Source organism: Syzygium oleosum, unplaced genomic scaffold (genome assembly GCF_021117445.2).
Source record: "Syzygium oleosum isolate NSW1041296 unplaced genomic scaffold, Sole_v2.1 Sole_v2.18, whole genome shotgun sequence".
Lineage (NCBI taxonomy): Eukaryota > Viridiplantae > Streptophyta > Magnoliopsida > Myrtales > Myrtaceae > Syzygium > Syzygium oleosum.
The window spans coordinates 3,942,915-4,004,703 of record NW_026607502.1 but is presented as its reverse complement, the minus strand read 5'-3'; the positions used below and the strand labels follow the sequence as shown (position 1 = coordinate 4,004,703).

At 39.8% G+C, this 61,789-nt stretch overlaps 3 protein-coding genes and 1 pseudogene across 3 annotated transcripts; all 4 read right to left on the bottom strand.

The window, feature by feature from the left end:
• Positions 1–5,641: 5,641 nt before the first annotated feature.
• On the bottom strand, positions 5,642–9,798 carry LOC115663186 (purine permease 21-like). The gene is made up of 2 exons (XM_030585214.2): positions 9,616–9,798; positions 5,642–6,956 (listed from the first exon to the last, which is right to left on the bottom strand). The coding sequence occupies exons 1-2, from the start codon at positions 9,665–9,667 to the stop codon at positions 5,776–5,778; spliced, it is 1,233 nt and encodes a 410-aa protein (XP_030441074.2). The 5' UTR covers positions 9,668–9,798; the 3' UTR covers positions 5,642–5,775.
• Positions 9,799–25,724: 15,926 nt separating this feature from the next.
• On the bottom strand, positions 25,725–26,943 carry LOC115667853 (probable protein kinase At2g41970; the record flags this gene model as incomplete). The annotated part of the gene is made up of 3 exons (XM_056319810.1): positions 25,725–25,797; positions 26,477–26,750; positions 26,844–26,943. Coding segments are annotated over 3 exons (447 nt in total), but the record flags the coding sequence as incomplete, so codon positions are not given.
• Positions 26,944–30,582: 3,639 nt separating this feature from the next.
• LOC115663692 (purine permease 21-like) lies at positions 30,583–33,528 on the bottom strand (annotated as a pseudogene).
• Positions 33,529–48,960: 15,432 nt separating this feature from the next.
• On the bottom strand, positions 48,961–52,761 carry LOC130140360 (purine permease 21-like). The gene is made up of 2 exons (XM_056319481.1): positions 52,544–52,761; positions 48,961–50,287 (listed from the first exon to the last, which is right to left on the bottom strand). Exons 1-2 carry the CDS (start codon positions 52,593–52,595, stop codon positions 49,107–49,109), a joined length of 1,233 nt encoding a protein of 410 aa, XP_056175456.1. The 5' UTR covers positions 52,596–52,761; the 3' UTR covers positions 48,961–49,106.
• Between the last annotated feature and the right edge of the window lie 9,028 nt (positions 52,762–61,789).

Here is a 61,789-nt window from a genome sequence, read left to right as displayed (position 1 = left end):
AAATCAACTGTCATTTCTTTAAGCTTTCTTGGGTCTCGAATCCATATATCCTTAGCTTTTTACAATGTTGAAATTCTGTTTCTCAGTCTCCTTTGAATGGTCGAAGCATGAAAGTACTTTGTGTTTTTATCACCCTATTTCAACCAACTAATTCTTGATCTTAAGCCCCAATAAGTCTACTCCTATCACTATTAATTTTCAATTTGTGCCGTCAGTTCCTGCACCCTACTTTTATCAAAATGCAAATTTTAGTTGCTGACAATGCGTTGAAGCTCACCATTCAATAAGTTTATCTTCTTTTGGCTATTAGGGCTTCTTGATCCACTTAGCCAACTCTAGCGACATAGTTTTAGCTTTCTCACCAAAGTCAGCATTTTTCGAGATTGAAGAGTTTCATACTTCTTTGACGATTTTTCACATTCTTCATTTTCAAGCCATAATACTTTAAATTTAAGGGATAAGTGTATTGGAAGTCCTAAAATTTGTCCTAAAAATTTAAGGTACATTCGTGACAAGTTTTAGGACTTCATTGCACTTTTCGAAAGTTTTAGAACTCAATTGCACTCTCATCACAAGTTTTAGGACTTTCAATACACTTATCCCTAAATTAAAAAATTTTCTTCCTCTGGACTAGTTTTATTGAAAGGGATAGAAAAATAGGGTTGTGATCAAAGCCAATAGCTGGAATTGCACATGCTTCAGCTTTGGGGTACATAATTTTCCATTTCCTATTGCAAACCACCCTATCTAATTTCTTCTTAACATACTCATCCCCATCTTGATTATTAGCCAAAGTAAATGCACAACAGTTGCTTTCCACATTCATCAAACAACACGCATTTAAGAAGTCTCTAACAGCGTTTAGTCTATAATGCTCTGCCATTCTTTTTTCCACTTTGTTCTAATGGTATAGATTTTCTTTAAAATCACCTAAGCACACCTAAGGTAAGGTATTTAGGGAGTATATATCTTGCAACTTCTCCCATAAGATGAGTCTTTCCCAGTATACAGCCGATCCATGGACAAAAGTAATTCCGATCTACTTCCTCCTCTCGGTATCTTCATAAATCCCTTTAGAGAAATCATTTGAAGCCGAGTTCACAGTAATAGGTTTCATAACATTCCACACTAGAGCCAAAGCCCTAGCAATCCGAATTGGACTACCCACATAACAATTCTGCAATTTCAAATTTCTTTTCAGTCTTTGAATCACTAAATCCTGATTTTTGGTTTCCATCAAGAACTCCACACTAGGCCTTTCTTGAGCCACAATGGCTCATATATAAAGGTTGGACTGTCAAGGATGTGCCCAAACCCCTGGCAGTTTCAACACAGTAGCTTCATTTGTAACCTGATGGCTTATTAGGGGTAGCCAGTAGAGCCCATTTTCCCAATTCCATTGCTATTCGGACTGGGATTTACAAGAGTTCAATTTCATCTAGCAATTGCAGACTGGAATTCTGCAGTTCACACGGGCAATCCCTTCTTCCTTTCTTATTGTCTCTAACATTTGGCCTTTTCTGTTTCGTCTACAGGGTATCCCTTGCAACCTATGATGAAGGGAGCTCTAGGAGCAAAGGAGGAGTTGAAGATGGGGGGACAAAATCTTTTAATCCTTGTGTAATTGAAAGGGACAGGAGCAAGTTTTCTTTTGCCCCTTTCTTCTTGTAAGTTGTTATGGTGAATCTGGGGACTACTAGTTTCCCTACGGAAAAGCATAATTTGCCCAGAATTAACTGGAGTTTCGAGCACCATTTCATCCTATAGACTGTCCTTAGTGATTTCTCCATAAAAAACCTTCTAGAAGGGACTTTTAGTATTGGCCTCAGCCTTTAACCATGATCCGAATAGAAGGTTGTCACCATTGGAGAAAAATTCTTTATCATAAGGCATTTCTTTGCAACTTTTGTCATAGCGACCAATTCTACCACACTTATGGCAGAAAAGTGGGAGCCGTTCATAGCTGAAGTCTAGACAATATTTCTTTCCCCCAAAACTAGAGATTATTCCAAAGAGTAATGAGGATGAGAGTTCCAAGGTAACCCTTGCCTTTCCCACTATAATGGTGCATAACCTTTAGTTTCAATTTTCACCTTTGAGATCTCACTAATATTCTCAGCAATTTTTCTAATAACTTCTTCCGTCCTCCCTTCTATGGGCAACCCATGAATTTGCATCTAGCAAGAGCAAGATTCAAAAACAAGATAGTGAGGGGGAGTGCTTAACACCCATGGTTTGAGCACAAGAAGGTGACTAGAAAAGAACCAAGAGCCAGAGTTCAACACCCCATTTTTCTCCTCTTCAGAGTCGAACTAGAAGGAGAATAGACCTGGTTCCAAATATTTACAAATAACATTATCTTATTTCTAGGCCTTTTACACAGTAGATTGGAAGGCTTGAAAATTGACATTAGGACTACGGTGGAGCTGACCAATTAAGGTACGTTGACACTCCAATTTCTCCTAAAAAAACTACTTTATCCAACAAAGCAATTTTCTTTCCCGACCACAGACGCCATAACCTTCTGCATTAGGCAGCCATTCACTTATCCGGGTCATTCTCTACTTTTATTTTCACTACCTGATGGGATTACGTAATGTTAGAACTTATATTTGCTCACCTGTAGGTACCCAGAGTATCACTCAGTTAAGTTTCCCTCTGCTTGTTGCTGTAATTTCCAACGGACCCCAGTTAGAGAACTTTTAGTGGGGAAAGCAAAGCATCCCAGCATATCTCATTGTTGGTTTAGATGCAAGGGAGTAGGGAATAGTCGAACTCAAGAGTAAAGAGAGATCCAAGAGGAGCATCGGCAAAACATATTCCAAAATAGGAGTAGAGAGAGATGACCAGACGAAGCTAATGACCTATAGCATCAACATAGGAAGATAATAAATGCGTCTCCATTTCTGGAATAATATCTGAAGAAGGAGAGGGGTACTTAGCGAAATTTTCATGAAGGTGGACGAAGGTTTAAGTTGGGGTTTGAAAGGTAAGGCATAGCTACCGAGATGGTAGAGAGAAGCTCTTCAAATGAGAGAGGATTTGTTTATGGGATTATATGGTTGATATTAAACCCTTTATGTACTTGAGACAGATCAAGAGACAATAAAATAAAGAAAATTGGGAAAGTACCAAAAACCATCCTCAATTTTCACATTATTACCACTTTCCATCCTTTGTTTTTAAAATGGTTAATACTTCAAAAAACCTCAAACTGGTACACCTGTGGCAATTTTACCCAAAACTAATTTTTTGACCACCAAAAACTCCAAACTAGTACACCTGTGACAATTTTATCACAAACTAATTTTTTGACTACAAAAAATCCTAAAGTGGTACGTTTGTGACAAATTTACCCTCCATTAGTTTCTGTTAAATTGGATTAATATAAAAAAATCACAAACTGGTATACTTGTGATAAAAGAAGAGTAAAAATCCAAACGGGTACATCCGTCAACTGCCACGTATCATTTAACTAAATAATTTAACAGTAAAATTTAACGGAAACTAACGGAGGGTAAAATTGTCACAAGTATACTAGTTTTGGATTTTTCTTGGTATTTACCCTTTTTAAAATTACCACTTTGCATCATGAGTTTTCATTTTAAATACTAATTTGTAGCTTACATCAATTGACATCCTATATTTATTTATGGATGGTCTTTTTTCTACCAAAATTGCCTCCGTCGTATTTTTGAATTCCCCAACACTCAAAAGCAAACACTACCAATTACAAAACCCTAGCTGTAGCCACCACGGTCCATACGTCATCGGCGTCGCCTATGACCCTACCGTCATCTCGACCTCTATGTGGCTTGCCCCTACTCGCGTCGACCCCAAATAGCTAACCTTTATTGTCTCTCTTTATATTTGTAGCACCACTGACCCATAGCTAGCGACTCCTCCATGGCAATCGATCTTGACCACACCATTGAGCTCCGACGCTATAGAAGAGGTGTTGAGCCTGTAGCCACTACATTTGGTGGCATGCCCAACGCTACAATCGGGCTCTGAGGAAGAGAGGGAGAGAGTTAGATAGAGAAAGAAAGATTGATCACGAACAGAAAACGAAAAAAACAAAGATCAAGGGGGCTGCAAGGTTGAGGGCGGTGGTATGAGGGTAGAGCTTGACGACAGGAAAATTGTCTAAAAAGTCATAAACTTATTGCACTTTTGCCAATTCAGTCATAAACCTTTTAATTGTACCAATTGAATCCTAAATATTTTCACATTTTGCCAATGGAGTCTATTCTGCCAATTTTGACTGGAAATCACTGTCGTGGACACTAACCGTCCTACGTGACATGATTGGGCTAGCTTGGACAATTTTTACTAATATTTTGATATTTTTTTGAATTATTTATTTATTTATTTATTTTCCTTTTCCTTTTTTTCATTTCTTTTCGTTGTCTTTTTTAAATGCCATCGCATGTGGCCGACAAGGGTGTTGGCCCTCACCTTGATATGGGCGATGGCCCAACGCCCTCACTTATGGTCTGTGAGGACGCAAAGGCCCACGCTCGTGGCCAACAAGGGCTGCAACACCCTTGCCTAGCCCATGCGAGGGTCATTGGCTCTTACTTGTGTCCGACGATGGTCAATTAGAAACCTCATCGGCCAAAGGTTTAAAAAAAAAGAAAAGAAAAGAAAAAAGAAAAAAATATTAATAAAAGATTCGAATAAATATTAAAATATTATTAAAAAAATTTCACGTCAGCACTAACCGTGCCATGTAGGATGGACGGCATCCACGTCAGTGATTTCCAGCTAAAATTAGACGGATTGACTTAATTGGAAAAATGTGAAAATGTTTAATACGCCATTGGCAAAATTAATAAGTTTGGGATTGAATTGGTAAAATGCAATAGATTTAGAACTTTTTGGATAATTTTCTTGCTGACCATCGACGGTGTTCAAAGGTTGCAGGACGCTGTCCAATGACAACTGGTTGTTGTAGGTGGAGCAGATTATGTCATGTGTCTTTGGTGCTTTCAGGAAATAGGGTCTAGGGGTTAGGTTTTATATGCTTGGTGTTTTCTAGGAGGGGTTGATTCTCTTCTTTTTTTGGTTAAATATTTTTTTTTGATTGGTGGGTTTTGGCGTTGAGATGCAAATTGGTATTTTCAAAATTAAAAAATGGAAAATGATAATAGAATAAAAAGCGATGAAGGTATTTCATTTTTTCAAGAGTGTTTACATATAAATGCAAGTCCAAAACAACGATTGCCCTTTCCGAAGGTCCTAAACTCTTGGAAGCCTCCAGTCCAACCAATCGGAAGGACAAGTGCAATTTGTCTTCTACTGAAAAATGCCCCCAAAAATTATTCCACCTTCCGCTAAGTAGCACAAGAAAATAGAAATGATTAGAGACAGCCTGACAACACTTCAGTCAACTCCTATTTTTTTTTTTGTTATGACCAAAAAAAAAATCTTAGTTTTTTGTGTATGAAGCAGTTTAAGTATCTCTTCTGTCCCCGATTTAATATTATTATCCCAGTAAAAACCAATAATTTACATTAGCTAGAGCTATCATATTAGTCAAATAACATATAAGTACCAAACTTTCATAATGATAATGCAAAATGGGCACTAAAGACAGGATGCCCTTCCTTATAATCAAAACACAGAGAAAAAAAATCAATTATTAGCAACATTTTCAATCTTCTTATTATGTTCCTTGGTTTTTTCCTCCAAGTGGTTACAGCAAGAAATTACCCCTCTCTACTTGAACTTAGCTAAACAACAAACTAAAACACTGCACTGCACCATCTTTAATCATTCACCAACTCTTGCAATTGGAGCATTTAGTGGTGATTTGACACTAACCTCATCCCCACCAACACTTTTCCTTTGAACCTTCAACTTGGCATCGTCCAAATAATGTTGGTACACATAAGAAACGAACCCCCAAATGGCTAAGATCATAGATATTACCTTGATCCCCTTCATCCTATCCCCAAAGAACACGACCGCGAAAATGGGCACAATCGGCAACCCCACTACACTGATCGAGTTCGAGAACAAAGACGACACGTCTAATATCAATCCAAACGCGCCGATTCCAAACACTTGCCAAGAAACTGCTGTCCCGACCAAGTTCATCACATAGCTCACTTTCCCAAGCTCATACCCGTCCATCTCTCTCCCCAAGTGCTCCCACCCTCCACTCGCAAACAACCCCACCATAATAATCACACTAGCCACTAAATATTGGTACACAAGCATGTCCAAAACTGCCGTAAACGTCTCCTTCCTAATGACCCTCCTAAAGAAAAGTTGGGTCAAGGAAACGATAAGCCCATAACCAGCTGATGCCCCAATGGTGCACACAAACCCTAGTGCATATTTCCCACTGGAGACCCCCTTGGGGACTTCTGAATCTGATTGGAACACAAGGAGGGTTGAGGAGATTGTGAGGAGGACTAGGGAGTTAATGATGTAGGGGGTGAACTTTTGGGAATTTAGGAAGAAGGAGAAGAAGGCATTGAAGGCCAATTGGGAGGAGCAAATGAGGGAGAAGGTGGAGACAGGGAGGCACGAGAGGCCAAATGAGAATAAATAGCAAGTTAGGGCCTGAATTGTGCCTACAGAGAGGTACACAAGCGCAAGGCTTTTGAGAGAGGGTGATTGTGATTGAGATTGAGCTTGAGCTTGTGGGTGTGTTTGGATGTTTGGGTTATTGCGGTGTTTTGGTTTGGGGATAAAGTAGAGAAGGAAGAGGATTGGGAAGCCCACCATCTGAACAAGCGTGGCAACCCACTTGCTGTGGCCTCCTTTGGTGTAGTAGAGTCTCCCAAGGAGCGTGGCCACCGTTTGGCCAGAGAGCACAAAGAGTGAGTAGAGAGCCACTCTAATCCACCACCCGAATTTCTTGGGTTTAGGGTTTCTTGTTGCTTGATTATTGGTGATAATGCTTGTGGGGAGGGATGAGTTCTCTTCCTTCTCTTCTTGATCACCTGGTCATAAATTGGACAAATTTAATTAAAGGGTTTTAATTAGTAAGAGAGAGAGAATATAAATGGCATAAAAATTGGAATTGGGGTCCAAATAAGTTCGACGACTAGTTACAATAAATCACAATACGTGACTATGACCAAATTCCTAATTTAGTGAGTACATTGCATCTATATTAAATATAGGAACTAACTAATTATGGATTGGTAATACATGTGCAAACAAAGTAGCATGTGTCAAAACAAGGTGTTTGAGTTGCTTTGCAACCATCTTTCTTTACGTGGAGAACTAGACCTTTCTTTTTCTAGGAAATTAGCTAGGATCGACCTTTTCTCTTTTGGGAAAACAGCTAGGATAGATAAATTGCAATGCCATCTTTACTAGGCTCATCATGACATGTATGTAAAAATCGCACGTGGTACCCATCTCCAATCGAGAGTGATGTCTATCCAACTTTCATGTTCGTGGGTACACTTCACCTACCCCACTATGAAGACTTTTCGTTGGCATTATTATTGTAATTGATGAATGATTACAAGCTTTTTCGTCAAAGATATCACGCAATTTTTTGTGGGCCATGTACTTGACCCCAAATTTAGGGGATTCGATATAAGAACCGTCTACGAGACAGCCATGGTCATGCAAAAGGGATGGAATTTGCTGCAAAAAATGATGATGCATAAGGAACTTTCCCAAAGTTGGCAGAACTAAATAAAAGGGAGATTTATCGGATTGAATATTTGATCATTAATGAAGGACTATGATGTTAATCACAATTCCTTGCATTTAGACTAAAAGATTGGGCAAATGTTTATGTATTAATTCAATTTGACATGCTTATAATTAGACAAACTGTTATCTTAAATTGTCAATCATGCATGTTTCTAACTTTTTGAAATGGGTTCAGTTTCTTACTTAAACAATGATGAATCCCAGCTCAATTCCATGAACGTCAACTCATGAAATATGTAACAAAAATCATAGATGCGTAAGGCTCAAATCTAAACCCAGAATGACGACTCAAATGCGAAATTATATTTATTTAGTGTTGTCGACGAATCTGTACCTTGGCCCAATTTACAAACATATGTTAGATCCATAATTAACCACTAAACCAATTATGTTTTTTCCCATCTAAAGCCATCAGTTAAGGGCGCCTAATCAATGATTTGATCAAAAGCAAACGGATGCTAAAAGTAGGTCCAATTCTTAGCGGTGATTGCTCACCCCCCTCATTTTCAATGCTAAAAGTAGGTCCAATTTTCTTTTTCCTTTATTTTTGGCCGATCGCCGTGGCCGGCGACCGACCACAGGCGAGGACGAGCTCGCCGGAGGCCGGCAAAGCTCGTTCTCGCCGATTTGGCGAGGCCGAGGCCTCGTCGGCCTCAGGCGAGGCTCCAGCTCGCCCGATTCCGGCGAGCCGAGCCTTGCCAGCCTCGGGCGAGGCTCCACCTCGCCAGATCCGGCGAGGTCGAGCTCGCCCGAGGCCGGCGAGCTCGAGTCTCGCCAGATCCGGCAAGGTCGAGCTCGCCCGAGATCGGCGAGGCTGGAGCCTCGCCACAGGTCGGCGAGGCCGAGGCCTCGCCGGGATCGGGCGAGCTTTGAGGTCGCCGGAATCGGGCGAGCTCAAGGCTCGCCGGCGAGCTCGAGCTTCGCCGGCCTCCGGCGAGGTCGTCCTGCCCCGGTGGCCGGTCGCCGTGGCCGACCACCGGCCGAAATAAAAAAAAAAAGAAAAAGAAAGAAGAGAAAAGAAAAAATAAAAATAATTAAATTTCGATTTTTTTTAAACATCTTTATAAAGAGGAAGAGAGTGTGTAGATGGGTCTAGTGGGTGGGTTGGACATGGGTTCTAAACTCAACCTATTTAGACCCATTTATCTTTAAGCTTTAAAATTTAAAACCCATTTAAGGTTGACTCTTTAAAATTAAAGTGACCCATATATGATACATTTATTTTTTAAATGGGTCATATATGACTTTAAGACCCATTTTGACACCTCTAGTCACCACTGATATACACATTGAGGTTGGTCGGCATGGTTGGTGCGGTTCACTATCAGCTATATCTCTAAATTTTATTAAAAAAATAAACTCAACAAAAATATCATTTTCTCTTAAGTAGGTACAAAATATAAATATTGACAACACGGTGGCATAAAGACTAAGATAAGAATTTCAAGAAATGCGGTTCATTGGACCCCCTATTTAAGACCCACACCTAACAACTAGAGATCTGTTGCATTGAAAACAGAAGATAATGAATCAATACAGTGGACTCACATGGTGGATAAGAAGAAAATTGAAGGATGACAGAAAAAAGTCTAGGTAAAAAAAGGCGCTTATGTATCTTTGCTTGTCCAGGCGAAGAAGCAGAAGTTAGAAGTCCTACGACGCATCAAAAAGTCCAGGAGCAGGAGCATATGGTGTTGAAAGTTTTAGCTTCCTCACATGATAAATTTAACTATCTGGATCTTCAAAACTCATATATACATATACTTCTACATAAAAACACGAACACAAAACAATACAAAAAAACACGGGAGCATGGAGAGAAGTGGATATATGCACATGACAAAACCAAAGAGAAACACAGAGTAGTAGCATGGAGTGAAGTGAATAAATTCTGCGGCAAAACTCAGCTAATTCAAGAATCGGACTTACCCACGATGTGGAGTTGCAGTTCCTGAGGATGATGATGAGCTCGTTCTCCCATGTCGGGGATGAGAAAAAGAACCCAGAAGAGAGATATTATGAAAGCTGAGAGAGGGTTAAAGCAGAAACCAGCAAGAGATGAAAGAAGAAGAGGAGGAGGTTTGTATGGATGTTAGTGTCCCGTGTGCTTCTTTCTCTAAGACATATACCTGAGGAAATATCTATTTTCGTCGACTAAAACGAAATATGAGTCGTTCAAAGGGAAAATGAAACTCTTATGTCCTGTACTGCTAGTCGCTTTCTAATTACGCGCACCACAGCTTCCAAAGTCATGGGTCAAACATTCAAGCTGCACGTGCAGCGTTTTATATATTAAAAACATTGAACATGCAACTGTAATTAGCATTTGATAGAGACCCTCGATGGTTTAAAGAATACCTGCGCCATGTAAACTTGCTCCATAATACCATTATTTTTTAATAGACCTCAAAAAATCCAAGACATACAACTGTAATTAGCATTTGATAAAGACCCTCGATGGTTTAAAGAATACCTGCGCCATGTGAACTTGCTCCATAATACCATTATTTTTTAATAGACCTCGAAAAATCCAATTCTAAGATCCCCCCGCCCCCTCTAGTCAGGCGTCGCGTAAGACCAGGGACCTTTGATCTACGGGTGAGTATAGTCTGAGTTGGGCCGATTTAGCATCTAACCCAAAAGCCAACCTGCACAGTGTTGATCCTCAATTTTTAAGATCAAAAACCAACCCTGTTAAGCCTGAGACCAGGGACTGGACCAATCCTGTGGTTTTGATCCGGTTACTGTGAATACCAGTATAAATCAAACAGAAATCTAAGATAAGGCAACAACAGAAATCCCCTCTTGCAAAAAGCAACAAACCATAGAAAATGAACAGGTAAATTATACAACTTTATATCTTATTCATTCTTAAAATATTCACCTAAAAACAAAACATACAACAAACATAGTTAACACTTAATAATAGTTTTAAATTGAAATTACTATTAGTGCAATTGATAGAACATCTCACCACTTATATTTATTTGTGTGAGTTGAATTAAGAACTCATAATGCCACATGATTAGATCCATAAATTTATGATCTTTGTTTCAAGCATGAGAAAGGGGATTTTGATATTACAAATTTTGACAGGGACCCTATTTACAATGTAATGGACCATAAGTTGATATTGAGCAAGCAGATGATATTCAATTTTTAGCACGTGTCTATTATCGTTCATAGGTCAATCGTAGCTTATTGCCTAGAGTTTCCCTCCATCTGTTGCTGCACTATTGTTCGAACTCTGAACTAATTCCACATGTCCCATTATTTGAGACCTGTCACCTATGTGTATACTTTAGTAGATTTTTAGGTGATTCGATATGACACATAGCGTTTCCCTATGTGAATTCGGATATGCTATGCATGAAGTAACGAAGTTGCCTTCTACTTCAAATTAATGCGTGTTTTGTTTGTTTTCTGGGTAAGCTCCAAACCGACACTCTTGCAGATATTTTGGACTTATAGAAAAATGCTGTAGACTCGATACTATATATATCAACATAAAGACAGGCACATTTTCCAACTAGCTATTTATGTGAAGGTTTGGGAAGGGGGTCATCGACATTAATGCAAAGATGGTCGTGGTGGTTGTGGTGGGTCTTCTGTAGCCATACAACACAACAAAGAAGAAAAGGAATAAATAACAAAAAAAGAAATATATGTTAGACTTTAGGGATAAACCTACTAAAACAAGTTTAACGGACGATGTGAGAAGTTCAATAGTGTTTCTAATTTTAAACTAGCGAGTAGAGTTGATGCAAGATGTAATTGACTGAAGTGACATTTAGCGATTATTCTTTTTTACGTTAACACATTGATAAACTACTTTAAACAATAACTCTTAGTACATACTCTTGGCATATTAGATGAATTCAATGTATTATATAGATTCATTTTATCTATAAGGCAAAGTATAAGCCATCACAATACACCAAACATTGAATTAGTATGTTTTAAAAGGGTTCAAGTGGTTTGAGTTAGATACAAATAAATTGTGAGACTCGCAAGTAAAATATCAGATATAAAAGCCATCATTATTTTTAATACCGTAAGAAAAATTTCCCAAGGGAATACGAATAAAGAGATCTGAGTTACAAATGGTTAAATGTTTGTTTAGACTTATAAAAGTAATTATTATTACTCTTTTTGTCAAAGTTCTAAAATTTGTTCAAATATTAGAAAGTACGAAAAAAAATTATAAGCGAATTTACATGTCAATTTTTACATATTATGAAAATTTCAAATTCTTACATTTAAAAAAATTCAAAATGCGTGTAACACGAGATTTGAAAAGATAAAATAATAAAATAAAAGTCGCTTCAGATATAGCTCATGAATTTAGTCCAAGTATTCAAACTTATCATAAACCATATAGCCAGGGAAACCTACACATGTGCAGCAATTAATTTGTGGGCACCACACAAAAAGAAGCCAAAAAAAAAAGTTGTGTTGAAATGTAATTATGAGGCAAGTTTTATACGATACGCTTGGGTTAGCTGATGCACCGAACACTGTAACATAGGATCAAAACAAACAAAACAAAACAAAAAATTGCCCACCACTGGTCAAATGTAGGACCAGATTATGTGTGAAAACAAGAATTCAAGGACCCACGATAACGAGCAAATGTTTTGGATTTTCCTAAAGCAAAACTTGTTCTTGCTTCCCAGTCACTCAGAGACATACCTCAAGAATTTTGTCCAAATTATTCAAACTTATCAAAGCACTCTCCGCAATAATTGCAGCTATACTCTCTCAGATAATTACAATCAGAATTACGAAGCTTTTTTTTTTCTCAACAAATACGTACAAGAAGTAAGAAGGAGCTCTGAGAGGTCTTGATCAACTCGGTCAACCTTCAACAACCATTTTGATGAATGTATATAGCCTTCCAAACTTGATCAGCATGTTGTATTCTTCAAATAGATCAAAGTAACCGCTGCATTGGCTTTCTTGACTTAAAACATGCACCTGAAACTTATTAATAAACTTTGTCTGAAATAGACCAAATTGCCTCTACGAACTTGCCTAATACTTCCTATACGTAGCCAAAAATGGCAACTCCCATACGATTTCTCCTAAAATGGTTTTTTCTTTTTTGTAGATTTGAAAGCCTAAAATTGGGCCAAAGCACCAATCTGAGTTTGAATCAAATTGATACAAAAATGGGTTTTCATTTTCAAGCACGTGGAGTATTATCCACTTTGTCTGTAGCATGAACTTCCTTTACAACATAATCCATCCAAACTTGACAATATAACTGAATTCCAAAATGTTCACAAGTTGCATTTAGATCATTCCAAACGTATTAGTGTACTTATGTCCTCCAAGTTGTTCTCCTTCCACTTGATCCGTCCAAGCACCTTGACAATCCAACGCGCCATTCTTGTACTCCAAAGTCCAAAGACCGTTACAGCTGTTAACACTTTTCACCAATATCTTGTTCTCCACTTGCAAACTGAAGAAGTTCTCCGCTAGCACGGATGCTCAATTCTCTGACATCACTAGCGTATGACTTGTTCTCCTTCCACTTGATCCGTCCAAGCACCTTGACAATCCAACGCGCCATTCTTGTACTCCAAAGTCCAAAGACCGTTACAGCTGTTAACACTTTTCACCAGTATCTTGTTCTCCACTTGCAAACTAAAGAAGTTCTCCGCTAGCACGGATGCTCAATTCTCTGACATCACTAGCATATGACTTGTGCATGTGGACTATTTCATTTGCACACTCAACTACGGGCCTGTTTGGTTCGGCTTTTGGGGAATGCATTTGCATATATGCAAATACCTTTGAGCTAAAGGGATTTTTCGAAATGCAAGTAGTGTTTGGTAACGTGTATTTTAAAATCACATTTGAAAGCAACTTTCGTCTAAATAACGTTTGGTAAAAATTAATTTTGTGAAGAACTTTTGCTAATATTTTTAAAAAAAAAAGCAAAGAAGGAAGAGCCATGGCCGGCTGGTCGCCGGCTAGCCTCGCCTGAGGTCGCCCGACCTCAGGCGTTGCCTGGGTTGCGCGACCCCGGTGACCGCTGTCGGAGGGTTGCGCGACCTCAGGCGGCGTCGCCTGGGTCACGCGAGGCCGACCGCCGCCTGGGGTCGGCCGACCTTAGGCGGCGCCTAGGTCGCGAGACCCAGGCGCCACCGCCTGAGGTCGCCACTTGGGGGTCGGCCAACCCCAGCCGACTGCCGCTGGGGTTGGCCGACCCAAGGCGGCGCCTAGGTCGCACGACCCAGATCTGGGTCACGCGACCTATGCGCCGCCTAAGGTCGGCCGACCCCAGGCGGCGGTCGCCGGGGTCGGCCGACCCCCAAGTGGCGGTCGCCAGACGTCGGCCGACCCCCAGGCAGCGGGGCCGGATCCCTCAGGTGGCGATCGCCGGTCTCAGTCGGGAAGATGAACAGTGCACATTGCATTCCGAAAATTCAAGTCCCCAAAGCTCCTCCATCCTCCATTTGATGCGTTGGTGGGCGAGTGATTCCGGAATGGGTAATTTTCTAAATAAGTGTATGGAATGGAGTGTATGAGGATGGAACTGAAGGGAAAAAATGCAGAAATAAAATAAGATAGAACGATCTCCTTCCAAGGTATAAAGGCCACGCCACCAACCAAGGATGAGGATCGGGATCTACGAAGTTCACCACCAAGGCCTAAAGATTTCACCAGCCAAAGATAAAGGACTTCGGGATAGGAGAAGCTCACCACCAAGGCCTAAAGATACCACTAACCAAGGATAAAGGGCTTCTTGACTCACCACCAAGGAGTAATCTACGCTCCAAGGATAAAGAGACCGAAAGGAGTTATCCAGTCTCCGAAGATATTCACTCACGCAGAGGAAATTTCACAAATTTTCATTCATCAAAATCATCTTTACAATGGAGATTCGTCCTCTATTTATAGGAGAAACGAAACCTAGGAATCAATCAAAATATTAAAAGAAAACCTTGGGACTAAGAAACATAATAAAGCACCTAGGTTCTACAAACTTTGACTCTTTAAAACTTGTAAAATAGTAAAGACACCTAGGACTTAGAAATGCAATTAATAGCATGGGAACTTGCATTCTTGAGTCTTCATCTTTGCAAAATTCGTGCTCCCCCTTTGATCATAAGATAACCTTGTTGAAAACTCTTCAAATGCTCTTTGAAATAGTCCATAATAGCCTCCCATCAATATGTCATCGATAGTATCGACAAGTTATCGACATTCTTCAATGCGTCAATATGATATCGATAGGTTTTGTTTCATTTAGAATTGTTGGAAATGACCCATCGAAGCACATGATGCCCAAATTCTTTATTGGCTTGAATAAGCATCGATGGTTCCGATTTGTTTGATGGAGCTAAGTTGGATGCTCCCGCATCATCCTCCCCGGGTTGTTTGAGATTTGTCCTCAAATATGAGAAGTCTTCATCTTCCAAGTAAGGAGAAAGGTCTCCCACATTGAAAGTTGCCGAAACTCCAAACTCTCCAGGAAGATTAATCTTGTAAGCATTGTCCCCAATTCGCTCGATAACTCTAAACGGACCATTAGCTCTCGGCATGAGCTTGTTCTTGCGTCAAGATGGAAATCTCTCTTTCCTTAAGTGAAGCCACACAAGATCACCCGGTTGAAATTGGGCCTTCTTCCGAAACTGATTTGCTTTCTTCTGGTAAGACTCATTGGCCTTCTCGATCTTTGATCGAATTTGCTCATGAAGCTTCTTCATCGATTCAGCTCTATCTTTGCCATCAAAGCTTACTTGAGAGTTAGATGGAATTGGAATCAAATCGATGGGTGTGAGAGGATTAATTCCATAAACAACTTCAAATGGTGATCGACCAGTAGTGTAACTTGGTGATCGATTGTAAGCAAATTCAGCATGCGCAAGCTTCAAATCCCAATCTTTCAAAGATTTACTCACCATGCCACGAAGAAGAGTGGTAAGAGTACGGTTGGTTACCTCTGTTTGGCCATCGGTTTGAGGATGACAAGCAGTGCTGAATAAGAGTTTGGTACCAAGCATTCTCCATAGTGTCTTCCAGAAGTAGCTTAAGAACTTGGAATCACGATCCGACACAATGGTCTTTGGTACTCCATGGAGACGAATAATCTCTTTGAAATATAAGTCAGCAACATGAGATGCATCATCGGTTTTGTGACATGGCACAAAATGAGCCATTTTAGAGAACCGATCGACAACCACCATGATGGCATCTTTTCCCCTTTGAGTTCTCGGTAGAGCCACAATGAAATCCATGCTAACATCTTCCCAGGGCTGCAATGGAACCGGGAGTGGAGTATACAACCCTTGATGGAAATGACTTTTTGCTCTTTGACAAGTTGCACACCTCGAGATAATAGCATGCACATCTCCATTCATCTTTGGCCAATAGAAATGTTCTTGTAGAACCTCAAGAGTTTTGTTAACTCCAAAATGACCAGCCATTCCACCACCATGCGCTTCTCGAATTAGCAACTCGCGATAAGAACTCTTCGGCACACATAATCGATTTCCTTTAAAAAGAAACCCATCTTGTAAGGAATATGTACCTTGAACTCCTTGCTTACAGTTGTCCATGATTGATGAGAACTCAGCATCTTCAGAATAAAGTTCTTTCATCCATTGAAATCCAAGAATTCTAGAGTCCAGAACAGCAAGCATAGAATATCTCCTCGATAAAGCATCTGCTACAACATTAGTGTCCAGGCTTATATTTTGAGACAAAAGAAAAGGATTGAAGAAATTCTACCCATTTTGCATGTCTCGAATTAAGCTTGCGTTGGCTGCTAATGAATTTGAGAGCTTCATGATCAGAATGAAGGACAAATTGCTTTGGCCTCAAATAATGACTCCAATGATCAAGAGCTCGAATAATGGCATAGAATTCTTTATCATAAGTTGAATAATTCTTTTTCGAATCAGTCAGCTTCTCGCTGAAATATGCCAAAGGTTTTTGTGCTTGCACAAGAACAGCACCAATGCCAACTCCACTTGCATCACACTCAACTTCAAATACTTTATCAAAATCAGGAAGGGCAAGAATAGGGGACTCACAAAGTTTTTGCTTGATTACCTCAAAAGCATTTTGAGCAGCCTTTGTCCATTCAAAAGCTCTCTTCTTCATGCATTCAGTTATAGGATCCATGATGGTACTGAAATTTTTAACAAACCGTCGATAGAAAGAAACAAGTCCATGAAAACTTCTTACATCAGAAATGGACTTCGGAACCGGCCAAGTCTTCATAGCTTCCACCGTGGATTGATCGACGGAAATTCCATCTTTGGAAACTACATAACCAAGAAACACAATGCTTGGAGAGAAGAACTCACATTTCTCCATTTTGGCATAGAGTTTCTGTTCTCTCAAGATATTAAAGACCTGTTTTAAATGAGAGATATCTTCCTCCTCGTTCCTGCTATAAACAAGAATATCGTTGAAATAAACAACGACAAATCGACCAATAAAGGAACGAAGAACTTCGTTCATAAGTCTCATGAAGGTACTTGGAGCATTCGATAACCCGAATGGCATTACCAACCACTCATAAAGGCCTCCCATGGTTTTGAAAGCCGTCTTCCATTCATCACCTTCTCCCATTCTGATTTGGTGATAACCACTCCGCAAATCTATCTTTGAGAAGACAGTAGAACCATACAATTCATCAAGCATATCATCAAGTCTAGGTATAGGGTACCTATACTTAATGGTGATGTTGTTGATGGCTCGGCTATCGACGCACATTCTGAATGAACCATCTTTCTTGGGCACGAGTAGAGCCGGAACAGAACATGGACTCATGCTTTCTCGAACATATCCTCTGTCGATAAGTTCATCGACTTGTCTTTGTAACTCCTTTGTTTCCTCCGGATTGCATCGATAAGCTGGTTTGTTCGGTAGAGGAGCGCCGGGGATCAAATCAATTTGATGCTCAATACCTCTTATGGGAGGTAATCCAGGTGGCAAATCCTCCGGGAACACATCTGCAAAATCTTTCAACAAGCGATGCATCTTTGGATGAATGGGTTGCTCTATCTCACTCTTTTTCTCTACCATAAGCAAAGCAAATACATTCTTTTGTTTGCTAATGGCTCTCTCAACCCGTGTTTCATTTAAGAACAAACTTTCCTTACCAGTGTTTCCCTCCTAAGGTTGATTTCGATGTATTAATGAAGGATTCAAGGGTAAAAGGGTGATGCATTTTTGTTCCTTCCGAAAAGAGTATGTGTTCTTACGACCATCATGCACAGCATTCATATCATATTGCCAAGGTCTTCCTAATAACAAGTGACATGCATCCATGGGAATCACATCACACAGAACCTGATCTCGATAGTTCTTCCCAATCGAAAACGATATAAGAGCTCGTTCGGTTACCTTGAGATCATTTCCTTGATTGAGCCATTGGAGCTTGTACGGTTGAGAATGTTTCGTTGTTGGAAGCTTCAGCTTGTCAACAAGGGTTGTCGAAGCAACATTGGTGCAACTCCCACCATCGATAATCACCGAACATACCTTCCCGTTAATAGTGCAACGGGTGTGAAAGATGTTCTCCCTTTGCTCATTATCAAGAGAAACTTCAACATGCAATGCTCTTCGTATGATCAACATTTCGCCATCATCTGCTTTCTCCACAACTTCTTCTTCCTTTTCAGATTCGGAACCATTTTGGTCCGGATTGCTTTCAGCCTCTTGAAGTGCCGAATTGATCTCCTCAATTTCTTGAAGAGTCATAACTCGCCGATTTGGACAATTTGCTTGAAAATGCCCAAAACCATGGCACTTAAAGCATTTCCTCACATCGCCTTCAGGTTTCTTCTGGAATTCTCTGGAAGGCTCTACACTCTTCTCCTTTCCTTTGTCTTTGGTCGACGTGCTCTCGACCTTGCTTGAGGAAGCACCCTTAAAATAGGATGTCGCCTTGGTTGAGGTTCTAGAGGAAAACCTCTTGCCTTTCAGTTGCTTCTCAACTTTTATAGCTAGCTTACAAACATCTTCAAAGGACCAATACGGTTGAAGTTCAACCATATCAGCAATTTCTCTATTCATGCCACCAAGGAAACGAGCGACGGTTTGCTCCGGAACTTCTGGAATGTTGCATCTCATTTTGAGTTGTTCAAACTCATGGATGTATTCTTCAATACTCATCCCTTGTTGTCTTAGGGAATTCAGTTTTAGGAAAAGATCTTGCCTATAGTTGTCGGGCAAGAACCTCTTCTTCATCAACTTCTTGAGTTTTTCCCAAGACTTGATTCGGCCTTTTCCTTCTCTTGCTCGCTGATGCTTTAGATTCTCCCACCATAGAGAAGCATACTTTGTCAACTTTAGGACAACAACCTTGCACCTCTTCTCGTCCAAGTAGGACTTGAAGTCAAAAATCCGTTCGATTGTGTGTAGCCAATCCACAAAGTCGTCGGGATTGAGACTACCTTCAAATTCAGGGACCTCCACTTTGATGTCTCGATCATTCTCCTTATCCCTCCCTCTTCGTCTTCGGATATGTGAATCGGAATCACTAGAGTTGCCCCTAGTGGAATTGGAATCGCCACTAGAACTTTGACGAGATTTTGAATCGTAACGCCGACGTCGATCATTCGGACGCCTCTCCGGTTGGCCTTGTCTCGCTGGATCCTCCAGAAGATTGAGGACTCACTCCATTTGTTGCTGAAGGTTTTGGATAGCGCGATCCCGCCTTTCATTGTGCGCTTGTTCCAAAATCAAGCCTCTTGGAACCCGATCATCCATGTTGAATAAGGATTGGAAAACAGAAAGGAATCACTCAAACAAGTTCAACCTTGAGCTTTGATACCAATTTGATGCGTTGGTGGGCGAGTGATTCCGGAACGAGTAATTTTCTAAATAAGTGTATGGAATGAAGTGTATGAGGATGGAACTGAAGGGAAAAAATGCAGAAATAAAATAAGATAGAACGATCTCCTTCCAAGGTATAAAGGCCACGCCACCAACCAAAGATGAGGATCGGGATCTACGAAATTCACCACCAAGGCCTAAAGATTTCACCAGCCAAAGATAAAGGACTTCGGGATAGGAGAAGCTCACCACCAAGGCCTAAAGATATCACCAACCAAGGATAAAGGGCTTCTTGGCTCACCACCAAGGAGTAATCCACGCTCCAAGGATAAAGAGACCGAAAGGAGTTATCCAGTCTCCGAAGATATTTACTCACGCAGAGGAAATTTCACAAATTTTCATTCATCAAAATCATCTTTACAATGGAGATTCATCCTCTATTTATAGGAGAAACGAAACCTAGGAATCAATCGAAAAATTAAAAGAAAACCTTGGGACTAAGAAACATAATAAAGCACCTAGGTTCTACAAACTTTGACTCTTTGAAACTTGTAAAATAGTAAAGACACCTAGGACTTAGAAATGCAATTAATAGCATGGGAACTTGCATTCTTGAGTCTTCATCTTTGCAAAATTCGTGCTCCCCCTTTGATCAGAAGATAACCTTGTTGAAAACTCTTCAAATGCTCTTTGAAATAGTCCATAATAGCCTCCCATCAATATGTCATCGATAGTATCGACAAGTTATTGACATTCTTCAATGCGTCAATATGATATCGATAGGTTTTGTTTCATTTAGAATTGTTGGAAATGACCCATCGAAGCACATGATGCCCAAATTCTTTATTGGCTTGAATAAGCATCGATGGTTCCGATTTGTTTGATGGAGCTAAGTAGGATGCTCCCGCATCACCGTTCAACCAAAGTCCCTTGGAGAGCTTTGGAGATGCAATTGTATCTCCTCAAAACTTGCCAAAATATTTGCCAAACAGATTTGCATTTGCTGAAGGGACTTTAGAGCCCCAAAGTAGCTTTCAAATGCCCAACCAAGCAGGCCCTACATCTATTAGTTTATAGATAACGTTTTGTCATCCTCAAAAAATATATAAGGAGTTTTCTCAACAAATCAAACCTATGACCTTCGCTTTGTAAACCTAGTCCTAAGCCACTTAATGACCAACTACCGCGGCAGTATGTTTTGTACATATTGACTTGGTTATTTTGCGGCTTTCATCCTCAAAAAGATTTGCTCTATAGTTTTGACCCATTAATTGAGAAGAGCCCAAATAAACATAAAAAAATTTAAGCCCAACATTTATAAATCCATTGTCACATTTAAAAATAGAATGCAGAAAAAGAATAGTTGAGGCCACCAGAAAAACTTCATTGTAGTCATCAGAATTCTTCCCACTGTTAGGAAAACCTCTTAATAGATTTTGAAGTTGATAAAACTATCCATGAATGTTTTGTAAGTCTGATAAATGCTTTGAAGTATTTTGATTCAGGAAGTTATTCTTGGAAGAGAAGCATATGGCAATCTTGTTCAAATTGTGTAATTACTTCAAGATGTTTAGACTCTATATTGCAGATAATGAGGTTCAAACTTTATACTACAGATGAAGAGGTTCAAACTTTATACTCAAAGAGATTCAGACTTTACACCAGAGATGATGAACTATGGACACAAGTTTAGAATGTAAGTCCAGAACGTGACACGTATTCAGAACACACATAACGGCTAGTAATCTAGCTTGGATTTCACACTTAAAATAAATTGATTGACTCAATCTTGAAGATTGTTTTGCAACGGTTTAATATGCAAAACATCTTGATTGATTGGCAATTAATTTCGAGACAAGCTATTTTCTAAACAGAGAAGCTCTACTTATGGAAACCAAGACTTTGGTTGTATGGGCAATCAGATTCAGCGGAGATTCAGATTTTGTCCCTCAACGGCTACGCAATCTTCTTGATACAGTTTTGTCCAACCGGTAGATTGGAAGACGATCCTCTGGAGACTATCCAACGGCTAGATTGGAAATGGAAGAGTATAAAAAGAGACTAACGTGCCGAGGAGCAAAAGTAAGAGACGAGATCCAGAATCTAGAATTCTAAAGTCTGAGCGATCTTCAATCTCTATACTTGTCTTTCGTGAGCTTTAAAGTGTAATCTTTGAGAGAGACTGCAAAGAGTGATTGAATGAGATAGTGAGACCGATCATACACTGAGGATTATCACTCACAGTTGTAATATCTTGATTGATCATCTAGTGGAATCTAGCCAGTAGGTTGTCAACATGGGAGAGTGGACGTAGGCTTGATCTAAGCCGAACCACTATACATCTGTATGCAAATTTTCTCTTCCCTAAAACTCCTTTTATTTATTTAATTGCACATTTACTTGTTTGCCATTCAAAGATTGATCAAAATCTTAACGTTGTTCAGACTTTACCTGTGATCAATTACTTCCGTATTAAAATTGATCAAATAGTACTCAAATCACCAATTCAACCCCCTCTAGGTGATATTTGCTAGTCTCATCACCCACTTCTTTTTACCAGTTAATATCATACTAAATTAACTATCTATTCTTCATTTCTAACTTTATCTCTACACAATGTAATAATGCGATGGCTTGTTAAAGGTATCGACTGCTATTACTTTACTTATCCCGTTGGGAAAATATAGACACTGTCCGCAAATTACTTATATGGTAACTTTTTAGCTCTTTGAATTAGCGCAGTAATTAAAGGTGACTACGAAATATGCAGGTAAACTCGATCAATGAGGTGCCAATCTTCATCCTGTAAAAAGAAGTGTTTCTTGTCATTTTGATTCTCAACATGGTAGTCCATTAAAACAATTTCTCTCATTACGAGAAGGTGATTCTTATTGACAAAAGATTAGCCTTGTATTTGAATATGAAGGAACTAGAAATTTTCTAGTCAAGTTTGGTTTTAATTTAAAAATTAGTGACACATTGTTGTCACCTTACACAAGTGATACATTGGGGGGTAGAAAGGAGGCCCAGTGACCCCAAAAAACCCAAGAACCATCCTCAATTTTCATATCATTATCTCTTTCCATCTTCTATTTTTGAAATTACCACTTTGCATCCTAGGTTTTCAATTTGGATAGCAATTTGCAGTTTACGGCAGTTAGCATCCTACATTTATTTACAAAATCGTTTTTTTTTAACAAAGTTACCCCTGTCACATTTTTAAATTCTCCAACCCTCAAAAGTAAATCCCAATTACAAGACCCTTGCTTTTCAATGCGGCTTGCCCTCACTCATATCAACCCCGAGTAGCTCGCCTTCGTACGTCTCTCTCTGAATTTGCAGCACTACTGGCTCGAGCTCGTGGCTCCTCCATCACAGTCCAACCTTGACCACGTCATCAAGCTCCGACTCTATGGAGGAGACGTCAAGTCTCTAGATCTAGAGGTTCGACGCCTCTGCCAAAAGAGGTGGCAAGCTCTACGCTGTCATCAAGCTATGAGGAAGAGAGTTAGAGAAGGAAAGAAAGACAAAGCACGAATAGAAAAGGAAAAACTAGTGATAAAAGGGGCTATACGGTCAAGGGCAGCAGTGGGAGCAACGGTGGCAAAGGTCGACGACCATCGATGTGCAGAGGTTGTAGGTTGAATCCAATGGAGGCAGCTGGTGGTGGTGGACGGAGGGCATTAGGTTATGTGCATTTGGGGCTTTTGGGAAGTAGAGTATTGGGGGTTAGCTTTTGTGTGTTTAGGCTGCACATGACAACGATTCTGTGCCCGGGAACAGATTCTGCTGAGAAATGATTCTTTTTTATTATGTGCCCGGAATTGATTCTGAGCATTTTAAGGCGTTTGTTAACGGTCCAAAATTTCATCCCTGGAATAGAAAAAGAACAGAAATGCGTTTAATAACGCCACAAAATTTCTTTTTATTAATAATATTTTAATATTTCTTTCTTTTTTTTCTTTTCTTTTTGTCTTTTCCTCCTTCTTGGCCATGGCCTGCTCGCCAACCATAACCGGTAAAATATTTTTTTATTAATAATATTTTTATTAAAAGTATTTTTTCTTTTTTTTGGCCATGGCCTGATCGCCGGCCATGACCGGCAAAATATTTTTTTTATTAATAATTTTTTTATTAAAATATATATATATATATATATATATATATTTTTGGCCATGGCCGATATGGCCAAAAAATATTTTTTATTAATAATATTTTTTATTAAAAATATACATTTTTATTTTTTGGGCCATGGCCTGGTCGCCGCCATGGTCGGTAAAATAGTTTTTTATTAATAATATTTTTTATTAAAAATATATATTTTTATTTTTTTTGGCCTTGACCTGGTCGCTGGCCATGGTTGGTAAAATATTTTTTTATTAATAATATTTTTTATTAAAATTTTTTTATGCCAAAAAAATTATATATTTTTTTGGCCATGGCCTGGTTGCCGACCATGGCCAGTCAAATAATTTTTTTATTAATAATATTTTTTATTAAAATATTTTTATTAAAAATATACATTTTTATTTTTTTGGGCCATGGCCGGTCGCCGGCCATGGTCGGTAAAATATTTTTTTTATTAATAATATTTTTTATTAATAATATTTTTATTAAAAATATATATTTTTATTTTTTTTGGCCTTGGCCTGGTCGCCGGCCATGGTTGGTAAAATATTTTTTTATTAAAATATTTTTATTAAAAATATATTTTTTCTTTTTTTTTGCCATGGCCTGATCGCCGGCCATGGCCTGTAAAATATCTTTTTCTTAATAATATTTTTTATTAAAATATTTTTATTAAAAATAAACATTTTTATTTTTTTTTGCCATGGCCTGGTCGCTGGCCATGGCCAGTAAAATATTCTTTTATTAATAATATTTTTATTAAAAATATATATTTTTTCTTTTTTTGCCATGGCCTGGTCACCGGCCATGGCGGTAAAATATTTTTTTATTAATAATATTTTTATTAAAATTTTTTATTAAAAATATATTTTTTCTTTTTTTTGGCCATGGCCTGTCGCGCCATGGCCGGTAAAATATTTTTTATTTTAATAATATTTTTATTAAAATATTTTATTCTCGTCAGATCCGGCGAGGGCGGTCCTCGGGCCGGACATTAGAAGCTACATTAAAAATCAAGAAAAGGAAGAAAAAAAAATTGATTATCAAAATTGTTCCCAGAATCAAGAAGCTACTTTTTTTTTATTCTTGAATACTGATTCTGGGAACAATTTTTGACAAAATTGTGCCCAGAATCAAAAAATTAAACAAACGCATTTTTGTTCCCAAACTGATTCTGGGAACAAAAGAACAGAATCAAACACTGTTTGACAAGTTGTCATGCGCAGCCTTAGTGTTTCCTAGGAGGGGGTAATTGCCTTTTTTGGTTGGAGGGTTTTGTGTTGATGCAAAGTGGTATTTTCAGAAAAAAAGAATGAAAATTGAAAATTGACTAAATAGTGAGGAGAGCATTCAGTATTTTCCAAAAGTATCTGTATCTGAAAGAAGTCCAAAACAGTTGACTGCCATTATGACGGTCCTAAAACTTCGGAAGTCTCTTGAATTCAACAATTCTATGAAAGATTGCCCAATCAATCGGAAGCACATTGGGAACTTGTACTCCAGAGAAAATGCTCCCCAAATAAATTTTCCAGCTAGTACTAACTCGCACATTAAAATAGTAAGGATTGGAGACAACTTGACAAGACGTAGTCAACTCTTATATGTTTTTTATATGAAGCAATTTAAGTATCTCTTCTGTCCCATGTTTAATAATATAATTCCGGCAAAATCATTTGCATTAGCTAGTAGTATCCTACTGGTCAGATAACACATAAGTACCTAACTTTCATAAAGAGATAGAAAAATGGGCACTAAAGACAAAATGCACTTTCTTGTAATAAAAACAGCAAAGATATTAAATATTAGCAACATTTTCAATCTTCTTATTCTGTTCATTGTTTTTTTTAATTTTTTTCATCCAGATGGTTCTGCCGCAAGAAATACCTCTCTCTACTTGAACTTGGCTAAACACAAACTAATGCAGTCCACCATCTTTAATCATCCACCTCCTCTTGCAATTGAAGCAATTAGTGGCGATCTCACGCTCACTTCATCCCCACCAACACTCTTCCTTCGACCCTTTAACATGGCATCGTCCAAATTATGTTGGTACACATAAGAAGTGAACCCCAAAAATGGCCAAGATCATAGCGATCACCTTGGCCCCATCAGAGCTCTAGAAGGACCACCCCGAAACTGTAGACATCGCTTTTCTGGGTGATCTGCCCTGTCATGGCGTACCTGAAATTCAAAGTAAAAAAATCACCGTGGAGAAACTGGAAATTGCATAGAGGTGATCAGTGTTTTCACTTCTAAACCATTCGCTAAAGTACTCCTCAGGTGGGAAGTAGAAATTTCACATCATTTTCCAGACAGTTTTGACTTTGGTATATCCCTGAGGAACCCAAACATTATGGTATTCAGCAGCTCCTAAAACATTCAAACCAATCATCGTTTCTGTTCTTTGAGGCGACGATGAAAAAAATGATGCTGTCTAATATCCATAAGGCTTTATCTCTGTTTATGCAATGAACGAAAAGCTTAAGAGAGTTGTTTTACTGTTATCCTCTTCATCAAGTCGTTTTCAAGCAGAAATATGCACCACACTACTTGGATGTACTTAACAGAGAAACATCATAACTTGTAATCTTGTTATTTCTTTCGATTCTAAATGAAATTAAATGGTAACAGTAATGTACAATCTAATGAGCTAAATCTTTCTAAGGATGTCTTTCAACCCACCGTATCGGTAATGTTGTTTTTTCGTTTCACTATTTCAAAAGCATGGGTCATTCACTTTCCTTCCAATCAATCAATAACTCTACGGAAACAAAGCAATCTTCTAAACTCTTCTCAGTCTTCAATTTTTCCTAGCAAAGCATTGTTTTAGTTTTTCTTGGCTCTAAATCGAGTCGCTTACTCTGGAGCATGGTAGCCAAAAGTTCCCAAGACCCTAGTTGAATGCAGCTGCGCTGCGGTGTTAGACGACTGATTCGACAAGTTGAAATCCGCAATCTTTGCCAGGAAATCGTCGAACTGAAGCACGTTGCTAGATCTGACGTCTCGATTGACAATTGGAGGCTGAACTTTCTCGTGCAGGTACTCGAGGCCTCTAGCTGCACCGTACGCAATTTTCACTCTCTGGTTCCAACTAAGCACAGGACCAGGTTCAGCGCCTTGCACTCCTTTCCTACCTGTCCAAGGACCATGAATTAGATTCATATGACCCTTTTCCGAGTCAAAACAGTGATTGTGATATGGTGCGGTTGCGGACCTTGCGGTCATACCATGCAGTATATCATGTAAAGAGCCCTGAGTGGCAAACTGATACACCAAGATGCGGTTATTAGTCTCCAAGCAGTATCCGATTGTTGAAGCAAACGCGAAAAAACAAATACAGAACACAAAGATTTACGTGGTTCGATCACAAGGTGATCTACGCCCACGGGCGAGGTAAAACAAGATTCCACTATAGTCAAAGAGAGTACAATTTTTAGAAGTCGAAAATGACTTAACAAAACCTCACGGCTCACTGATCTCTCCCAAAACGAAAATCTCTCTTAATCAATGAAAAAACCTAGCCGCAATATAAATAGGACTCCCCAAAAAATTTCCTCGAGGGCATGGCCCCCGAACCCCCCGAGACATTAATTCGATTGTTCTAGCTTGGGCGGACCACCATAAAGATTTGTTCGCTTACTCCGAGTTGGACCGATATCACAAATCAAATCTCAATTTTTTCTCCACTTTTGGGTTGCACAAAAAATATGTCAGGTCGAGTAATGAACTGGACCGAGTACATAAAATTCAAGACATATCTTAACACTGATCATCTCCGTGAGGCAACCCCATTGCACTAATCGGGTATGAGAACAAGGATGACACGTCGAATGTCAACCAGACAGCAAACTGCGTCCGTCATGAACACTTGCCAAGCAATTGCCGTCCCAACTAAATTCATCACATAGCTCACCTTCCCAGCCTCACAGCCATCCATCTCTCTCCCTAGATACTCCCACTCACCACTCACAAACAACCCGACCGCAATAATTACACTAGACACTAAAGATTGGTACACAATCGTGTCTAAAACTCCCCTAAACGTCTCCTTCCTTATGACCCTCCTAAAACAAAGTTGGGGCAAGGATAGGTCAAGCCCATAACCAGCCAATGCCTCAGTTGTGCACACAAACCCGAGTGCATATCAGATCCACTTAGTGAGTTGACATATTTATCAAACGTAGAATTAACTAATTATGTATCCGTACTATATATGTGCAAAGAAAGTAACATAAGTCAAAAGGAGGTGTTGGAGATAAACGCTTACTTTGTCACCATCTTTCTTATACGTGAAGGACTAGACCTTTCATTGTTTGGGAAAACAGCTAGGATTGATAAATGCTTACTAGATTCACCATGACGTGTATATAAGAATCACCAGTGGGACTCAAAGCAAGTCCATCTTCAATCGACAATGATGTCTAACCAAGTCGATGATCTTGGGTGCGCTAGACCCACCCACCCAAAGACTCTTCATGGGCATTATTCTCGCAATGGGGGAATGATTACCCCCAAAGCATTTGATGGTATAAGAACCGTCCACGAAAAACCTTGGTCATTCACAAAAGGTATGGAATTTGCCGAAAAATGATGATGCAAAGGAAAGCACTTTCCCAAAAGACTTTCTAAATCAGTTGGCAAAGCTAACTGTAAATAGAATATTTACCATGCTGAATATGAATCGTCAAATAAAGACTACGATGTTAATCTTAGTTTCCATGCATTTAGACTCAAATAATGCGCAAATGGTTGTGTATAATTCAGTTTGACATACTTTCCATTAGACAAACTATATTTTTGAAATTTTCAATCATGTATGATTAATAATCTTTCAAATGAATTCAGTTTTTTACTAGAAAGCCAACCTTACTTCCATAAACGTCGACCATGAAATCTAATGAAAATCATGGCTGTGCTTACTAAAAGCATGTGTTATAAAGCCTACCTTTAGCATATGTTTGAACTCGGGAGATGGCCCAATCATAAAACTATTTGTATTTAGCATTGTCGAAAATCCAGTCTGTGTCGTGGCCTAATCTTACATATGTTAGAACCTTAGTTAATTACTATAGCAACTTTTTTTCCCTACTAAAAGCCATCAGTTAAGGGGGCCTCATCACTCATTTGGTTAAAAGCAAACGGATGCTAAAGGTAGGTCCAATTTCTAGTCCCAACTAATTTAAGCATAATGCATCCTGTTTAATTTTTAGTCCCAACTGCTATAGATGTCGAGTTTGTTCGGCAATGATAGTGTGAAAACCCATCCAATTTGAGTTAAATCATGTCGTGTCAGATCATTTATTAAAAATAATTTATTTAAAGTTCATACAAAATATCAACTATTGATAAGAAAGTTGCATAAAAGCAAAGATAAGAGTTAAAAGAAAGGCGGTTCATTGGACCACGTACCAAAGACCGAACACCTAACACCCAGAGATCTGTTGCATTAATAACAGAAACAAATGAATCAATATAGGAGACTCACATGGTTAGTAAAAAAAACTCTGCAATATTTTTTTTTTTTGCCCAAAGACAAAAATGAATGCTTGATTATGACGAAACGTCGTATGGCCTTTTTTAATGTACCCATAAAATAAAAAATTCTTGTCGGGCGTCTTGCACTTGATTACTTCATAAAGTCGGCAAGATTTTAACACGCGCTAACACACTTATCCATCCCAAATTGATATCAACACTTACATGCAAATAAATCTAGTAATTGGAAAGGGGACATCCAACCCTTGTAAATAATGCAATATAAGCTGTTGATTCACACATTAGTTTTTTTTTTTTTGAGAAACTCTACTTAGTTTTTTTTAGTACAAAGTTCATGTGTTGAAATTCATTTCCCCTAGAAACCGGATAATGAAGGCTTCATCGCTCCAATAAAAGTAACGGATTGTTGTCACATTCTCATTTTCCTTGCATTTTATCGAAGCTTCAAATTCGATTGCATCTCCACTACGTCAGTCCTACTTAGGCTTCTTCTCCCATTTCCGATTGCAATCAGCCGAAAAGTAGCCGAAAAGCACCATTGATCTTTTCTTTTTCTTTTTCTCTTTCTTCTATTGATGTTTTCCAAGAGTGTTTTCATCTAAATGGAAGTCCAAAATAACGATTGAAGGTCCTGAAACTTCGGAAGTTCGTATGATTTCAATAATTTATAATAGTATGTTCAATCAATCGGTAGGACATATGCAATTTGTCTTATAGTGAAATGGAAAAAAAAAATCACCTGCTGCTAAGTCTTACAAGAAAATAAAAAGGATCAGATATAACTGAAGAATTTGAATATGAGAATATCCTTAAAAGGTTTCATCTCCTAAAGTCTCTCATTTAGGCTTTTGGGGATATAAAAACCCTAGCAAGATATTCCATCCCTTTGGGAAAGATAAATATCCAGGGGGAACAGGGGGCTCAGGGTTGTTCGGTCGCCTAGGGCGTAAAATAAGGCTCGTATACTCTTGGTCAACTCACTAGTAGGGTTGGTCAAGAGCGCCCCTAAGTAGTAGTGACTGCTGAGGTTAAGGTAACAACTACAACCTCAGGGTGAGCATCCCCCTAATTGCCTTACCTACCTTAAAAAGGATCGGAGATAACTGACAGAACTTTGGTCAACTCTTTAGTTTTTTGCGTACGAAGCAATTTAAGTATCTCCTCTGTCCCATGTTTAATAATATAATCCGAGTATTATTTGCATTAGATAGTACTATATATTAGTCAAATGACACATAAGTAACTAACTTTCATATGAGATTGCAAAATGGGCACTAAAGACGGCATGTCCTTTCTTGAATTTAAAACACAGTGAAGCAATCAAACATTAGCAACATTTTCAATCTTCTTATTATTGGACCAAAAAAAAAATCTTCTTATTATGTTCCTCGTTTTCAACTCCAAATAATTACAGCAAGAAATTACCTCTCTCTACTTAAATTTGGCTTAACCCAAATTGAAATACTCCACCAACTTTTATCATCCACCAACTCTTGCAATTGGAGCATTTAGTGGCGATCTCACACTAACCTCATCCCCACCAACAATATTCCTTTGAGACTTCAACTGGGCATCGTCCAAATATTGTTGGTACACATAAGAAACGAACCCCCAAATGGCCAAGATCATAGCCATCACCTTGACCCCATCCATCCCCTCCCCAAAGAACACAACTGCGAAAATGGGCACAATCGGTAACCCCACCACACTAATCGAGTTCGAGAATAAAGACGACACGACTAATATCAACCCAATTGTGCTGATCCCAAACACTTGCCAGTTAATCGCCATACCGACCAAGTTCATCACATAGTTCACCTTCCCTAGCTCGTAGGCATACATCTCTATCCCCAAATTCTCCCACTCACCACTCCCAAACAACCCCACCACAATAATCACACTAGCCACTAAAGATTGGTACACAAGCATGTCCAAAATTGCCCTAAAAGTCTCCTTCCTTATGACCCTCCTAAAGCAAAGTTGGGTTAAGGACATGAAAAGACCATAACCGGCTAATGCCCCGATTGTGCACACAAACCCCAGTGCATACTTCCCTTTGGAGACCCCCCTTGGGGTCATCTGAATTTGATTGGAACACAAGGAGAGTTGAGGAGATCGTGAGGAGGACTAGGGAGTTGGTGATGTAGGGGTTGAACTTTTGGGCATTTAGGAAGAAGGAGAATAGGGCATTGAAGGCCAATTGGGAGGAGCAAACGAGGGTGTAGGTGGAGACAGGGAGGTACAAGAGGCCAACTGAGTATAAATAGCAATATAGGGCCACAATTGTGCCTAGAGAGAGGTACACAAGGGCAAGGCTCTTGAGAGAGGGTGATTGGGATTGAGATTGAGCTTGTAAGTGTGTTTCAATGTGGGGGTTATTGGGGTTTCTAGGTGTGGGGACGAAGTAGAGAAGGAGGATGGGAAAGCTTGCTAATGTGACAAGTGTGGCAAGCCATTTGCTGTTGCCTCCTTTGTTGTAGTAGAGCCTTCCAAGGAGCGTGCCCACCGATTGGCCAGAGAGCCCAAAGAGTGAGTAGAGGGCCACTCTAATCCACCACCAGAAGTTCTTAGGTTTAGGGGTTATTGTTGCTTGATTATTGGCAGTAAAGCTTCTGGGGTGGGATGGGACGTTCTCTTCTTTGGCTTCTGGATCACCTGGTCATAAATTGAATAGCAATTCAACTAAGGATTTTAATTAGTAAGAGAGAAAGTGTATAAATGGCACATAAATGGAATTGGGATCCATATAAATTTGATGACTAGTCACAATAAATCAAAAGACGCAACTATTATGTCTATAATCAGATTCATTATTTAGTGAATACGTTACATCTTATATCAAAAGTATGAGTAGACTAATCATATATATGTAATATATGAGCAAGCAAAGTAACGTGCGTCAAAACTAGGAATCTTTTTTCGGGAAAATTGCTAGGATGTAGACCTTTTAATTTTGGGAGAACATTTAGGATTGACAAATGCAATACAATCTTTACTAAATTCACCATGACTGTGTCTATAGAATCACACGTGGGACCCTAACCAAGTCCATCTCAAATTAACAATGATGTCTGCCGAAGTCGACAATCTTGCGTGCACTTTGCACTTTACCTACCCCACCACAAAGAGTTTTCATCGGTATTATTATTGTAATTGATGAATGATTTCGAGCTTACTCGTCAAATGCCATCCATATATATATATATATATATATATATATATATATATATATATATATCTACCAAAAATTTCAGATCGTTTTCAAATAAAGAGAAAGTATATATAATATATTGTATACACGTGTATATACTATGTATTTTTGTAAATATTACGTATAATAGTACAAGAGCTCAATTTTATTGGCCATGCGACCACAAATTTAGGGGCTTTGGTATAAGAACCGTCTACAAGATCACCTTTGTCATGCAAAAATGATGAGATTTGCTGTGGAAATGATGATGCAAAGGAAAACATTTTCCCAAAAGACTTTCTAATCAATTGGCAAAGCTAACATAAAAAAGAATATCTATCATATTGAATACTGATCGTTAATAAGATTATGATGTTAATCTCAGTCCCATGTATTTAGACTAAAATAATGGGTAAATGATTATGAGTTAATTCAATTTGACATACTTTCAATTTAGACAAACTATAACTCAATCATGCATGATTATAACTCTTTTAAATGGGCTTAGTTTTTTACTTTAACGGTGAGAAATCCACCTTAATTCTATAAATCTCGAACCATGAAATATCTGATGGAAATCATAGATGCATAAGACTCAAGTCTAGACCCAGGAAAATGGCCCAGACATAAAGTAATTTATATTTAATGTTATCAAAAATCGAATCCGTACCGTGGGCTAATCTACAAAGACCACTAGTATAGCCATAATGCACCGTGCATAATTTTCTCTAGCTGATGTAGAAGTTGAGATTGGTCGGCAGTGATAGCATGAAAACTTATCAATTTCTATCAATATTGAGTTAAATCATGTTGTGTTGAGTCATTTGTTAAAAATGATTAATTTGGAAGTTCACACAGAATATCAACAAAATTGCATAAAATAGATTAAAAAAAATAAAAGAAAGGGGGTTCATTGGACAGCCTACCTAAGACCCACCCCTAATAGCTACAGATCTATTGCATCGTAAACCGAAAGCAATGAATCAATAAAGTAGGCACACATGGTTGATAAAAGGCACTTTTTTATGTTGGCTTGTCCAGGCGAAGAAGCATAAGTTCATAGTCCTAGGATTCATCAGAAGTCCAGGAGTGGGAGCTCATGGTGTTGTAACTTGTAAGGAATAACTTGTTCACATTTTCAGATGTAAGTAAATCCTTCAAGAGTTGGACTTACCCACGATGTGGAGTTGCAGTTCCTGAGGATGATGATGAGCTAGTTCTCCCATGTCGGGGATGAGAGAGAGAGAACCAGAAGAGAGCGATGAGATATTGTGAAAGCTGAGAGAGGTTTAAAGCAGAAACCAACAAGAGATGAAAGAAGAAGAGGAGGTTTATATATACCTGAATGCTCTGCCATTCTTTTTTTCATTTTGTCCTAATTGTATAGATTTTCTTTAAAATCACCTAAGCACACCTAAGGTAGGGTATTTAGGGAGTATATATCTTGCAACTTCTCCCATAAGATGAGTCTATCCCAGTATACAGCCGATCCATGGACAAAAGTAATTCCGATCTACTTCCTCCTCTCGGTATCTTCATAAATCCCTTTAGAGAAATCATTTGAAGCCGAGTTCACAGTAATAGGTTTCATAACATTCCACACTAGAGCCAAAGCCCTAGCAATCCGAATTGGATTCCCCACATAACAATTCTGCAATTTCAAATTTCTTTTCAGTTTTTGAATCACTAAATCCTGATTTTTGGTTTCCATCAAGAACTCCACACTAGGCCTTTCTTGAGCCACAATGGCTCATAAAGGTTGGACTGTCAAGGATGTGCCCAAACCCCTGGCAGTTTCAATACAGTAGCTTCATTTGTAACCTGATGGCTTATTAAGGGTAGCCAGTAGAGCCCCTTTTCCCAATTCCATCGCTATTCGGACTGGGATTTACGAGAGTTCAATTTCATCTAGCAATTGCAGACTGGAATTCTGCAGTTCACACGGGCAATCCCTTCTTCCTTTCTTATTGTCTCTAACATTTGGCCTTTTTTGTTTCCTCTACAGGGTATCCCTTGCAACCTATGATGAAGGGAGCTCTAGGAGCAAAGGAGGAGTCGAAGATGGGGGGGACAAAATCTTTTAATCCTTGTGTAATTGAAAGGGATAGGAGTAAGTTTTCTTTTGCCCCTTTCTTCTTGTAAGTTGTTATGGTGAATCTGGGGACTACTAGTTTCCCTATGGAAAAGAATAATTTGCCCAGAATTAACTGGAGTTTCGAGCACCATTTCATGCTATAGACTGTCCATAGTGATTTCTCCATAAAAAACCTTCTAGAAGGGACTTTTAGTATTGGCCTCGGCCTTTAACCATGATCCAAATAGAAGGTTGTCACCATTGGAGAAAAATTCTTTATCATAAGGCATTTCTTTGCAACTTTTGTCATAGCGACCAATTCTACCACACTTATGGCAGAAAAGTGGGAGCCGTTCATACCTGAAGTCTAGACAATATTTCTTTCCCCCAAAACTAGAGATCATTCCAAAGAGTAATGAGGATGAGAGTTCCAAGGTAACCCTTGCCTTTCCCACTATAATGATGCATAACCTTTAGTTTCAATTTTCACCTTTGAGACCTCACTAATATTCTCAGCAATTTTTCTAATAACTTCTTCCGTCCTCCCTTCTATGGGCAACCCATGAATTTCCTGTTAGTGGTCTGCCCTAAAAATCAATCAAGGTTGATACTCGAATATTAGTTGTGGATTAGGTTGTGTCGGAAAACCGATCTTCACTATACTTAGGTAGTCATAATGTTTTGCTAGAGACCGCTTATGACTTGTGGGCCAAAAGAGTTCTGGGCACACTGCTAATGTTTAGTGAACCTACAAGGTCGCACACAATAGCGAACGGATTTAATATTGTATATGCGCCTTGATCTACTTAAGAAGTAGATTTTAATTTATTCTCCTATTTAAATTATCTATGCGGTCGTGCGCGTTGTGAGATAGCGATTAAACGTACGATTGAAGGTGGACGGTTTGGCTGGCCCAAATAGCCCGGCCCACTTCTTTTAATTCCGTTAGCTAATGAGGCTGTATAAATAGATAGAGAATCGTTCTCTGTCTAGGGTTTTTTCGATAGAGTATCGAAAATCAAAAGGCGCTCAAGAAAAAGAAACTTCAAGATCTTTCGCTAGCACGTGGATCGTTGGAGAATTCCGTTCGTGTGTGTAGATACCGGTAGAGGCGCAACACTTGGGGCGCTCATCCAGACACAATCAGTTGCTGATTTATCTTCGATCTGCAAAAGGTACGTATCAAAATTCGTTTCCGATTTCAATATACACATGGATCCTGTCTAGGGTTCTATATTCCGCTGCGTTGTTTTTCGTTGATGAACCCTACAGTGGTATCAGAGCTGCTTGTGATATATTGAAGTTGAATTGGAAAACCTAATTGTTGATACATATGATGTATGCCTAAAGTGAGTCTCAATTAGGGTTAGACGAATTTAAAATACGAATTGATATGATCAATTGAGAAGGAACGAAGCAGGGATGGATCGATCTTGTTCCGCTCGCGCCTGGGCTGTTGCCCGAGGCGGAAATGGCGGGCGGAGACGGCAGGCGGAGATGGCGGCGCCATGGGCCTGTTGCCCCAGGCGGAGACGACGGGCAGAGATGGCGGCGCGTCTGGGCCTGTTGCCCAGGCGGAGACAATGGGCGGAGACGGCGGGCGGAGACGGCGGCGCGTCTGGGTCTGTTGCCCGAGGCGGAGACGGCAGCGCACTTGGTCATCCGGCACGTCGAGGACTCGAGGCGTTCGGTCAGATGCGTACGGTGAGGGCGCGGGAGGTGGCATCGACGGATAGTCTCCCGAGAACACAGAAGTGAGACTTCTGTCTATGTTTTCGGGGCTTTCCTGGAAAACAGAATTGAGAATTCTGTCTAGGTTTCGGGGGCGCTGCCCCTGAGCCCCCGCGAGGGGCGATGCCCCTTCGAACCCCGCTCGCTGAGACCACCGCAAGCGGCTCTGCCCCTTGACCCCGCGAGGGGCGCTGCCCCTCGACCCCGCAAGGGGGCGCAGCCCCCTTGACCCCTGCATGGAATTGGTCGTTCCCGTATGATTGATATATCTTTGTTATTATAAGTGATGCTTTGTTGATGTTCAGAACATGCATACATTCACCACTACATAATTATTAAGAGTCCCTCATAAAATTAAGTAATAATATGATGCATTTCCAATCATACACCTATTAAGACTTGAATCTTCAAAAGATGGGCCTGCCAAAGCAGGGTGTCTTCAACTATTTGAGTAAAATAGGATGGATAATGGTTATCCATATGTCAAGATTGGTTTACTTAACGAGACTATCAAAACGGTTTTGGGCCTTGAGGCATAATGTTTGGGGATATGATATGAGATATCAACCCCAACAACCAAGAGTTGTATTTGATACAATTGACAAAGGGTTGTCTACCTAAATAACTTAGTCTTGAGCGGTAAACCAAAGTTTACTCGAGTCTTGGTAAAATATGGGTCTTGGTCCACTATACTTATTGGGACATATATTATAAAAGTATAGTGGGAGTTTATTATAAATAATATTAATGAACAATTCACTTTGCATATTTGTTGTAGATAATGGCAAATAGCTCTGCATCACACTTTTCACTGCGCTCTGTCCTTGAGAAGGACAAATTGAATGGTTCAAACTTTTTGGACTGGTATAGAAGCTTGAGAATTGTTCTCAAGCAGGAGAAAAAGGATTATGTCCTGGAGAAACCACTCCCTCAGAAGGCACCTCCTTCCAGCGCTCCCCATGCTGAAAGGAATGCTTATCAGAAGCATAAAGATGATGCATTGGATGCATCATGTCTAATGTTAGCTACCATGAACTTAGACCTTCAGAAACAGTTTGAGAACGTAGATGCCTATGATATGATCATGAACCTGAAAAATTTGTTTCAGGAGCAGGCACGCACTGAAAGGTACCAAACAGTAAAGACATTAATTGAGTGCAAGCTAGCAAGTGGGAGCTTAGTTAGCCCACATGTCATAAAGATGATAGGTTATATTGAAAACCTGGAGCGACTGGGCTTTCCCATTAGCCAAGAGTTGGCTACTGACATTATTCTTTAGTCATTGCCTCAAGATTATGACACGTTTGTTATGAACTATAACATGCATAATCTGAACAAGTCTTTGACTGAACTGCATGGGATGCTCAAAACTGCTGAGCAGAATATCAAGAAGGACCCTACCCCTAATGTTCTCATGGTTCAAAAGGGGAAAGGCTTTAAGAAGCCAGGTAAGGTCAAGGGTAAGGGCAAGGGCACTAAGCCCAAACCCAAATCCAAGACCAAACCGGGTCCGACTATTGATGCTGTATGCTTTCATTGTGGGGAGAATGGACATTGGAAGAGGAATTGCAAGAAATATTTGGAGGATCTGAAGAAAAAGGGAAGTGAGACTTCCGATTCAGGTATTTATGTTATAGAAGTAAATGTTACTACTAGTTCTACTTCATGGGTATTGGATACCGGTTGTGGTACTCACATTTGTATGAATGTGCAGGGACTAAAACGAAGTAGAACACTTACAAAAGGTGAAGTGGAGCTACGTGTTGGGAATGGAGCAAGAGTTGCTGCATTAGCCGTAGGAACATATGATGTAGCTTTACCTTCTGGCATGATTTTAGAACTGAATAATTGCTACTATGTACCTGCTATACGCAGGAATATTATTTCTGTTTCTTGTTTGGACAAGGAAGGTTTCTGTTTTGATATAAAGAACAATAGTTGTTCGTTTTATCTTAATGGATTATTTTATGGTAGCGCCCATATTGTGGATGGGATATATGTTCTAAATCTTGATGTGCCAATCTATAATATAAATACAAAAAGGTTTAAATCTAATGATTTGAATCCAACCTACCTATGGCATTGTAAATTAGGCCACATAAACGAGAAACGAATTCACAAGCTTCATAGCGATGGACTATTAAATTCATTTGATTTTGAATCATTTGATACATGTGAATCTTGTTTAGTTGGAAAAATGACAAAAGCTCCTTTTACTAATCAAAGTGAGAGGACAAAAGAATTATTGGCCCTTATACATACTGATGTGTGTGGACCACTAAGTTCTACAGCCAGAGGAGGTTATCAGTACTTTATTACATTTGCTGATGATTTCAGTAGATATGGATATGTTTACTTGATGAAACATAAATCCGACTCCTTTGAAAAGTTCAAGGAATTTCAGAATGAAGTACAGAATCAACTTAGCAAGAATATCAAGGCTCTTCGATCTGATCGAGGAGGAGAATATTTAAGCCAAGAGTTCAATGACCATCTCAAAGAGTGTAGAATTGTTTCACAGCTCTCTCCTCCTGGAACACCACAGTGGAATGGTGTCTCTGAGAGGAGAAATCGAACTTTGTTAGACATGGTTCGATCAATGATGAGTCATTCAGATCTTCCATTATCTTTCTAGGGATATGCACTCAAGACAGCTGTAGTTTACACTAAATAGAAGTCCATCAAAAGCTGTAGAGAAGACACCATATGAGATGTGGACAGGAAAAGTTCCTAGTATGTCTTTTCTAAAGATTTGGGGTTGCGAAGCTTATGTAAAACGTTTACTTTCTGATAAGCTTGGACCCAAATCTGATAAATGCTTCTTTGTGGGATATCCTAAAGAAACGAAAGGATATTACTTTTACAATCCATCAGAGAACAAAGTGTTTGTTGCTCGAAATGGTATCTTTTTAGAGAAAGAGTTTCTTACTAAAGGAACCAGTGGGAGTAAGGTAAACCTCGAAGAAGTTATTGTGCCACAAGAGGGTGTTCCAGTTCATGAGGAACCTCAATTAGATCTACAAAGAGTTGTAGAGTCTACTCCAGTGGCACCTATAGTTCGTAGGTCTGAAAGAACACATCGTGAGCCTATGAGATATGGTTTTCACGTGACAGAACACCGTCATCTATTGTTAATAGAAAATGACGAACCTACGACCTATACAGAAGCTATGATGGGCCCAGACTCCGATAAATGGCTTCAGGCCATGAAATCCGAAATGGACTCAATGTATCAAAACAAAGTTTGGACTTTGATTGATCCACCCGAAGGTGTCAAACCTATAGGGTGCAAGTGGGTTTTCAAGAAGAAAACTGATATGGATGGAAATGTTCACATCTATAAAGCACGGCTAGTAGCTAAAGGTTTCAAACAAACTCATGGTATTGACTATGACGAGACCTTTTCGCTAGTGGCCATGCTTAAGTCCATTCGGATTATCCTAGCGTTTACTGCATATTATGACTATGAGATATGGCAAATGGATGTAAAGACGGCTTTCCTTAATGGAAAACTAGAGGAGGATGTGTATATGACACAACCTGAAGGCTTTACATCACCAGATAACACTGGGAAGATATGCAAGCTTCAACGTTCTATTTATGGATTGAAGCAAGCATCACGGAGCTGGAATATTCATTTCGATGAAACTGTCAAAGAGTTTGGCTTCATTAGAAACAAAGAAGAAGCTTGTGTATACAAGAAGTCTAGTGGGAGTGCAATTGTGTTTCTAGTGTTGTATGTGGATGACATACTACTCATTGGAAACGACATTCCTATGCTTCAGTCAGTTAAGACATCGCTAGGAAAATTTTTCTCCATGAAGGACATGGGAGAAGCAAACTATATCTTGGGGATCAGGATCTATAGAGATAGATCTAAGAGACTTATTGGACTGAGTCAAAGTACATATGTTGACAAAGTCATCAATAGGTTTAATATGCAAGATTCCAAGAAAGGTTTTCTCCCGATGACACATGGCATAAGTCTTAGCAAGACTCAGTGTCCTTCAACACAAGATGAGCGAGACCGCATGAGTAGGATTCCTTATGCATCAGCTGTGGGATCCATCATGTATGCTATGTTATGCACTCGTCCTGACGTTGCTTATGCATTGAGCATGACAAGTAGATACCGGATCTAGGGAACCTCACTGGATTGTTGTCAAGAATATCCTTAAGTACTTGAGAAGAACTAAGGATTTATTCTTAGTCTATGGAGGTGAGGAACATATCACCGTAAATGGTTACACCGATGCTAGTTTCCAAACCGACAAAGACGACCTTCGATCGCAATGTTTTGTCTTTTGCGTGAATGGTGGAGCGGTGTGCTGGAAAAGTTCCAAGCAGGAAACTCTTGCAGATTCTACGACAGAAGCTGAGTATATTGCTGCTTCAGAAGCATCAAAGGAAGCTGTTTGGATTCGAAAGTTCATAGAAGAACTGGGAATCAGTCCCACTAGTTCGATTCCAGTGGACTTCTATTGTGACAGCAATGGGGCCATAGCTTTGGGTAAAGAGCCTAGGTCTCACCAGAAGACCAAACACATACTCAGGAAGTATCATCTCATTCGAGAATTCATTTAAAGAGGTGATGTCAAGATGTGCAAAGTTGCAACGGAGTTGAATACAGCTGATCCGTTGACGAAGGCTCTTCCACAACCTAAGCATGAGCGTCATTGTAACGCTTTAGGCCTTAGACACATTAGTGATTGGTCTTGATGTGAGTGGGAGTATATGTGATATACATTTTCATTGTTCATTAATAAAATATATATATTATATTTGATTTCGATTTAATTTGAGTATATAATTGAATGCGAAATCTTTATCCCCTGAATATTGAATATTCTTAATAGATAATCAAATACGTGATTTGATCGTGAAACTCTATTAATAGAGTGGATATTAATATTCTAAATGTCCCTAGTCAATTGCCATTGTGCATTGGGACGCAAATGGCATTTGAGACTAGTATGTGAGTCAACTGATGACCAAGTTTCACGGGTCATGAATATAGAGATATAAAGTTGATCACATGGAATACATGTTGGAGAACATTGTATTGGACCAACCCGCTATGAGAATACTGTAGAATTGTTATATAATGTCATCAGTATTTCTCATCACAGCTATAGAGTATAGTCCTTTGACCTGAGTCTGCCATGGTTTCCTAGATGTGGATTGGCGTGCTTTAACATTGCCAAACGTCAGCCGTAACAGGTGATTATAAAGGTAATGGCTGGGTATGTCATGAAGCGTGCTGAGTGATGTGAGTAGACAAGATGGGATTTGTCCCTCTCATATAACGACGGTATGATTTCCTGGCCTCCCGTAGAGTTGAGACTGTGAAATGCATGGCCATGCTCAAGTGAGTTGAAGAGTCAACTATTTGTTTTGACAGTCTAACTGCGGTATCGGGAAAATGAGTTTAAGCTATATAAGGATGACACTTGTCCTGTCTTATGCTTAACTCGGAAATCAAGTGACAAAAGAGACTTAGTTTATATGATTGGTTCTAGTGCAAGTGAGAGATTGTTAGTGGTCTGCCCTAAAAATCAATCAAGGTTGATACTCTAATATTAGTTGTGGATTAGGTTGTGTCGTAAAACCGATATTCACTATACTTAGGTAGTCATAATGTTTTGCTAGAGATCGCTTATGACTTGTGGGCCAAAAGAGTTTTGGGCACACTACTAATGTTTAGTAAACCTACAGGGTCGTACACAATAGCGAACGGATTTAATATTGTCTATGCGCCTTGATCTACTTAAGAAGTAGATTTTAATTTATTCTCCTATTTAAATTATCTATGCGGTCGTGCGCGTTATGAGATAACGATTAAACGTACGATTGAAGGTGGACGGTTTGGCGGGCCCAAATAGCCCGGCCCACTTCTTTTAATTCCGTTAGGTAATGAGGCTGTATAAATAGATAGAGAATCGTTCTCTGTCTAGGGTTTTTTCGATAGAGTATCGAAAATCAAAAGGCGCTAAAAAAAAAGGAACTTCAAGATCTTTCGCTAGCACTGGATCGTTGGAGAATTCCGTTCGTGTGTGTGAATACCGGTAGAGGCGCAACACTTGGGGCACTCATTCAGACACAATCAGTTGCTGATTTATCTTCGATCTGCAAAAGGTACGTATCGAAATTCCTTTCCGATTTCAATATACACATGGATCCTGTCTAGGGTTCTATATTCCGCTGCGTTGTTTTTCGTTGATGAACCCTACATTTGCATCTAGCAAGAGCAAGATTCAAAAACAAGATAGTGAGGGGGAGTGCTTAACTCCCATGGTTTGAGCACAAGAAGGTGACTAGAAAAGAACCAAGAGCCAGAGTTCAACACCCTATTTTTCTCCTCTTTAGAGTTGAACTAGAAGGAGAATAGACCTGGTTCCAAATATTTACAAATAACATTATCTTATTTCTAGGCCTTTTACACAGTAGATTGGAAGGCTTGAAAATTGACATTAGGACTACGGTGGAGCTGACCAATTAAGGTACGTTGACACTCCAATTTCTCCTAAAAAAACTACTTTATCCAACAAAGCAATTTTCTTTCCCGACCACAGACGCCATAACCTTCTGCATTAGGCAGCCATTCGCTTATCCGGCTCATTCTCTACTTTTATTTTAACTACATGATGGGATTACGTAATGTTAGAACTTATATTTGCTCACCTGCAGGTACCCAGAGTATCACTCAGTTAAGTTTCCCTCTGCTTGTTGCTGTAATTTCAAACGGACCCCAGTTAGAGAACTTTTAGTGGGGAAAGCAATGCATCCCAGCATATCTCATTGTTGGTTTAGATGCAAAGGAGTAGGGAATAGTCGAACTCAAGAGTAAAGAGAGATCCAAGAGGAGAATCGGCAAATCATATTCCAAAATAGGAGTAGAGAGAGATGACCAGACGAAGCTAATGACTTATAGCATCAACATAGGAAGATAATAATGGCGTCTCCATTTCTGGAATAATATCTGAAGAAGGAGAGGGGTACTTAGCGAAATTTTCATGAAGGTGGACGAAGGTTTAAGTTGGGGCTTGAAAGGTAAGGCATAGCTACCCAGATGGTAGAGAGAAGCTCTTCAAATGAGAGAGGATTTGTTTATGGGATTATATGGTTGATATTAAACCCTTTATGTACTTGAGACAGATCAAGAGACAATAAAATAAAGAAAATTGGGAAAGTACCAAAAACCATCCTCAATTTTCACATTATTACCACTTTCCATCCTCTATTTTTAAAAGGGTTAATACCTCGAAAAACCTCAAACTGGTACACCTGTGGTAATTTTACCCAAAACTAATTTTTTGACCATCAAAAACTCCAAACTGGTACACCTATGACAATTTTATCACAAATTAATTTTTTGACTACAAAAAATCCCAAAGTGGTACGTTTGTGACAAATTTACCCTCCATTAGTTTCTATTAAATTGGATTAATATAAAAAAAATTACAAACTAGTATACCTGTGATAAATGAAGAGTAAAAACCCAAACCGGTACATCTGTCAACTGCCACGTATCATTTAACTAAATAATTTAACAGTAAAATTTAACGGAGACTAATGGAGGGTAAAATTGTCACAAGTATATTAGTTTTGAATTTTTCTTGGTATTAACGCTTTTTAAAATGACCACTTTGCATCATGAGTTTTCATTTTAAATACTAATTTGTAGCTTACATCAACTGACATCCTATATTTATTTATGGATGGTCTTTTTTCTACCAAAATTGCCTCCGTCATATTTCTGAATTCCCCAACACTCAAAAGCAAACACTACCAATTACAAAACCCTAGATGTAGCCACCACGGTCCATATGTCATCGGCATCACCTATGACCCTACCGTCATCTCGACTTGTACATGGTTTGCCCCTACTCGCGTCGACCCCAAATAGCTAACCTTTTTTGTAACATTCTGAATTTTCAATCATTTTCCCGGGATTTATGAAATGAATAATTTGGCCAATGCACTTATAGTGAGATCTCACCCGGAAATGCGCATTCACGGGATGCTAACCTTAGGGGTAAGGCCATTACGGGACTGAGTTCGCACGACCAAAGAACTCGACCTGGATTCGACCTTCGACCATAGGGATTGACGAGGGAATGTTTTGGGCCAACAGAGACCGATCTATTTGATTGATCGTGTTCGAAGGGCACTAGTGACAAACCCTCGCAATTATATGACAATCAAGGTCGCCTTGGTTCGAGTAAACTTAAACGTGATTGGACTTAGTGTCGATCACGGGTCGAGAGCGCGTAATCCCAACGAGCCACCCGTTAGCAAGAGATAAGCTAAAGTCGCAACTGTTCGATTTTAGTCATTTCTTGGAATTCGGGCCCGGGAATCGAGAATTTTGAAAGTAACAATTTTGAGCGGCCGATGACGTTTTTGGTTTGGCCAACCTTGGGGCCACCCATTTCTGCAAAAAACTGGATTTCGGTTCGGGACCGGAAAAATTACGATTTTGCCCCTCGGGACCCCGACGTTGATTCTGAGGCCGTATGAGATTATTTTTCGAGGCCGATGTCATTTTAGGGTGGCCACGCATATTTGGAGTTGTTACGGTCAAAAATTGGAACTTTGGCTCGGAAGTGAACAATAATATTATTTTATTCCCCAGGACTTTGCAGTCGATTTTCGAGGGCTTAAGAAGCTATTTTCACGATTCCGACGTCATATTATGTTGGCCACACCCATTTGGGGTTGGTATAACCAAAAATTGGAATTTCGACCCGGGATCGGAAAATTGACCATTTTGCCCCTGGGCTATTTTTGGGTTCCGAATTTTGGGAATTAATTGGGATAATTAATAATGGATTTTCAGCTGCATTATTGGACTCAATGACCCTTTTGCCCATCAATTATTGGATTAGGATGAATGAGGACCGTTGGATCGAGGGCAAAATGGGAAGATCGCGTAGGATCGCGACACGTGGCGCCCACTAAGCCCCTATATTTGACCGGTCTGACCATCTTCTCTCTCCTCATTCCTCATTTGGCCGGTTCACTCCTTCTCTCTCTCCCGAAAATCTCTCTCTCCCTCTCGGCCGCTTGGAAGGCCACCGTCGCCGGAGCTCACCGCTGCCGCGCCGGAGCTTGAACAGCCGAGCCGCTGCCGCCGTGACGCTTCTGCCGTCCATACGTCGCCGTCCCGTACGGTGTCCGTACAGTGTCCATACGGCGTCTGTACGGTGTCCGTACGTCGCCGACCGTACGTCTCCACCGGCGCCGCCGCCGCTGCTGCTGTTCCGGCTGTCCCCGCCTCTGTCTAGCCGAGTTGCCCTGTTTTTCTTAGGTAAGTGTCTTCCCCAAAAACTACCTAGGACTTCGGGTATCGTAGGACATGTTTAGGGTTCGGTTTAGGGGTTTATGTGGCTGTTTTGGGGGCTGAGATGAAGGCTGGTATTTGGTTGTCGTGGGCTGATTTGGGGACTAATTTGGCGAAGAAATTTGTGAGGATTTGGAGGCTCGATGATGGCTATGATGTTTGAAGCGATCGCGGTTAATTTGTGTAATTGATTGGAATTATTGTGGCTTGAATGGGCTAATTGGAATGTTTGTGCTGGTTGTGTTTGTGGACTGATTTGGAATGTGTTCTGGACCGATTGTGGATTGGTGGTGTGCCGTATGTGTATGTGGCCGTGAGGTGTGGCGGTGTGGTAGTGTGAATGCGCATTGAATTCGCGTGTTAAATGTGTATGGTCGTGTGGTGTTCGTGTGACGAGAATGTGCATTTGTGGAGTGTGTGTGAGGCGTGAGGTTGTGTATGACTGTGGGTGTGGTTGGCCGTGTGTATGTGTGGTTTGAGTGGAACGAGGATACAGAAATGTAGGATTTGTTGGAAAGGGTCCGTCCTGAGGCGTGTACGTTTACGCGAGACAATGTCGTCCCTGACGAGGTGACGATGCCCGGCCCGACGGGGTGACGATGCCTGACGAGGTCAGAAAACCGTTGGCCTGATGCGTTTTACGCGGGCGCGGTAGAAGGAAAGTTGAGTGTAGGATTCCGTCCTGAGGCGTTTTTGTTTATGCGGGACGATGCCGTCCCTGACGAGGTAACGATGCCCGGCCCGACGGGGTGACGATGCCTGACGAGGTCAGAAGACCGTTGGCCTGATGCGTTTTACGTGGGCGCGGTATGGTGGAAAGGTTGAGAATGAGCGAGAATTGGCTGGACGAGTGAGATTGTGGAAGTGACGTGTGGTGTGAGTTGGTGTGCGAGTGTGTTTGTGTCGTGCGTTGTGGTGCTCAATTATGGAGTAAAATCTGCTAGGCATGGTATGGGATGTGCCCAAGTGGGTTTTGCATTATAATCGAGGTTAGCGCGCGACGGTGATGTATTTCTGTGGTATATTGGTTGTGTTATCGTCTAACGTGCAGGAACGGGCATGATGAATTCCAGGTAGGGTCGTGTGTGGTAGTTAGTTTGTTTGTAGATTGTGTGCTATGCGTGTTTTCGTCTGGCGGTACGTGAGTGCCTACGTGAGGTTTGGGGTTATACACTTATTGAGATTCGTCTCATGATTGTATAACCACCACTTTCAGACCCCCAGCCGTAAACCCAGGGAGCCCGCTTCTTATTTTTGAAGTACGAAGAGCAGCCATGGTGCCTAGTGGAATTGCAGGCGATGCCTAAGAAATTTTCCGGAGGATCAAGCCGGATGAATCAGGAGCTCAATGGAGAAGGGCAACCCTTAGGCTCTCCCTAGGGAATTTTAGGGGTTGCGTAGAATAGGTTGACCGATAGTGAAGTTAAGATAACCTGACCCCTGATCTTTTGTTAAGCCGGTGACTGTGGATGTTTAATTGCATATTACGCTAGTAAAATAATGTTTGTATATTTGGTGCAGTAATATTTCATGAAATGTTGTTGTTGCGGTTTGATCGTTATGGTGTTCTACCCCGTTGTCGTCATCTTTTTTGTCCGGGGTTTTGTTTTATATATTTCGCTTCCGCATGTGGCTCTGACATTTGGGTTGGGTCGGCGACGCTTCTGGGACATCGCAACAAATTCGATCGAAGCAGGGGATGTCGTGAGCTCGCAGGGGTTCGGGGCGTGACAATTTTTGTCTCTCTTTATATTTGTAGCACCGCTAACCCATAGCTTGCGACTCCTCCATGGCAATCAATCTTGACCACACGGTTGAGCACCGACGCTATAGAAGAGGTGTCGAGCCTATAGCCACTACGTCTGGTGGCATGCCCAACGCTACAATCGGGCTCTGAGGAAGAGAGGGAGAGAGTTAGATAGAGAAAGAAAGATTGATCACGAACAGAAAACGAAAAAAACAAAGATTAAGGGGGCTGCAAGGTTGAGGACGGTGGTATGAGGGTAGAGCTGGACGACAGGACAATTGTCTAAAAAGTCATAAACTTATTGCACTTATGCCAATTCAGTCCTAAACCTTTTAATTGTATCAATTGAATCCTAAATATTTTCACATTTTGTCAATGGAGTCTATTCCGTCAATTTTGGCTGGAAATCACTGTCATGGACGCTAACCGTCCTACGTGGCATGACTAGGCTGGCTTGGACAATTTTTACTAATATTTTGATATTTTTTTGAATTATTTATTTATTTATTTATTTTCCTTTTCCTTTTTTTCATTTCTTTTCTTTGTCTTTTTTAAATGCCATCGCATGTGGCCGACAAGGGTGTTGGCCCTCACCTGGATCTGGGCGATGGCCCAACGCCCTCACCTATGGTCTGTGAGGACGCAAAGGCCCTCGCTCGTGGCCAACAAGGGCTGCAACACCCTCGCCCAACCCATGCGAGGGTCGCTGGCTCTTGCCTGTGTCCGACGATGGTCAATTAGTGACCTCATCGGCCAAAGGTTTAAAAAAAAGAAAAGAAAAGAAAAAAGAAAAAAATATTAATAAAAGATTCGAACAAATATTAAAATATTATTAAAAAAATTTCACGTTAGCACTAGCCTTGCCACATAGGATGGACGGCATCCACGTCAGCGATTTCCAGCTAAAATTAGACGGATTGACTTAATTGAAAAAATGTGAAAATGTTTAATACACCATTGGCACAATTAATAAGTTTGGGATTAAATTGGTAAAAATGCAATAGATTTAAAACCTTTTGGATAATTTTCTTGCTAACCATCGACGGTGTTCAGAGGTTGCGTGGCGCTGTCCAATGACAACTGGTTGTGGTAGGTGGAGCGGATTATGTTATGTGTCTTTGGTGCTTTCAGGAAATAGGGTCTAGGGGTTAGGTTTTATATGCTTGGTGTTTTCTAGGAGGGGTTGATTCTCTTCTTTTTTTGGTTAAATATTTTTTTTTGATCGGTGGGTTTGGCGTTGAGATGCAAATTGGTATTTTCAAAATTAAAAATTGGAAAATGATAATAGAATAAAAAGTGATGAAGGTATTTCATATTTTCAAGAGTGTTTACATATAAATGCAAGTCCAAAACAACGATTGCCCTTCCGAAGGTCCTAAACTCTTGGAAGCCTCTTGTCCAATCAATCGGAAGGACAAGTGCAATTTGTCTTCTACTGAAAAATGCCCCAAAAATTATTCCACCTTCTGCTAAGTAGCACAAGAAAATAGAAAGGATTGGAGACAGCCTGACGACACTTCAGTCAACTCCTATTTTTCTTTTTGTTATGACCAAAAAAAAAATCCTAGTTTTTTGTGTATGAAGCAGTTTAAGTATCTCTTCTGTCCCCGATTTAATATTATTATCCCAGTAAAAACCAATAATTTACATTAGCTAGAGCTATCATATTAGTCAAATAACATATAAGTGCCCAACTTTCATAATGATAATGCAAAATGGGCACTGAAGACAGGATGCCCTTCCTTATAATCAAAACACAGAGAAAAAAAAATCAAATATTAGCAACATTTTCAATCTTCTTATTATGTTCCTTGGTTTTTTCCTCCAAGTGGTTACAGCAAGAAATTACCTCTCTTTACTTGAACTTAGCTAAACAACAAACTAAAACACTGCACTGCACCATCTTTAATCATTCACCAACTCTTGCAATTGGAGCATTTAGTGGTGATTTGACACTGACCTCATCCCCACCAACACTTTTCCTTTGAACCTTCAACTTGGCATCGTCCAAATAATGTTGGTACACATAAGAAACGAACCCCCAAATGGCCAAGATCATAGATATTACCTTGATCCCATTCATCCTATCCCCAAAGAACACGACCGCAAAAATGGGCACAATCGGCAACCCCACTGCACTGATCGAGTTCGAGAACAAAGACGACACGTCTAATATCAATCCAATCGCGCCGATTCCAAACACTTGCCAAGAAACTGCTGTCCCGACCAAGTTCATCACATAGCTCACTTTCCCAAGCTCATACCCATCCATCTCTCTCCCCAAGTGCTCCCACTCTCCACTCGCAAACAACCCCACCATAATAATCACACTAGCCACTAAAGATTGGTACACAAGCATGTCCAAAACTGCCCTAAACGTCTCCTTCCTTATGACCTTCTTAAAGCAAAGTTGGGTCAAGGATAGGACAAGCCCATAACCAGCTGATGCCCCGATGGTGCACACAAACCCTAGTGCATATTTCCCTGTGGAGACCCCCTTGGGGTCTTCTGAATTTGATTGGAACACAAGGAGGGTTGATGAGATTGTGAGGAGGACTAGGGAGTTAATGATGTAGGGGGTGAACTTTTGGCCATTTAGGAAGAAGGAGAAGAGGGCATTAAAGGCCAATTGGGAGGAGCAAAGGAGGGAGTATGTGGAGACAGGGAGGTACAAGAGGCCAACTGAGTATAAATAGCAATCTAGGGCCAGAATTGTGCCTACAGAGAGGTACACAAGTGCAAGGCTTTTGAGAGAGGGTGATTGTGATTGAGATTGAGCTTGAGCTTGTGGGTGTGTTTGGATGTTTGGGTTATTGCGGTGTTTTGGTTTGGGGATAAAGTAGAGAAGGAAGAGGATTGGGAAGCCCACGAGCTGAACAAGTGTGGCAAGCCACTTGCTGTGGCCTCCTTTGGTGTAGTAGAGTCTCCCAAGAAGCGTGGCCATCGTTTGGCCAGAGAGCACAAAGAGTGAGTAGAGAGCCACTCTAATCCACCACCCGAAGTTCTTGGGTTTAGGGTTTGTTGTTGCTTGATTATTGGTGATAATGCTTGTGGGGAGGGATGAGTTCTCTTCCTTCTCTTCTTGATCACCTGGTCATAAATTGGACAGAAATTTAATTAAAGGGTTTTAATTAGTAAGAGAGAAAGAATATAAATGGCATAAAAATTGGAATTGGGGTCCAAATAAGTTGGACGACTAGTTACAATAAATCACAATACGTGACTATGACCAAATTCCTAATTTAGTGTGTACATTGCATCTATATTAAATGTAGGAACTAACTAATTATGGATTGGTAATACATGTGCAACCAAAGTAGCATGTGTCAAAACAAGGTGTTTGAGTTGCTTTGCAACAATCTTTCTTTACGTGGAGAACTAAACCTTTCTTTTTCTAGGAAATTAGCTAGGATCGACCTTTTCTCTTCTGGGAAAACAGCTAGGATAGATAAATTGCAATGCCATCTTTACTAGGCTCATCATGACATGTATGTAAAAATCGCACGTGGTACCCATCTCCAATCGAGAATGATGTCTATCCAACTTTCATGTTCGTGGGTACACTTCACCTACCCCACTATGAAGACTTTTCGTTGGCATTATTATTGTAATTGATGAATGATTACGAGCTTTCTCGTCAAAGATATCACGCAATTTTTTTTTGGGCCATGTACTCGACCCCAAATTTAGGGGATTCGATATAAGAACCGTCTACGAGACAGCCATGGTCATGCAAAAGGGATGGAATTTGCTGCAAAAAATGATGATGCAAAAGGAATATACTTTCCCAAAGTTGGCAGAACTAAATAAAAGGGAGATTTATCGGATTGAGTATTTGATCATTAATGAAGGACTATGATGTTAATCACAATTCCTTGCATTTAGACTAAAAGATTGGGCAAATGTTTATGTATTAATTCAATTTGACATGCTTATAATTAGACAAACTGTTATCTTAAAATTGTCAATCATGCCTGTTTCTAACTTTTTGAAATGGGTTCAGTTTCCTACTTAAACAATGATGAATCCCAGCTCAATTCCATGAACGTCAACTCATGAAATATGTAACAAAAATCATAGATGCGTAAGGCTCAAATCTAAACCCAGAATGACGACTCAAATGTGAAATTATATTTATTTAGTGTTGTCGATGAATCTGTACCTTGGCCCAATTTACAAACATATGTTAGATCCATAATTAACCACTAAACCAACTATGTTTTTTCCCTTCTAAAGCCATCAGTTAACGGCGCCTAATCAATGATTTGCTCAAAAGTAAACGGATGCTAAAAGTAGGTCGAATTCTTAGCGGTGATTGCTCACCCCTCATTTTCAATGCTAAAAGTAGGTCCAATTTTTCTTTTTCCTTTATTTTTGGCCAATCGCCGGCTGCCGTGGCCGGCGACCGACCACAGGCGAGGACGAGCGTGCCGGAGGCCGGCGAAGCTCATTCTCGCCGATCTAGCGAGGCCAAGGCCTCGCCGGGCTCAAGCGAGGCTCCAGCTCGCCCGATTCCGGCGAGCCGAGCCTTGCCAGCCTCGGGCGAGGCCGGCGAGCTCGAGTCTTGCCAAATCCAACTTATAATCATATATGACCCATTTATTTTTAAATGGGTCATATATGAGTTTAAGACCCATTTTGACACCTCTAGTCACCACTAGATAAAGCATTATGCATCGTGTATGATTTTCTTGAACTGATATACACATTGAGGTTGGTCGGCATTGTTGGTGCGGTTCACTATCAGCTATATCTATAAATTTTATTAAAAAAATAAAATCAACAAAAATATCAATTTCTCTGAAGTACATACAAAATATAAATATTGACAACACAGTGGCATATAGACTAAGATAAGAATTTAAAGAAAGGCGGTTCATTGGACGCCCTATCTAAGACCCACACCTAACAACTAGAGATCTGTTGCATTGAAAACAGAAGATAATTAATCAAAACAGTGGGACTCACATGGTGGATAAGAAGAAAATTGAAGGATGACAGAAAAAGTCTAGGTCAAAAAAGGCATTTTAGTATCTTTTCTTGTCCAGGCGAAGAAGCAGAAGTTAGAAGTCCTACGACGCATCAAAAAGTCCAGGAGCAGGAGCATATGGTGTTGAAAGTTTTAGCTTCCTCACATGATAAATTTAACTATCTGGATCTTCAAAACTCATATATACATATACTTCTACATAAAAACACGAACCCAAAACAATACAAAAACACGGGAGCATGGAGAGAAGTGGATATATGCACATGACAAAACCAAAGAGAAACACAGCGTAGTAGCATGGAGTGAAGTGAATAAATTCTGCGGCAAAACTCAGCTAATTCAAGAATCGGACTTACCCACGATGTGGAGTTGCAGTTCCTGAGGATGATGATGAGCTAGTTCTCCCATGTCGGGGATGAGCAAGAGAACCCAGAAGAGAGATATTATGAAAGCTGAGAGAGGGTTAAAGCAGAAACCAGCGAGAGATGAAAGAAGAAGAAGAGGAGGTTTGTATGGATGTAGGTGTCCCGCGTGCTTCTTTCTCTAAGATATATACCTGAGGAAATATCTATTTTCGTCGACTAAAACGAAATATGAGTCGTTCAAAGGGAAAATGAAACTCTTATGTCCTGTACTGCTAGTCGCTTTCTAAGTACGCGCACACAGCTTCCAAAGTACTGGGTCAAACACTCAAGCTTCACACGCTGCGTTTTATATATTAAAAACATTGAACATGCAACTGTAATTAGCATTTGATAGAGACCCTCGATGGTTTAAAGAATACCTGCGCCATGTAAACTTGCTCCATAATACCATTATTTTTTAATAGACCTCGAAAAATCCAAGACATACAACTGTAATTAGCATTTGATAAAGACCCTCGATGGTTTAAAGAATACCTGCGCCATGTAAACTTGCTCCACAATACCATTATTTTTTAATAGACCTCGAAAAATCCAATTCTAAGATCCCCCCCTCCTCTCCTCTCTCTCTCTCTCTGAATCAAGCATGGCGGGTCTAGTCAGGCGTCGCATAAGACTGGGGACCTTTGATCTATGGGCAAGCATAGTCTGAATTGGGCCGGTTCAGCATCTAACCCAAAGGCCAACCTGCACAGTGTTGGTCCTCAATTTTTGAGATCGAGAACCAACCTTGTTAAGCCTGAGACCAAGGACTGGACCAATCATGTGGTTTCAATCTGGTTACTGTAAATACCAGTACAAATCAAACAGAAATCTAAGATAAGGCAACAACAGAAATCCCCTCTTGCCAAAAGCAACAAATCATAGAAAACGAACACGTAAATTATACAACTTTATATCTTATTCATTCTTAAAATATTCACCTAAAACAAAACAAACAACAAACATAGTTAGTACTTAATAATAGTTTTAAATTGAAATTACTATTAGTGCAATTGATAGAACATCTCACCACTTATATTCATTTGTGTGAGTTGAATTAAGAACTCATAATGCCACATGATTAGATCCATAAATTTATGATCTTTGTTTCAAGCATGAGAAGGGGATTTTGATATTACAAATTTTGACAGGGACCCTATTTACAATGTAATGGACCATAAGTTGATATTGAGCAAGCAGATGATATTCAATTTTTAGCAAGTGTCTATTATCGTTCATAGGTCAATCGTAGCTTATTACCTAGAGTTTCCCTCCATCTGTTGCTGCACTATTGTTCGAACTCTGAACTAATTCCATACGACCCATTATTTGAGACCTATGTGTATACTTTAGTAGATTTTTAGGTGATTCGATATGACACATAGCGTTTCCCTATGTGAATTCGGATATGCTATGCATGAAGTAATGAAGTTGCCTTCTACTTCAAATTAATGCGTGTTTTGTTTGTTTTCTGCGTAAGCTCGAAACCAACACTCTTGCAGATATTTTGGACTTATAGAAAAATGCTGTAGACTCGATACTATTTAAAATATATATATTTATATCAACATAAAGACAGGCACACTTTCTAACTAGCTATTTATGTGAAGGTTTGGGAAGGGGGTCATCGACATTAATGCAAACACGGTCGTGGTGGTGGTGGTGGTGGCTGGTGGGTCTTCTGTAGCCATACAACACAACAAAGAAGAAAAGGAATAAATAACAAAAAATGAAATATACGTTAGACTTTAGAGATAAACCTACTAAAACAAGTTTAACGGACGATGTGAAAAGTTCAATAGTGTTTCTAATTTTAAACTAGCGAGTAGAGTTGATGCAAGATGTAATTGACTGAAGTGACATTTAGCGATTATTCTTTTTTACGTTAACAGATTGATAAACTACTTTAAACAATAACTCTTAGTACATACTCTTGGCATATTAGATGAATTCAATGTATTATATAGATTCATTTTATCTATAAGGCAAAGTATAAGCTGTCACAATAAACCAAACATTGAGTCGTTTGACATCTGACGAAGTCATTAAATTAGTATGTTTTAAAAGGGTTCAAGTGATTTGAGTTAGATACAAATAAATTGTGAGACTCGCAAGTAAAATATCAGATATAAAAGCCATCATTCTTTTTAATACCGTAAGAAAATTTTCCCAAGGGAATACGAATAAAGAGATCTAAGTTACAAATGGTTAAATGTTTGTTTAGACTTATAAAAGTAATTATTATTACTCTTTTTGTCAAAGTTCTAAAATTTGTTCAAATATTAGAAAGTACGAAGAAAAATTATAAGCGAATTTACATGTCAATTTTTACATATTATGAAAATTTCAAATTCTTACATTTAAAAAAATTCAAAATGCGTGTAACACGAGATTTGAAAAGATAAAATAATAAAATAAAAGTCGCTTGAGATACAGCTCATGAATTTAGTCCAAGTATTCAAACTTATCATAAACCATATAGCCAGGGAAACCTACAGATGTGCAGCAATTAATTTGTGGGCACCACACAAAAAGAAGCCAAAAAAAAAAAGTTTTGTTGAAATGTAATTATGAGGCAAGTTTTATACGATATGCTTGGGTTAGCTGATGCACCGAACACTGTAACCTAGGATCAAAACAAACAAAACAAAACAAAAAATTGCCCACCACTGGTCAAATATAGGACCAGATTATGTGTGAAAACAAGAATTCAAGGACCCACGATAACGAGCAAATGTTTTGGATTTTCCTAAAGCAAAACTTGTTCTTGCTTGCAAGTCACTCAGAGACATACCTCGAGAATTTTGTCCAAATTATTCAAACTTATCAAAGCACTCTCTGCAATAATTGCAGCTATACTCTCTCAGATAATTACAATCAGAATTACGAAGTTTTTTTTTTCTCAACAAATACGTACAAGAAGTAAGAAGGAGCTCTGAGAGGGTCTTGATCAACACGGTCAACCTTCAACAACCATTTTGATGAATGTATATAGCCTTCCAAACTTGATCAGCATGTTGTACTCTTCAAATAGATCAAAGTAACCGCTGCAATGGCTTTCTTGACTTAAAACATGCACCTGAAACTTATTAATGAACTTTGTCTGAAATAGACCAAATTGCCTCTACGAACTTGCCTAATACTTCCTATACGTAGCCAAAAATGGCATCTCCCATACGATTTCTCCTAAAATGGTTTTTTCTTTTTTGTAGATTTGAAAGCCTAAAATTGGGCCAAAGCACCAATCTGAGTTTGAATCAAATTGATACAAAAATGGGTTTTCATTTTCAAGCACGTGGAGTATTATCCACTTTGTCTGTAGCATGAACTTCCTTTACAACATAATCCATCCAAACTTGACAATATAACTAAATTCCAAAATGTTCACAAGTTGCATTTAGATCATTCCAAACGTGTTAGTGTATTTATGTCCTCCAAGTTGTTCTCCTTCCACTTGATCCGTCCAAGCACCTTGACAATCCAACGCGCCATTCTTGTACTCCAAAGTCCAAAGACCGTTACAGCTGTTAACACTTTTCACCAATATCTTGTTCTCCACTTGCAAACTAAAGAAGTTCTCCGCTAGCACGGATGCTCAATTCTCTGACATCACTAGCATATCACTTGTGCATGTGGACTATTTCATTTGCACACTCAACTACATCTATTAGTTTATAGATAACGTTTTGTCATCCTCAAAAAATATATAAGGAGTTTTCTCAACAAATCAAACCTATGACCTTCGCTTTGTAAACCTAGTCCTAAGCCACTTAATGACCAACTACCGCGGCAGTATGTTTTGTACATTTTTTTTTTGTACATATTGACTTGGTTATTTTGCGGCTTTCATCCTCAAAAAGATTTGCTCTATAGTTTTGACCCATTAATTGAGAAGAGCCCAAATAAACATAAAAAAATTTAAGCCCAACATTTATAAATCCATTGTCACATTTAAAAATAGAATGCAGAAAAAGAATAGTTGAGGCCACCAGAAAAACTTCATTGTAGTCATCAGAATTCTTCCCACAGTTAGGAAAACCTCTTAATAGATTTTGAAGTTGATAAAACTATCCATGAATGTTTTGTAATTTTGATAAATGCTTTGAAGTATTTTGATTTAGGAAGTTATTCTTGGAAGATAAGCATATGGCAATCTTGTTCAGATTGTGTAATTACTTCAAGATGCTTAGACTCTATATTGCAAATGAAGAGGTTCAGACTTTATACTACAGATAAAGAGGTTCAGACTTTATACTCAAAGAGATTCAGACTTTACACCAGAGATGATGAACTACGGACACAAGTTTAGAACGTAAGTCCAGAACGTGACACGTATTTAGAACGCACATAACGGCTAGTAATCTAGCTTGGATTTCACACTTAAAATAAATTGATTGACTCAATTTTGAAGATTGTTTTGTAACGGTTTAATATGCAAAACATCTTGATCGATTGGCAATTAATTTCGAGACAAGCTATTTTCTAAACAAAGAAGCTCTACTTATGGAAACCAAGACTTTGGTTGTATGGGCAATCAGATTCAGCGGAGATTCAGATTTTGTCCCTCAACGGCTACACAATCTTCTTGATACAGTTTTGTCCAACCGGTAGATTGGAAGACGATCCTCTGGAGACTATCCAACGGCTAGATTGGAAATGGAAGAGTATAAATGTCACGCCCCGAACCCCATCGAGCTCGCGACATCCCGCTCCGGTCGAATTATTACGACGTCCCAGGAACATTGCCGACCCAATCCCAAACATCAGGAACACATGCGAAAGCGAATATAAAACCCCTGACTACAAAGACGACGATGGGGTAGCTCAACCAGACAGTCAAATAACAACAACATTCATTTATATACAATGCCAAAGCATTATACATACAAACATCATATTATACACGAGCTTAGCAAACAAGCATTCACAACCACTGACATAACAAAAAGGATCAGATGGCTCGGTTAACCTAGCTTCACTATAGGACGACCTATTCCGTGCAACCCCTAAAATACCCTAGGGGGAAACTACTGGTCGCCCTCTTTCAATCTGCTCCTGAGGATCACCTGCAGCTCCACTGGGCACCATGGCGGCTCCCCGAACTCCAAAAAGAGAAGGCGGACCTCCCGGATTTAAGATTGGGGTTCTGAAAGTGGTGGTTACACAACCATGAGACGAATCTCAATAAGTGCACAACCCCAAACCCCACGTAGGCTCTCACGTACCGCCAGACGAAACACGCACGACACGCACAGCAATTAACCATACTCACAAACACATGCGATCCTACTTGGAATCCATCATGCACATCCCTGCACGTCAGATAATAATAGAATCAACATTCCACAGTAATGCATCACAATCGCGCGTATGCCTCGATTATAAGGCAAAACCCACTTGGGCACGTTCCATACCATGCCTAGCGAATTTTACCCCACAATCGAGCACTACGATACGCGATATCAACCACACTCGCACACGAACTCACGCCATGCATCAATTCTCACACGCCAAACCAATTCCAGCTCATTCTCAACTTTCCACCACTACCGCGCCCGCGTAAAACGCATCAGGCCAACGGTCTTCTGACCTCGTCAGGCATTGTCACCCCGTCGGGGCGGGCGTCGTCACCTCGTCAGGGACGGCATCGTCCCGCGTAAACGAACACGCCTCAGGACGGAATCCTACACTCAACTTTCCTTCTACCGCGCCCGCGTAAAACGCATCAGGCCAACGGTCTTCTGACCTCGTCAGGCATCGTCACCTCGTCGGGCCGAGCATCGTCACCTCGTCAGGGACGGCATTGTCCCGCGTAAACTAACACGCCTCAGGACGGAACCTTTCCAACCAGTCCTACATTCCCATACCTTCGTTCCACTCATACCACACCTACCACATGGCCACATATACACACGGCCACACACAATCGCACACATCACATACACTTCACAAATACACATTCTCGCCACATAAACACCACACGATCACCCGTGCTTGGTACGCGAACTCAATGCGCAATCACACCATCACGCCTCATGGCAACACACTCTCGGCACACAATTACGCCACATTCAGCCTAAGACACAATCCAGAATCAACCAACAATCACAAACCATACAATCGCATATACGAACTCCAAAAATTCTAAATTTTGGATATATCATAAAAAAAATCTTGATCAACATTTCTTATGAAGAACACGAAATCCGGTTCAATCTGCAACCATGCTTTTTTGTCCCTCGAAATCAGACCAAAATCAGTTCACTCTAACAGACTGTTTTGTCCTCAAAATATATTTCTTTCAACACCCAAATCACCTTGAAAAGCTTTGAAATTTTTACATGTCATAGAAAAGAGAGTCGCCAACAATTTTTGTGAAGGAAGTTTATTGAAAATAAATCTGGAAAATTTTATAAAAATTCGGCAAGACAAGAAGGTCGGGATGAACAGTGTTCCAGGCGGTTTCAATACGGTCTGAAAATGGGTTTTCATAAGACCCAAATGGCCTCCAAAAATTCCAAATTTAAAATATGTTATACTTCAAGATGTTGGGAGCAACTTTCATGAAGAAAACTTCCTCAAATTCGGCCCCTAAAATTCTCCACAAAAATGGTAAACCGGACGGGTACAGCAGTCACGAATCCGAGAATCACACCGCAGAGCACACGGCCAATCAATATTCAGTCCAAAACACCATCCAAAACCAGCCAACGAATCAACCTTCACACAATCGCATAACAAGCTTATTCAAGGCGTAACTTTACAAATCAACACGCAATTTAACCGCGATCGTTCCACAACATCACAGCCCAATCCAAGCCTCCTAAACCTCGCATTTTCCATCACCAAACCAGTCCACAACCACCAAATACTCAGCCCTCATCACAGCCCCAAAACAGCCACTAAAATCACCTAAATCGAGTCATAAACGTGTCTAACAATACCCGAGGTCCTAGGTAACATTTGGGAAAGTCACTTACCCTACAAAGGCGGGACAAACTAGCTGGATGGGTGGCTGGAACGGGCGGAACAACAGCAGCAGCGCCGGCGGTGATGGCGTCCGAACAGCTAAGGAGGAGAAGAATGCGGGAGAGAGAGAGGGGAATGGAGTTGTGGCCGGTGAAGGAGAGAGGAGGAGAGAGAGAGAGTCAAGAGCTGGTCAAAGGGTCTCTAGTGGGATCCATGTGTCCAAAATCTAGCCCACTTGACCATCTTGCCCCTTGATCCAATGGTTGACACTAATTCTTATCAAATAATTAATGGGCATAATGGTCCTTTAGCTCAATTATTGGGGCTGACCATATTAATATAATTAAAACCTTAATTTAATCCAACAAATTTGGCTCAAAATTCGGAATTCCAAAAATGGGCTATGGGCAAAATGGTAATTTTTCCGGTCCCGAACCAAAATCCATTTTTTTGCAGAAATGGGTGGCCCCAAGGTTGGCCAAGCCAAAAACGTCATCGGCCGCTCAAAATTGTCACTTTAAAAATTCTCGATTCCTGGGCCCGAATTCCAAGAAATGACTAGAATAGAACAATCGCGACTTTAGCTTATCTCTGGTTAACAAGTGGCTCATTAGGATTACGCGCTCTCGACCCGTGACCGACACTAAGTCAAATTACGTTTAAGTTTGCTCGAACCAAGGCGACCTCGATTGTCATGTAATTGCGAGGGTCTGTCACTAGTTCCCTTCGGACACGATCAATCAAATAGATCGCTCTCTATTGGCCAAAAACATTCCCTCGTCAATCCTCATGGTCAAAGGTCGAACCAAGGTCGAGTTCTTTGGTCGTGCGAACTCAATCCCATGCTGGCCTTACCCCTAAGCTTAGCATCCCGAGAATGCGCGGTTCCGGGTGAAATCTCACTATAAGTGCATTGGTCAAAATATTCATTTCATAAATCCCGGGAAAAGGATCGAAAATTCGGACTGTTACAATAAAAAGAGACTAACGCGCCGAGGAGCAAAAGTAAGAAACGAGATCCAGAATCTAGAATTTTAAAGTCTAAGCGATCTTCAATCTCTATACTTGTCTTTCGTGAGCTTTAAAGTGTAATCTTTTAGAGAGATTGCAAAGAGTGATTGAGTGAGATAGTGAGACCGATCATACACTGAGGATTATCACTCACAGTTGTAATATCTTGATTGATCATTTAGTGGAATCTAGCCAGTAGGTTATCAACATGGGAGAGTGGACGTAGGCTTGATCTAAGCCGAACCACTATACATCTGTATGCAAATTTTCTCTTCCCTAAAACTCCTTTTATTTATTTAATTGCACATTTACTTGTTTGCCATTCAAAGATTGATCAAAATCTTAACGTTGTTCAGACTTTAGCTGTGATCAATTACTTCCGTGTTAAAATTGATCAAATAGTACTCAAATCACCTATTCAACCCCCTCTAGGTGATATTTGCTAGTCTCATCACCCACTTCTTTTTACCAGTTAACATCATACTAAATTAACTATCTATTCTTCATTTCTAATTTTATCTCTACACAATGTAATAATGCGATGGCTTGTTAAAGGTATCGATTGCTATTACTTTACTTATCCCGTTGGGAAAATATAGACACTGTCCGCAAATTACTTATATGGTAACTTTTTAGCTCTTTGAATGAGCGCAGTAATTAAAGGTGACTACGAAATATGCAGGTAAACTCGATCAATGAGGTGCCAATCTTCATCCTGTAAAAAGAAGTGTTTCTTGTCATTTTGATTCTCAACATGGTAGTCCATTAAAACAATTTCTCTCATTACAAGAAGGTGATTCTTATTGACAAAAGATTAGCCTTATATTTGAATATGAAGGAACTATAAATTTTCTAGTCAAGTTTGGTTTTAATTTAAAAATTAGTGGCACATTGTTGTCACCTTACACAAGAGATACATTGGGGGGTAGAAAAGAGGCCCAGTGACCCCAAAAAAACCAAGAACCATCCTCAATTTTCATATCATTATCTCTTTCCATCTTCTATTTTTTAAATTACCACTTTGCATCCTAGGTTTTCAATTTGGATATCAATTTGCAGTTTACGGCATTTAGCATCCTACATTTATTTACAAAATCGTTTTTTTTTTTAACAAAGTTACCCCTGTCACATTTTTAAGTTCTCCAACCCTCAAAAGTAAATCCCAATTACAAGACCCTTGTTGCTGCCACTCATGTCACATCTTTTCAATGCGGCTTG

Bases quoted from the DNA above. Each gene is read 5' to 3' on its own strand.
- LOC130140360 (XM_056319481.1), bottom strand. From the start codon at position 52,595: ATGGGAGAACTAGCTCATCATCATCCTCAGGAACTGCAACTCCACATC. The intron at 50,288-52,543 runs GTAAGTCCGATT...ATTTATGACCAG, and splicing joins ACTGCAACTCCACATCGTGG to GTGATCAAGAAGAGAAGGAA.
- LOC115663186 (XM_030585214.2), bottom strand. From the start codon at position 9,667: ATGGGAGAACGAGCTCATCATCATCCTCAGGAACTGCAACTCCACATC. The intron at 6,957-9,615 runs GTAAGTCCGATT...ATTTATGACCAG, and splicing joins ACTGCAACTCCACATCGTGG to GTGATCAAGAAGAGAAGGAA.